At 41.7% G+C, this 72,089-nt stretch overlaps 1 protein-coding gene across 1 annotated transcript; it reads right to left on the bottom strand.

Moving 5' to 3' along the window:
* Positions 1–20,843: 20,843 nt before the first annotated feature.
* xrcc2 (X-ray repair complementing defective repair in Chinese hamster cells 2) lies at positions 20,844–59,011 on the bottom strand. Its single transcript, XM_072576249.1, has 3 exons — positions 58,881–59,011; positions 46,887–46,968; positions 20,844–22,667 (listed from the first exon to the last, which is right to left on the bottom strand). Exons 1-3 carry the CDS (start codon positions 58,917–58,919, stop codon positions 21,934–21,936), a joined length of 855 nt encoding a protein of 284 aa, XP_072432350.1. The 5' UTR covers positions 58,920–59,011; the 3' UTR covers positions 20,844–21,933.
* Between the last annotated feature and the right edge of the window lie 13,078 nt (positions 59,012–72,089).

The raw sequence follows: 72,089 nt of genomic DNA, 5'->3' as shown, positions 1-72,089 counted from the left end.
GTGAACCCCTACCATTATACGCATTAGTCCTGCTCTGATTTGCCTTTTCAAAATGCAGCATTTCACATTTATCTAAATTAACTTCCATCTGTGACTCCTCAGGCCATTGCCCCATCTGATCAAGATCCTGTTGTCACCTGAGGTAACCTTCTTTGCTGTCCACTACACCTCCAATTTTGGTGTCATCTGTAAATTTACCAACCAAACCTCCTGTTATGAAGTTGAAGGCATGTACTGTACCTTTAAGAGAGAGTGAATGCTGTCTTGCACTGAGAGCTTACAAGCACCTGTCATATGACTAACTAGCAGTCTCAGACTACTGATCCTTGTGGCATACCACTGGTCACAGGCTTCCAATCTGAAGAACAACCCTCCATCACCACCCTCTGTCTTCTACCTTCAAGCTAGTCTGTATCCAAATGGCTTGTTCTCCCTGTATTCCATGAGATCTAACCTTGCTAACCAGTCTACCATGAGGATTCTTGTCAAATGCTTTACTGAAGTCCATATAGATCACGTCCACTGCTCTGCCCTCATCAACCCTCTTCGTTACTTCTTCAAAAAACTTAATCAAGTTTGTGAGACATGATTTCCCACACACAAAGCCATGTTGACTATCCCTAATGAGTCCTTGCCTTTCCAAATACATGTAAATCCTGTCCCTCAGGATTCCCTCCAACAACTCGCCCACCACTGATGTCAGGCTCACCAGTCTATAGTTCCCTGGCGTTTCCCTACTACCTTTCTTAAACAGTGGTACCATGTTGGCCAACGTCCACTCTTCTGGCACCTCACCTGTGACTATCGATGATACAAATATTTCAGCAAGATGTCTTTCTGAACTGTACCAATTTCATGATGCTGTTACAAATCTGGAGGCTTGATTTGTAGCCCGAGTGAATCATGATGCTATTTAGAAGGAAAAGGTCTCTAGAAGGGTGCACCATCCCTGGACAATGATAGAAGGCAATGATAAAATCACACTGAAAGCTGAAGTCACTCACTGCTGCAAATGTAAAAAAAACTGGGAATATTTTAGAAACCAATAAAAAATGATTTAAAACATAAAGTACTATTTAGTGTATTGATTATTTAATAAATATCACAGCAAAACATGAGGAAATGTAAAAACGACAGTAAAAACCCTACAAGTTTGGAAGAGTAAAATGACTCAGTAAAGTAAGCATTTACCACTTAGTGGATGAGATTAGGGTATTAAGGAAATGGCCTGAGTTACCTCTCTGACACCCAAATGATGCTGGTTGCCACAATCATAGGCCTTGCCTCCTGCCCCACTGTATAACGATTGGTGAAAAATGAGCATTTGTTAGCTCATGATCCTACAGCACAGCGTGGTCTTCAGTCATCTAGGCATTTCCCTGTCACTGGGTCAAAACCTCACTTCACTGAGACTGTGTTGTGCTTGGCTTGTAACAACCACCCCACGTTAAAAGAAACCTTGCATGACAACTTCTACTCCAACTATCTCCAGCCATCCAGATGAATCTCAGAACCTGGAACCGTGGGACCATTATGGACAACCACTACAGTGACAGGCCTGAATGTTGCACTGTCATCATCACCCAGGAACTCCGGCGCTACAATATTAATGCCACCTTCCTGAATGAGGCACGACTAGTCGGAGACGGCCAGGTTAAAGAACAAGGTGACAGATATGTCTTCTCCTGGAAAGACAAACCAGAAGGGGTTGGTTTTGCCTTAAGAAACAAACTGGTCAGATGTTCATTGACTCCCACTGGGGGGGGCTGAGCGAGCACCTCATGACTCTATAGCTCACTTGAGCCGAGAAGCAATACATCACAGTTGTCAGTGTTTTTGTCTTGACCATAGACGCAGTGGGCAAAAACAAAGAGGTATTCTACACCAGCTTTGACAAGAGAGAAACGTTTATTCTTCTCGGTGACCTCAATACCAGAGTCAGGAGGGATGCAAAACTTTGGAAAGGCATGTTAGGAAAGGAAGGCACAGGGAAAGCAAATTCCAAATCAGTTCCCCTGCTGTCAGAGTGCCTCGAATATGACCTCATTATAATAAATAACCTCCATGAGAGGGACAAGCAGGAGATCTCATGGCGGAAACCCCCCTTCAAGCATTAGCACCTGAATGACTACATCATGTGAGGAACAGCAAAGATGTCTGCATCACCTGCACCATGGCTGGAGCCAACTGATCTGTTCTACCATCTCCATCAATCTGCCCCAAAACTGGCAGAGGGAGAAAAAGCTTTGCCACAGGAGAGTCAATGTTGCTGGAGTCATAAACGCTGAGAACAAAGACTTACTCAGGCAGTCCCTCACAACTAACGATGGTGATGACAAATGTGTCAGAGCTGCAGAGCGTCCACAGTGCCTGGTCCACCCTAAATGCCATCATAGTTAGCACCTGCTTGAAGATCCTTGGTCTCCCAACTAGGAAACACCAAGACTGATATGTGGAGTACGATTCAGAGATCCAAGATTTCCTAGACTACAAACCTAAGGTGTTCCTGAACTGTCTTACTCCAGCAAAACGTGAGCAAGTGGAAACAAGCCTACAGGTAACTGAAGGCTGAGGTGCAACTAAGAACCTGTGTTCTAAAGACTGGATATGGTTGGAGAGAGTGCAGGGACTCACACATAACCACAATATGTGTGGCTTCTTCAGTGCAATTAAAGCCATCTACAGTTCGAGCACCCAGGGACCTACTCCAGTGATGACCAAAAATAGACAGTCACTCAAAGACCGAGAGGCAGTAAACACCTGCTGAAGAGATCACTTCGAGGACCTCCTCAACCAAGGCACAACCTTCAATATAAATGCTCCCGATGCCATCCTGTGATACACCACCCATCGTCATCTCAGCATCCCTCCAACAAACTGAGGTAGAAAATGTCCAACAGCTGAAAACCAACAAGGCCCTGAGTGTAACAGGAATCCCAGCTGAAGTACTCAAATAAGGTGAACATGCACCTTCAGGCTTGAAATGATAACCTCATCACCCTTGTCAAGAAACAAGAGATTTTTTGGGAGATCTCAGAGATGTAGTAATTGTGACCATCATAAGAAAGGTCCGCTTGTGGAAATTACACAGAGATTTCCCCACTGTTTGCTACGGGAAATGTCATTACGAGAATCCTCGTCAACTACTTCCTCTGGTGGCTGAAGAGCTCCTCCCAGAGTCTCATTGTGGCGTCCGCTCATCAAGAGCGGCAATAGATATGATTTTTAGCACACGGTAAATCCAAGAAAAGTGCAAAGAATAGCACCAACCTCTGTACATGGGCTCCTTCAAATTCATACAGACCTCTACCTCAATCCACCATGAGGGAGCCCCCTCAAATTTGACAGCCCTCAGAAATTTCGCACCGTTCTCTGTCTGCTTCATGATGGCTTGCAAGCCATTCTCACCAACTGATCCACCACAGACCCAACATGAATGCAAACTACAAGGCTGCGTCAGTGTAACAATGCTCTTCTCCATTTTCCTGCTGCAATGCTCCATATCTCCTCACCAGAATGGAGCTAACCTACAGGATGAATGGGAAACTGTTCAAACTTTGAGACCTCCAGGTCAGAACCAAGACACTCTCTCCCCAATGTCTGTCATTGAGCTGCACTATGCAGACTTAGAGGCCGAGCTACAAACCATCATTGATGCATTCACCAAGGACTATGAGGCTAAACATCCAGAAAAGAAAGTTTCTCTACCAACCTGCTCCTGCCATATGACACTGCTCCTGAGCCATTAGAATCCATGGCAAGCTCCTAGCCAATGTGGATCTATTCCCATACCTAAAGAACCTCTGCTCATCCAACATCTATTCCAATGTGCCAGTGTAACCCTCAAATGGCAGAGGAATGGAATACTTACCTTCCTTAGGATGCAATTTACTTGGACTAGAAGCAGCACAGAGAATTATCATTAGGCATCATTAGATGGTCCTTATATCCTTTTTAAATTTATCTCCTCTCATCTTAAAAATATGCCCCCTTGTTTTTAACTCCCCCACCTTAGATTTTTGCCCCTCATGATTTTATAAAGCTCAGTAAGGTCACCCCTCAATCTCCTACACTCCAGTAAAAAAAAAGTCCCAGCCTATCCAGCCTCTCCTTATAACTCAAAACCCCCCATTACCAGCAACATCTGGTAAATCTTTTCTGAAACCTCCCATGTTTAATAATGATTCCTATAACAGGGCAATCAGAACTATAAACAATACTCCAGAAGAGGCCTCACCAACGTACAATGTCAACATGATGTCTCAACTCTTATACTCAAGGGTTTGAGCAATGAAGGCAAGCATGCTAAACATCTTCACCTGTCTACCAATGAAACAAATTTCACAGAATTATGTACCTGAACCCCAAGGTCTCTCCATTTTACAATACTACCCATGGCCCTACAATTAACTGTATAAATACTGCCCTTGTTTGTTTTGTCAAAATGCAATGCTTGACATTTATCAAAATTAAACTCCATGTGCCACTCCTCAGCACATTGGCCCAATTGATCAAGATCTCTTTGCAATCTTAGATAACCTTCTTCACTGTCCATTATTCCATCAATTTTGGTGTCATCCACAAACGTACTAACCCCACGCCTCCTATATTCTCATGTAAATCATTTATATTAATGACAAACAAAAGTGGACCCAGTACCAATCTCTGTGGAACACTGGTGGTCACAGGCTACTAGTCTGAAAAACATCCCTCCACTACCATTCTCTGTGTCTTACCATCAAGCCAAATTTGCATCCAGTTAGCAAGCTCACCCTGAATTCCACACGATCTGACTTGACTAATTAATCTACCATTTGTTCTGGACCAAGCCAGAACCCCTAAAAACATTTCAAGAAAGCAGTCCAGTCTCTAACTTTGCTAGTTGTTTTAAGCAGGTGTACAGTTGATATTCCAGGAGTGAAGCAGCTGGCCCAACCACATAGTTTTAGATGAAACAGAATTTATTTGCAAGATTTACCGAATGAAACACACACAAAAAAAGAGAATAACTTATCCTATCTGAAATCCCAACAGGTTAACCCAACTTAATTACTTGCAACAATCCCCATAAACACTCCTTGGAACAAAAGGTAAAATCAAACACAGGGCCTTACAGGAGAGAGAGAGAGAGAGAGAGATGGCAGCATGGAACACCTTGCATATAGCTGTTTCTTGGACCAGCAGCCTCAAATGAACTCACTACTTTCAGTGAACAGCCACACTGCTAAAAACCAAATCAAACCAGAGAAAGGGGGGGGGGGGGGGGGGGGTTCTGGGAGAACTGGCCTTTCATTGTACATTATTTTTTAAACTTGAAAACCTTTTGCCTGAGGCAGTATCTGTTAGTGAAAATCAAATTGGCCCTAAAACTCTTCAAATCTAGACTTTTTGGTATCGCTGCTTTTACGACCTCTCTGAACAAAAAGCCAAGGACAGCCTAACCTTGTTAAAGAAGCAGCATCAACACACAGTGCTGGAGCTGCATCCATCCAAGCAAGTGGAGAGTGTTCCATCACAAACTTGATTTGTGCCTTTTAAATGGTGGATTGTCCCAGGCTTTGGGCAGTCCAGAGGTGAGTTCTTTGCTGCAAGATTCCTAGCCTCTGACCTATTCTTGAAGCCATTGCATTTATATGGCTAGTCCAGTTTCCGGCCAACGGTAACCCCAGGATGTTGATAGTAGAGGATTCAGATGTGGTAATGCTATTGAATGTAAAGGCGCGATGGTTATATTGTCTCTTATTGGAGGTGGAAAGGGTGGTGCTGGAAAAGCACAGCCGGTCAGGCAGCATCTGAGCTTAAGCTCGAAACGTCGGATCTCCTGCTCCTCAGATGCTGCCTGGCTGGCTGTGCTTTTCCAGCACCACGCTTTTTGACTCTGATCTCCAGCATCTGCAGTACTCTTTCTCTCTTATTGGAGATGGACATTGAATGGCATTTGTGTGGCTTTAATGTTACTTGCCAATTTTTAGCCCAAGACTGGATATTGTCTAGATCTTATTGCATTTGGACATTGAATGCAGATTGGGTTTGACTGAATCTAATAGAATTTATTCATGCAGTTGAAGTGAAAGCTGATGAAGGGCACGCAATTGATGTTGCCTATACAGATTTTAACAAGGCTGGAATAATAACTAACGTAGACTGATGTATTGCAAGGGACAGTATAAGCTTGGATTGTCCTGAACTGTTGCACCCGAAACGTCGACTTTTCCACCTCCTGATGTTGCCCGGCTTGCTGTGTTCTCCCAGTCTCCTGCTTGTCTACCTTGGATTCCAGTATCTGTAGTTTTTTATTTAAACAAAAACTGGCTTGTAGACAGAAACAATGGAAGTTCTGCTGCTGACTGGAAAGGCTTTTGAACAGTTACACATGTTTACTTTGGTCACCTTGTGGACACTGGCAGATGCATAGACTCCCACCAAGGTGGTGGGGGTATTTATGTTGTTTTGCTCACAGGCCACTTTATTACTCCAGAGAGGTCACTTTAAAATTTCAAAAGGGCCAGTTTAACACAGCAACTTCAACCATGAAAGAAGTTTTTTCGCTTGCTTTATTAGAATAAGCTGATCAATTGAACAAGTTGGATGGCTTCGTACAGGAATTCCCCACACAATGTGTCTAGCTCAGATAACAGATAATGTGATCCACCTCAAGGTTTCAGTCCTACATTGGATAATTTTTTTTCTGAAATACTTTATTCACAATTTTTTCAATTTGAGTTTTACCAATAAGTACAGTTTAAGAGCATTAAGTTTTGGTATTCAAGGCTGGCTGTCACTGAAGTTAAATGGTTGCTAGGAAAAATATATCCACTTTCGCAATACAAGAGCCTGATGCAAGATTCTGATAATCACAATTATTTTCCAATAAGTGATTGTTCTAGCACATCAGCTTACAAAAAGAATGCACAAAGCAACAACTGTAAAGCAGAAATGCTCTTAGACGTTTCCTTTGTTTTTACAACCTAACCCTGATAATGTATCTGCGCATATTCAGGAAGTGCTCCCCCTAGTGTCAGAGCACAAATAAACACGGGGGAAAGTGAGAACTGCAGATGCTCGAGATTAGAGTCGAGAGTGTGATGCTGGAAAAGCACAGCAGGTCAGGCAGCATTCGAGGAGCAGGAGAATTGACGCTTCGGGCAAAAGCCCTTCATCAGGAATGAGGCTAGGAGCTTCGTAGGTGGAGAGATAAATGGGAGGGGTGTGGGGCTGGGGGAGAAGGTAGCTGACAGTGCAATAGGTAGGTGGAGGTGGGGGTAATGATGATAGTCAGAGAGGAGGGTGGAGCAGATAGTCAGGAAGGAAGATGGACAGGGAAGAGGTGCCGAGTTGGAAGGTTGGAACTGGATAAGGTGAGAGAGGATAAATTAGGAAACTGGTGAAATCCATTGATGCCATGGGGGTTGGAGGGTCCCAAGGTGGAAGGTGCTTAGGGAGTGTTGATGGAGGAGGCCCAGGATCTGCATGTCTGTGGCGGAGTGTGAAGGGGAGTTAAGTGTTCGGCCATGGGGTGGGTTGGTGTGGGTGCCCTGGAGATGTTCTCTGAAGCGCTCTGCGAGTAGACGTCCTGCAGTAGAGGAGACTGCATTGGGAGCAACTGATACAATACATGACGTTTGTGAAAGCGCAGGTAAAACTTTAATGGATGTGGAAGGCTCCTTTGGGGCCCTTGGACGGATGTGAGGGGGGAGGTGTGAGTGCAGGTTTTGCAATTCCTGCAGTGGCGGGGAAGGTGCCATGAGGGGAGGGTGGGTTGGTGGGAGACATGGACCTGACAAGGGAGTCGCGAAGGGAGTCAAACAGAAAACAGAAATAGGTGGTAAACAGCAATTTAATCTGTTTTGAAACTGAAGAATTCCACTCCGCGTCCTCAAGAGTCAGGGCATTCTGGATGTATATAAATGACTTGGATTTTGGAATGTAAGGTAAGATTTCAAAATTTACCAATGTTGTTAAACTTAGAGAAGGCAGACAGTATTCAAATCAACTGCAACAGAACAAAGATAGATCAGAGAAAGGGCAGACAGGTCATGGATAGAATTTAATACACAGAGGTGTTGAGTGATGCATTTTGGCAGAAGGAAAAGGGAGAAGCAATACAGACTTAATGGCATGGTTCTACAGAAACAGAGATCAGGGAGTTCAGATGCATAAATCTTTGAAGGTGGAGGGACACATTGAACAAGTAGTTGGCAAAGTTCAAATTCTGTGTTTTTTGGGAGAGATGGAAGATTTTAAGTAAAACCTTCAACAAAGGCATATGTCGAGAAACGTAAATTTTGACTTGCGTTTATTCAAATTCTTATTTAGAATAGCAATTTATTGTCATGTATACTTTTACAAAAAAACTTACAGTGAAAGGTTTTATAAGTCTCCATACCCTGGCATTTAAATTAATGACAGAAGTCAGAAATAATAAGAAAATAAAAGTCCTTCATCACAGTCAATTAACTACTCCTGGGTTCAGGGGTTCAACTCCATTAAAGTTTTACCTGCACTTCCACAAATGTCATTTATTGGATCCGTTGCTCCCAGCAAACCAGGCTGAAACCACCATGCAGGGCTCAAACTACAATGCCACTCTGAGATGAGACTGCCCCACCAGACCAGGACTAGACCTCCACAATGGACCGTCGGAAGCTGCCTCAGGAGCAAGGATGAGACCTCCACACTGGGACTAGACCTTTACAGCGGTCTGCTAGAATACCTGGAAGCAGCTGAAGACCTCCATGACAGGACAAGACCTCCACGTTGAGACCGTCCCTCCTGGAGAGGACCGACACACCAGGAGACCACCAGACCAGGAGACTGTCTCACCAAGACCTCGGCCTGTACCACCATGCCAGGCCATTGGAAGCCACCTTGTCGCTGGGCTTTGGCTGGGAGAAGATGCCTTCTGCAGAAGTTGTTCAAAGAAGGTACAACACCTTCTTTGAGCTGTACCATTTTGGACAGCTCAAAGGTTGATTTGTGGAAAAGAATATAACAGGTCTATCTAATGGCAAGAAAATATCATGTCAGAGTGAAAACAAATGCAAGGAGATTAAACAACAGGTAGATGAGTAAAATTTGTGCTGTTAAACATGATTGCCATTTGAGATTTATTTCCATCATTTTAAAGGTTCTTTATGAGACAATGGGTACAATTGTTTGCATTAAGTATGGCATGCACCTGTTGTAGCTAGCTTGGTGACTAAATATCGGATTGTTGGCTCCATGCAAGAAGTACGGAATAAAGGCTGAGTAAAGTATCTTACCTAAACAATTATTGGTTTAACGTAAAAATCGATCCTTTTGCTTTGACAGTAGACTCATGGATTTGTGGTAACTCTGTTACACTGCCTTCTTTCTAATTGTTGGCTGACATACAATGGGACCTACATTTTAAAGAGTACATGACATCTAGGAAGTACATGAAGGTAGAAAATGGCAAAGGATTGGCTCTGCTAATTAGTGATGGCGTAACAATAGATAACCTAAGTTCAGGAAACCAGCCTGTAGAAACATTACAATGAAACAAAGAACTGTGGATGACTGAGATCTGGAACATACAAAAATAGAAAGTACTGGAGAAACTCAGCAGGTCTGGCAGCATCTGTGGAGAGAAAGCAGAGAAAGCATTTCAAATCCAATGACCTTCCTCTGAATGTAGAAACAGTTCATTTTGAGGTGAGAAATAATACAGGCAAGAAGTCATTTGTGGGAGTCATTTATCACAGGGCAGGATAACTGTAAAGGAACAAATACTGGGAGCTTGTCAGAAAGGATGACAATTATCAGGGGATTTTAATTTACATAGAATGGAAAATTCAGATGGCTATACGTTGCTAAAATGAAAAGTTTATAAGAACCGATCAGTTCTGAGGAAAATCACTTGACCCAAAACATTAACTCTGATTTCTCTCCACAGATGGTGCCGAACCTGCTGAACTTTTCCAGTAATTTGTTTTTGTTTCTGAACACTTTATAAAATATTTTCAGAATATTTTCTTAGACTAGCACATTCTAGAGCTAACCAGAGAGTAAAACACCAAACCTGATGTTGTGGAATTGATAGGATTAATTAATAAGATCATAGTGAAGGCACCTCAAGGTAGCAGTGATCATAATATGATTGAATATTACATTCAGTCTGAAGGAGAGAAGACTGGGGCTAGGAACAGTATTTTAAACTTAAATAAGGGCAATCAAGTGGGCATGAAAGTAGAGTTGGCTAAAGTGAGTTGTCAAATTAGGTTAAGTGATAGGTCAGCAGAAATACAGTGGCAAATATTTAAGGGGTTATTTCAAAATTCACAGAATAGATACATTCCAATGAGAAAGGCCACTTCCAAGAAAAGGACAGTTAACTAGAAATGTTAAACATTGTATCAAACTAAAAGAAAGAACATGTATTTATGCAAGGATAGGTGGCTAGTCAGAAAATTGGACAAAACATTTTTAAAAGGCAAAAAATGATTAAAAGAACAAAGAAAATTTACAGCCCAAGAACAGGCCCCTCAGCCCTCCAAGCCTGAGCCGATCCAAATGTACTGTCTAAAATTGTCAGTCAATTCCTAAGCATCTGTTCCCCACCTACTCATGCATCTGTCCAGACGCACCTTAAATGAATCTACCATGCCTGCCTCTACCACCTCTGCTGGCAGTGCGTTCCAAATGCCCACCACCCTCTGTGTAAAGTACTTGCCGTGTGTATCCCCCTTAAATTTTCCACCTCTCACTTTGAAAGCATGACCTCTCGTTATTGAATCCTTCACCCTGGGAAAAAGCTGGTCTCTATCCACCCTGTCTATACCCTTCTATACCCTATATTGTAAACCTCAATCAGGTCCCCCCTCAATCTCCTTTTTTCTGGTGAAAATAAACCTAACCTACTCAACCTTTCTTCGTAGCTAGCACCTTCCATACCAGGCAACATCCTCATAAACCTTCTCTGCACCCTCTCCAAAGCATCCACATCCTTTTGGTAATGTGGTGACCAGAACTGTACACAGTATTGTAAATGCAGCCGAACCAATGTCTTGTACAATGTTAACATGACTTGCCAGCTCTTCTTCTCAATACCCTGTCCAATGAAGGCAAGCATACTATATGCCTTCTTGACCACTCTATCCACCTGTGCAGCAACCTTCAGGATACAATGGACCTGTACTCCCAGATCTCTCTGCCTATCAACTTTTCCCAAGGCTCTTCCATTCTTTGTATAATTTGCCCTAGAATTAGTCTTGCCTAAACGCATCACCTCACATTTTTCTGGATTGAAAGCCATCTGCCACTTTTCTACCCAACTCTCCAGTTTATGTATATCCTCCCGAATTCTCTGACAGTCCTTTATGCTTTCTGCCACTCCACCAATCTTTGTGTCATCTGCAAACTTGCTGATCATACCAACAGTGCCCTCTTCCAGATCATTTATGTATATTACAAACAACAGCAGCCCCAAAACTGACCCCTGTGGAACACCACTGGTCACTGTTCTCCATTTCGAGAAACTCCCTTCAACTACTGCTCTCTGTCTTCTGTTGCTCAACCAGTTCTTTAACCACCTAGCTAGAACACCCTGCACACCATGTGACTTCACTTTCTCCATTAGTCTACCATGGGGAACCTTATCAAATGCCTTACTAAAATCTATGTATATGACATCAACAGCCCTTCCTTCATCTAACAACTTGGTCACTTCCTCGAAGAACTCTATCAAGTTGGTAAGGCATGATCTCCCCCGCACAAAACCATGTTGCCCATCACCTATAAGCTCATTTCTTTCCAAATATAAATAGATCCTATCTCTCAGTACCTTCTCCAGCAACTTCCCCACCACCGATGTCAGGCTCACTGGTCTATAGTTACCCGGAATATCCTACTACCCCTCTTGTACAGGGGGACAACATGAGTAACCTTCCAGTCCTCCAGCACCTCACCTGTATTTAAGGATGCCACAAAGATATCTGTCAGGGCCCCAGCTATTTCCTCTCTCGCCTCCCTCAGCAACCTGGGATAGATCCCATTTGGTCCTGGGGATTTGTCCACCTTAATAACCTCTAGCATACCCAACACATCTTCCCTACTTATGCCAACGTGATCCAGACTAATCTAACATCTATCTCTAATCTCAAGATTCTTCATGTTCCTCTCCTCAGTGAACACTGATGCAAAGTATCATTCAGAATCTCACCCATTCTCTCAGGTTCGACACACAGCCTTCCTTCATTATCTTTTAAAGGTTAATAAGGAGGTAAAATGATTTGAGTATGTGAATAAGTTGGCTTGAAATATAGAAAGAGTTTTTAACAGATACTTTAAACAAATTAAAGTGAGTGATGATGTAATAGAAAGTGAGTCTGGGCAATTCATAGGGAAAGTAAGGAGATGGCAGATGAATTGTACAGATATTTTGTATTGGTTTTCACTATAGATGATATAAGTAACATCAAAGAAATAGCTGGAAATCAGGAAAAAGAAAGTAGGGAGGAATACACAAAAATTTCACAATTACCAGAGAATTGGTACTGAACAAATTGTTGGGGCAAAGTAGCAAGGTCCTAATGGAGTTTATCTTAGGGTCTTTAGAGAAGTGGTTCATAAGATTGTTGATGCATTGGTTCTTAGTTTCCACAATTCCCTAGGTTCAGATACATTGATTTAGATGGGAAAACAGCAAATGTATTGTAAATTCTTTATTCAAAAGGGGAGACATAAGGCAGGAAGCTACAGGCCAGTTAGCTTAACATTTGTCTTAGCTTCTATGATGTTAGAAGCTATTATTAAAGTTATGGTAGGCACTTAGAAAAGTCCAAGGTAATCAGGAAGAGTCAATATTGTTTTGTGAAAAGGAAATTCTCATTAACAATTTATTGTAATTGTTACAGAAAGTAACAGGTTCTGTAGATAAAGTAGAAATGGTAGATGTACTATACTTAGATATTCAGAAGTAATTTGATGAGGTGCCACATGAAAGGTCACTCTAAAATACTGATGGCATAGGACGTAACATATTGGAATGTATAAAAGATTGGCTATCATGTAGGAACCAGAGAGTGGGCATAAATGGGGCTTTTTCAAGTTGCCAAGATGTAATGAGTGGTTTGCCACTGGGGCCTCAATTTGTTTTTAACAATTTATAGAAATGATGCGAATGAAGGGACTGGAGGTACAATTACTAAATTTGCTGATGACAAAAAGAGGTACTAAAGTAATTTGTCAAGAGGATACAGGATGCTATAAAGGTATAGAGACAGGTTCAGTGAGTGGACAAAAAACTGACAAATGAAATTTATGTGGGAAAAATGTGAAATTCTCTATTTTGGCAAAATAATATAAAATAATCATGTTGTGAAAACGATTAGAAATTGCAAAAGTTTGAAATGCAGGGATATGTGTGTGTGGTAATGCATAGGGTGGTTATTAGCTAGAACAAGTAATTGGGAAAGCTAATGAAATGTGATCATTTATTGTGAGGGGAAGTGAAACAAAAGTAGGGAGGTTATATGTCAGTTATAAAGGACACTGGTGAGAACACGTTTGGAGTATTGTGCACAGTATAAGTCTCCTTATTTAAGGAAGAATAGATATATATTGGAAGTAGCACACAGAAAGATTATCAGACTAATACCTAGAATGGGGCAGGTTGTCTTATTAGGAAAAGTCGGACAGGTTAGACTTGTATCTGCTGGAGTTTAGAAAGGTAAGAGACAACTTATAGAAACGTTTGAGATTCTGAGTAGTCTTGACAAGTTATATGTAGGTTTTTTTAACTTTTGCGGCATCATTCAGAATTAGGACTCACTGTTTAAAAATAAGGGTCACCCATTTAAAGCAGAGATAAGAAGATTTTCTTTCTCATGGAAGGTCATGGAAATCGAGTCCTCAAAAGATAGTAGAAGCAGAGTGTTTGAATAGTTTTAAGACAGAGGTACTTTTTTTTAACTAAGGAAGATAGTGAAAGGTTATCAAGGGAAAATGGGAATGTGGAATCATTAGAGCAGCCATGACCTTATTGAATGGTAAAGCAGGATTGAAGGGCTGAGTTTCCTCCTCCTGCTCTTCATTCATTTGGCCACATGCTTGTATTGTTACGAAGTGTTATCCCATACACTGTTAGGACAGGAATTTGTGTTAACAACTGAACGTGACCTGCAGGGTAAATGATTTCACATGCTCAAACGTAAACCAGCTGGGTTGTTTTTAAACTTCATGTCCTGGTTGCAAAGCAACAAAGCAGAAATTTGGGAGGGATTTGGATATTCTTGTTGGCAGTTGTTGATGTGGTTGATCACAGTATCACTTCCTTCAACACCTCTCTTCTGTTATCAAGCAAAATAGATAAGACCTTGGTTTCTCTGTTATCTGTTCAGTCGTAGCCAGAGAATCTTGTGCACTCTTTTTGCACATCGTTGAACTGTAACCTTGGAGTCCCCAAAGGATCTATCCTTGGCCCCTTTCCATTTCTCATTTCAATCCTTCATCTCAGTGACATTATTCAAAAACAAGATGTCACCTTCCTCACCCCACATGTCATGATCCTTCCACTTTCTCTGTTGTCACACTTTTTGTCCCTCACATCTCAGAAGTCTAAGAAGCAATTCAGAGAAGGTTCACCATTCTAAATCCAGAGCTGAAAGGCTCGTCTTATGAGGACAGATTAAGTAGTTTAGGCCTCCACTCACTAGAGTTTAGAAGGACGAGAGGAGATCTAATTGAGGCATATGAGATACTAAAGGAGATTGTAAAGGTAGATATACAGCGAATGCTTGCACTTGTGGAGGAATCTGGAGTGAAAAGTCATAGTATTAGGATAAGGGGTGGCAGATTTAAAACAGAGATAAAGAGAAATTACTTGTCTAAGGATTGTGTATCTATGGAATTTACTACCCCAGAGTGCAGTAGACAGTGGGACATTAAATAAATTTGAAGAGGAGATAGACAGATTTTTATTTAGTAACAGGTGAAATGTTATAGCGAACAGACAGGAAGTGAAGTTGTGGCCAAAATAAGATCAGCCATGATCATATTAAATGGCAGAGCAAACTTGAGAGCTGAATTGCCTACTCCTGGTCCTAATTCTGATGTTTTGGATGAATTGAAATTTCCTTTTATTGGGGAGATCAAAGCCTTTATCTTTGAACTCTGAGAGTTTGCTATTCGAAACCACTCACTAGTCATTAACTGGTTCAGGCTGAATCAGACTGTCCACATCCTCAGCATTTTATCCGAATGTTTCTGAGCAGTGCTATTAAAATAAAATCAGATTTCAGTCAATCATCAAGCAGAGCATTGAAATCAAGGGATTGAGAAAATTATGTACTTTTATTGTTCTGTGCTACAGGAGTGCCTTAGGGCTTTCAAAATGAGTGTGCGAAGACACAAGTGGCAATAACAAAATTGAATATACAGTATAACCATTGGGAATCAAAAGCTCCAATTAAAAAGAGAGGCAAGTAGAAACCTGAGTTTTATGGAGCAACCTATAATTGATTAATTCCAAGGTCACAAATGAATTGTGTCAGCCTTCCCTAGAGTATTCATTTCTGGAAAGCAATATAAAAGGGAAAAAAAAATTGCATTTATCTAGCACCCTTCACAACCTCAGGCTGTCCCTAAGCTTTTTCCAGCCCATTTCAAATATAATCACTGGTTAATAGAAGATCTGCGGCACAGAGGAGGCTTTTTGGCCCTTGTGTCTATGTGGCAGCCGAGAAACAATCATCAGACTTAATCACACTTTCCAACTCTTCTATTCCTGCCAATTATTTTAAAGTCTATGGCCCCAGGTTTTTAACCTCCCTCCCAAGATAAACAGGCTCTTCCTATCAACTCGATATAGAACAGTCATAATTTTGTACACCTTCCCAGAGCCTCCACTGTTCTGAAGACGACAAACTCAGGTTCTCGAATCTTTCTACTGGACTAAAATTCACCAACCTGGTAACATTTTTGGAATTCTCAGTATGCTCTCTGTCTCTGCCATCACATCCTTCTGGAAATGCAGAGGTTTAGATGTAGCTTAGCTGGGGGTTTACAGAGTCCTAGCAATAACCTCCCAACTCTTTGTTCCACACATTTGTTAGTAAAGTATCCCTGATGTGCTTGTCCAGCTGTAAAGTAGAAACCATGGTCGCTAAATTATGGCTAAAATGTTTATAAATGTGGCTGCGTCCTGATAATGAGCTGAAAGCTGTACAATTTAACACTGGGAATAGCAAAGCCATTGCCTTCTATCCCTGGGTTCCCAATTCTGTCCACCTCATCATTTGGGGCTGAATCATACTGTTAAAAGGCATCAGTTTTTATCTGAACAGTTCTGCACTGAATTATTAAAATGAGGTGAAATTTTAGTCAGCCATCAAACAAAGCATTGAAGTCACGATACTCTGAGTGTGGTGCACCTTTATTATTCTGTGCTACAGGAGTGCCTTAGGCCTTTGAAAACGAGTGCACGAAGCCTCAAGTGGAATATGAGATATAACCATTTGGGAATCAAAAACTCCAATTAAAAAGGCAAATATAACCCTGAAACAAAAACAGAAATTTCTAGGGAAACTGAGCATGTCTGGCAGCATCTGTAGGAAGAAAGCAGAGTTAAAGGTTTGAGTCTGATAACTCTTCATCAGTTCTAAGAAAGGGTCATACGACCTGAAATGTTACCTCTGACCTCTGTCCACAGATGCTGCTTTACCTGCTTAGCTTATCCAGCAATTTCTGTTTTTGTTTTTGATTTATAGCATTTACAGTTCTTTCAGTTTCTAACTTTTCATCAGAACGGTTAGTAGCTAGGAAAAAGTGGTATTTATGCTGAAGCTGTAGTGTGTGAATGGGGTGGTAGAGAGACAAAGGTGAGTGGATAGGTGGAAATGGAGTCCAGAAGAGAGAGAGATATATGAAAGGGGTAGATAAACAAGGAGATTATGGGTAGCAGGACATATTAACAATTGAATAAGTGATAATAAGAGCTCAAAGAGAAAAAAGTTAGATGTGCTGAATGCAACCCATGAATGTGAAAATGGGCTGAGGGATATATGGAAATGGGTGACTGTGCTCAAAGCAACCCATGTCATAACAGGGCAGGATATGGGGTGGGTTTAAAACATGGAAAAATAGGATCAGGCTCGCAAGTTATTGAACTCAATGTTGTGTCCTATTGGCTGTAATGTCCCCATGTGGAAAATGCAATGTGGTTCTTTGATCTTGAGTTGAGACTTGCTGGAACACAGCAGCAGCCCTGCAACAGAAATGCTGGCCAGGGAACACAATGGTATGCTGAAGTGGCAGGCAACTCGCAAAGCAGTCACCCAGTCTGCATTTTGTCTCACTGTGGAGGACAGACCACATTATGAACAGCGAATACAGTAGACTAGATTGAATGAAGTGCAAGTAACTCATTTCTTCACCATTAGGTAGACTGGTTAGCAAGGTTAGATCACATGGAAGACAGGGAGAACTAGCCATGTGGTTACAGAACTGACTCAAAGGTAGAAGACAGAGGGGGGTGGTACAGGGTTGCTTTTCAGACTGGAGGCTGGTAACCAGCAGTATGCCACAAGGATCGGTGCTGGGTTCACTGCTTTTTGTCATTTATATAAATGATTTGGATGTGGACATAGGAAGTATGGTTCGTAAGACTGCAGATGACACCAAAATTAGGAGGTGTAGTTGGCAGTGAAGAAGGTTACCTCAGAATACAACAGGATCTTGATCAGATAGTTAAATGGGCCGAGAAGTGGCAGCTAGAGCCTAATTAGATAAATGTGAGGTGCTGCATTTTGGAAAGGCAAATCAAGGCAGGACTTATACACTTATTGGTAAGGTTGCCTGTAGAGTGTTACTGAACAAAGAGACCTTGGAATGCAGGTTCATAGCTCCTTGAAAGTGGAGTCATAGGTAGATTGGATAGTTAAGGAAGTGTTTGGTATGCTTTCCTTTATTGGTCAGAGTATTGAGTATATGAGTTGGGAGGTCATGTTGTGGCTGTACAGGACATAGGTTAGGCAACTTTTGGATTTTTGCATGCAAGTCTGATCTCCCTGCTATAGGAAGGATTTTGTGAAACCTGAAAGAATTTAGAAAAGATTTACAAGGATATTGCCAGATTGGAGGATTTGAACTACAGGATAGACTGAGGCATTTTTTCCTGGCAGAGTGACCTTATAGAGGTTTATAAAATCATGAGGGGCATGGATAGGGTAGATAGCCAAGGTATTTTCCTGGGGTGGGGGCATTCTAAACTAGAGGGCATAAGTTTAAGCTAAGAGGGGAAAGATTTAAAAGAGACCTAAGTGGCAACTTTTTCACAGAGACAGTGGTGTATGGAATGAGCTGCCAGAGGAAGTGGTCGAGTCTGGTACAATTACAACATTTAAAAGGCATCTGGACAGGTATGTGAACAAGAAGGGTTTAGTGTCAAATGCTGGCAAATGGGACTAGATTTATCCAGGATATCTGGTCGGCATGGACAAGTTGGACCAAAAGCTCTGATTCCGTGCTGTATATCTCTATGACTCTATGGCCTGGACGATATGTCTGGGGTCTTGCGTGGTGAGGAGGGAAGAAGTAAATGGGTAGGTGTTACGCCTTGTGCAATTGCATGGGCAAGTGCTGTGGGAGTGTGAGATGTTGGGAATGGAGGAGGACTGTACCAAGGTATTCCTGAGAGAATGGTCCTTATAGGATGTTGACAAGGGAGGGGAGGAAAATATGTATCTGGCCATAGCATTCCATTTGAGGTGATGGAAATGGCAGCTAACAACTCTTTGGATGCAGAGGATAGTGGGGTATTACGTAAGGAGCAGAGGACTACATTCCCAAACTAAGCTAGTCCCACTTACCCACGCTTGGTCCATATCCCTCCAAACCTTTCCTATTCATGTATTTATCCAAATATCTTTTAAGGGACTTTATCATTATTGTGGCAAGGAAGGGAAGGAGAGGCATACATGTGGGAGATGGATCGAACACTAATGAGGGACATGTTGACCACAGTAGCGGGGAATCCTCAGTTGAGGAAAATTGTGGACATTTGACGCCCCCCCATGGAAGATGGCATCATCAGAACAGATGTGAGAGAGATGGAGAAACTAAGATAATAGAATGGAGCCCTTATAGGAAGCAGGATGTGAGGATGTATAATCAAGATAACTATGGGAGTTGGTGGGTTTGTAGTGGATATCAGTGGCCAGCCTATGCCCAGAAATGGAAACGGAGATATCAGGGAAGGGAAGGAAGGAGTTTGAGATGGACCAGGTGAAAGAGAGAGTGTGGTAGAAACTGGAATTGAAATTGATTTTTCCAATTCTGAAAAAGAGAGGAAGCAGCACAAATGATATTATTGATGTACTGGAGAAAGTTGTGGGTGGGGACCCAGAGTAGAATTGGAACATGGAATGTTCCATGTCCCCCACAAAGAGGTAGGCAAAGCTGTGAGCCATGCAGGTATCCAGGGCCACACCTTTGCCCTGAAGAAAATGATAGGAATCAAAGGAAAAATCATTCAAAGTGAGGACGAGGTCAGCCAGGCAGAGGAGGGTGGTGGTGGATGAGGACAATTCAAGCCTTCTGTCCAGGAGTTCTGACACCATCCTGATGGGAGATGGACATGTAAAGAGATTGCATTTTAATGGTAAAGATGAGATGGCTGGAATCCATGATCTGGAAATTCTGAAACTGATGTAAAGTGTCACAGGATTCGCAGATGTAAGTGGTATGGGATTGTACAAGGAGAGTAAAAATAGAGTTGAAGTAGCAGGAACAGGCATATCTTCAGATCTCTAGTATCCACTGTTCTTTGTTTGATAGTTGTTGCTCGTTTTATAAATAGAAGGCTGAGTTTGGTTAGGAGATCAGGATTGTCTGTAGCATCAGGAGAACTCGTCAGCACTTTTCTGAATGATGTCATGGGTTCTTTACATCCACTTCAAAGGAAGATTGGGATCTTGGGTTAAAAACTCATTCTAAAGACTATATCTCTGACAGTGAAGTGCTCCCTTGGCATTAAATTCAAAATGTTTGTGTAGATTTTGTGCTCGAGCCTGTCACGGATGGGTTGATGTGATGGGATAACTTATTTTCCTTTGCTCTTCAATTCTTGTGTTGCCTGCAACAAAATGTACATTATGGTGGGAATGTTTTAAAACTGTGTTTGTGTTGTAATTTTAATAGTAGGCATAAGAGAGGCTGTCTGTAAATTCAAACCAGAGGAAAAGATATATGTTTATTATGAGAGACAGAGGGGGAGAGAGAGAGAGAGAGAGAGAAAAGAAAGAGAGAGAGAAAAAAGAGAGAGAGAGAGAAAAGAGAGAGAGAGAGAAAAGAGAGAGAGAGAGAGAGAGAAAAGAGAGAGAGAGAAAAGAGAGAGAGAGAAAAGAGAGAGAGAGAGAGAGAGAGAGAGACAGGGGGTAGAAAGTACACGTAGAATAATTGGTAAGGATGCACAATGCCCTGTATTTTCCCAGCACTTTCTGTTCCAGATCCCCAACATCTAGAATGCTTTGCTTTGATTTTAGTCGTTCTATTAAATACACAAATGGTTTGAAGTTAGAAGTCGCTGCTACTCACAGAGATGAGAGATGGCTGTTTAACCATCTAAGGACCCACAACACTGGGGTGGAAGAAAGTCATCCTTTGTTTTGGGGAACTGTCAACAGAGGAGATCGGCATGCTTCTTTGAGGAAATACATTTCACCTGTAAAGTTCTGCATATTAAGAACTTCCCAGAGACAGGAGTTAATTCTTTGTTAGTGCAGATATCACAAAGAGCTCCCTGATTTTCAGCAGCCACTCTTGCAGCACATTGTAATTCACTTTACTTTTAAAAAGTTGATAAAGAATCCACGTTGAATATAGGCTGTACCTTGAAATATGCATTTATTAGGTAAGATAAGCCAATGAAGTGATGGCGGTTATCCAGTATTATGCAAGCTTCTACCAGCTTGCAGGCTTTAGTCATTCAACTGAACATAAGCATATGAACTCGGCAAAATCAATAAGACTTTCACGGCTAAAATTTTACAATAGGCTGCAATTCTACAGCAGAAATATCATATAATAAAATCATCACTCGGCCTAAACTACATTTTGTCAGAACAAAAATAGTCAATTTGGGCATTCTGCTACAGTGAGCAATTGGAAGGAAAGGGTAGAAGAAGCCACAAGGGTGTGGGGGAAGATGTATCAGGAAAAGGCAAGGGTCTCAGCTCTCACCCACAGGGACCTCTATGAAAAATCTTCATGAGGTCCAGAAAATTTTAGCAACTTGACCTTTTACAGAACATCAAGGACTACTGGAAAAAAGGCAGGAAAGTGGGATGAATTAGCTCTGATAAAAAACTGGCAAGGGCATGATGATTTCTCAGAGCTCCTTCTGCTCTAAGACAGTTAGGTTCAACAAATTGGGTTCAGCAATGAAAAGGATGGGTTGTACTAAACATCAATGTGACCTAATACATTTTAAGTAATTCATATGAAATGCTTTAAGAAGATTATAAATATATATAGAAAGTGAAAACTATTCATTTTTCCAATTAGCTTGTTTAAAATCCAATTTAGTATGACCAGTTGGATCACCATCACAAAAATACTCAAGTATTTCTGGCATTTTGCTTCAGAGCAGAGTATATTAAGGACTTGCCTACCCACAGCAAAGAACATACATGTTCAAAAACAGCTTTCAAGTAAATGTTGGGATAAGCCTCTTTCCCGACAGTTTAGGCCAAAATCTGCTGGAGAATTCCCATTGAAAACAACAGAAACCTTCCATTACATTCACATTAAGAGGGTTAAACCTCCACCTATCCTTGTTGAAGCTCACCAGGAAAAATGATGAATAGGCTTCAGTTAACTACAACAATTAACAGTTTTAAAATAAAATGGCACTTTCTCAGTTGCGGGATCACAAGTGTCTCCAGTGGTCCTCATGAAGGAATGAATGCTTAAGGGTTAAAGAAACTGAACCCCGCCATCTGTAATAATAAAAGAGCACCTGGACACAATACTGCCTCTTGGCTGAAGAGACACAACAGCAAATTCTTGCTTATTGTCCCGTGTGTTGTTCTTTGAGAAAATAAATCTTTGCTTGACCAGCTTTTGCCAGGATTTGCAGAGATATGGTTTATATTCTGTAACTGCAGTGTGGAATGGTTGCCAGGCTACAGCAGCAGCTTCATCTGGCCTAGAAGTTCCACACCCTGACCCACGCATCAGGGCTTGGGTGGTTGCAAGTAATACCAGTCGGTATTCGGTCAACAGCTTCTCCAGACATTCAATGCAGTGCCTGAGGTTGGCTTCCTGCTGGCTAACACTCTCCCCACCATTGAGTCTGTCAATCCAATAAAAGGCTGACATGCTGTCTATGATAAGCAGGCAAAGGGCAGGATGGCTGCAAACCAGGCTTTCCAGTGAGTGCAGCAGGAGTAGCAATTGGGAACTACTGCAGCAGTGGACAAGAAACAGGCGACCCAGGCACTGTTTAACTGATTCCTCTGTGCTCTGCACTAAGTGATGTTCCAGAATGGTAACCAGACGAAGCATGTCAAAATGATAATCTGTGTCGATAAAAAGAACCTCAACCTGGAGACCACCTGTTGATTCTGGGAGGATGCAGGATGCCACCAGGTGATACAGCATTTCTGTCTTCCCTGTTCCCTCTGGACCGTGGAATTCAACTGTATCTCCTGCAAGTATGCAAAAGCAAATGTCAGCATTACATTTCAGAAAGCACAAAAAACCTTTTAAAACTTAATTCAAACGAACAACTTTTGCCTATGAGAACAATTTCCACAGTAATTAAGGCAAAATCTATGTATGAAGAAAAACCAAAGCAGAATCACTGAAATGGCCATCCATTTTGTTGAATATTGCACTATTGGATATAGAACAAGCTCAAAGATAGAAGACAGAGAGTGGTGGTGGAAGGTTACTTTTGAGACAGAAGGCGTGTGACTAGTGGTGTGCCACAAGGATCAGTGCTGGGTCCATTGCTTTTCATCATTTATATAAATGATTTGGAAGTAAACATAGGAGGTATAGTTAGTAAGTTTGCAGATGACACCAAAATTGGAGGTGGATTACATAGCGAAGAAGGTTACCTCAGAATGCAGATGGAGTACTGATCAGATGGCCAATGGTCCAAGGAATAGCAGATAGAGTTTAATTGATAGATAAATGTGAGGAGCTGCATTTTGGAAAGGCAAATCAGGGCAGGACTTATACACTTGATGGTAAGGTCCTGGGGAGCGTTGCTAAACAAACAGGCCTTGGAGACCTTGGTTCATAGTCCTTGAAAGTGGAGTCTCAGGTAGATAGGATAGTGAAGAAGGTGTTTGGTATGCTTTCCTTTATTGGTCAGAGTATTGAGTACAGGAGTTGGGAGATCATGTTGTGGCTGTACAGGACATTGGTTCGGCCACATTTGGAATATTGTGTGCAATTCTGGGCTCCCTCCCACAGAAAGAATGCTGTGAAACTGGAAAGGGTTCAGAAAAGACTTACAAAGATGTTGCCAGGGTTGGAGGGTTTGAGCTATAGGGAGAGGCTGAATAGGCTGGGGTTATTTTCCCTGGGGCATCAGAGGCTGAGGAGTGATCTTATAGAGGTTCATAAAATCATGAGGAGTATGGATAGGGTAAATAGACAAGGTCTTTCCCTGTTGTGGGGGAACCCAGACTAGAGGGCATAGGTTTAAGTTAAGAGATGAAAGATGTAAAAGGAACCTAAGGGGCACCAAGGATGGTACATGTATGGAATGAGCTGTTAGAGAAAGTGATGGAGGTAGGTACAATTACAACATTTAAAAGGCAGCTGGATGGGTATATGAATAGGAAGAATTTAGAGGGATATGGGCCAAGTGCTGGCAACTGGGACTAGATTAATTTAGGACACCTGGTCAGCACGGACAAGTTGGACCGAAAGGTCTGTTTCTGTGCTGTACATCTCTATAACTCTAACTAAAACAATTACTGGCAGCTTTTCTAATTACTGTACACCTGAAACTATCAAAGCACAATAGTTCAAAGCCTCTTACCATTTTCAGAACGTTATTCATTTAGTAACATAAAACTAATTGTGGTTAAAATTTGATCGAATGTGTAGCATTCCCAATGGCTTAATGAGTTAAGACAAGTGAGTCACAAAGGCCAAGACAGTGCACAGATTTGATCACTCAATAAAAAAATCCAAAGAACTGTAATTATTGGAAAGCAGAAACAAAAGCAGAAATTGCTGGGAAACTTCAGCATACCAGGCAGCATCTGTGGAGAGAAAGGAGAGTTCATGTTTCGGGTTCAGTGACCTTTCTTCAGAACTGTTCTGAGTTTTCCCAGCCATTTCTGTTTTTGATTGGATCACCAATCTGTACTGGGGTAAGACATGGTCTGGGTACTGCAATTGACCTGTGCCTCAAGGTTAGTATTGAATAGGGTTCCTGTGCCAGTAACCTCAGCTGGAATTGCAAACATAGCAACATTGGGTGAAGACTACACCAAGCTTCATTGTCATGTGCTTAGTGTGCTAGCATACATATAGCCACGTGCAGTAAATACTGATATGCCCTGTAAGTACAGAATTATAACCCAGGATGAGGAGAAGACCAAATACAAAAAAAGTTCTTTTAAAGCTGCAATTCCCACCACCCCCCACCTCCAACAAGGGTTTAAAAATCTAAAAATAAGCATTTCTATTGTGGTTGTTTCATGAAGTTGCTACAATAACCTGTACTGGCCTTTTTGATCTATATTAGTATATTACAGAGAAACCCCGATTATCTGGCATTCGATTGTCTGAATGTCGGATTATCCGGCAAGATCGCAAGGTCCTGATGCTTGGCTAAACTATGTTATCCAGCATTCCATTACCCAGAATTCAATTAACCGAATGAAATACTCCCCGCCTGCGTCCTTCGGATAATCGAGGTTCCTCTGTATTCTCAGGTTTAATACAACCAGCTAGCAAGATTTCAGACCAAATAGTTATAACAGAGACAACTGATTATAGTTCTTTAAATTATCTATGAGCTTCAAAATGCAATGCCCCATCCTCACCAAAACCACACAGAGAGAAATTGGTGCATTTACAACAACATACATTTAGCATGGTTCAATCAGGCAACTGTGAAATAGGCAAACCAGGAGAAGCTGTACATGAGTGGGTCTGAGGGAAGACATTTGCAGGTTACTATGGGAACAAGACCCTGCTGTGCAGAACAGTAGAAACTGTAACAGATTAAATTCCCTTTATCTCCTAGTTTGGGTTGCCAAATACATCAGGTCTTTGGATCAAAGTCAATTTGAATTTGGGGTAGACAAAACAAAAAGACAGAACCTGAGTATAATTCACATCTTTCATGATCTAGGGGTGTCCCAAAGAGCCTGACAGCCAATGAAATACTTTTGAAATGCAGTGACTGCTGTGGGGCCAAGAAATAAAACACCTAATTTGCACATAGCAACTTCCTGAACAGAAAAACTGAGATAAATGACAAGATGGTGTCCTAGAAATTCAATCATGCTGCTCTTATTTTACAGGCAGAAACAGGTATGTAAGGATTCAATGTGGTCAGTGCTGAGTATGTGCTATCAGGTGGAATCAGGCTTCAGTTTAGATGTGCAGGTTGTTTAGTGAAACCATTAAAAAGTTTCATACAATATTCCAAAAAGTGTCCTAAGCTGGTTGTAGGATTCTTTTGTGAACTGGGCCATCACAACATCTGACTCATGATTCACACAAGGATCCCATTCGGTGCTGCTTTAATGGATCATCTACATCCAGACAGACTGGTTGCTTATCACTGACCCAATAGCAGAGGTCTCTGGCTTAGACCTTCATTGAAGACAGTGGATAGTGCTCAACTGAATTCACATACCACATGGACAATGTTACCATATACTCTACAAGTGGACGAGAAGGGATGGTGTGGTCAAGGGTCATTGACCATGGAACATATCACTTCAACCTAATCAGCATGTAATTCCTCCATTCAGCATCTCAGGAGGCAATTGAAGATGCATGGGAACTTGTAACCTAACCAGTATTTTGACCCAGAAGTTGCAGGGATGGGCAATAACTGATGGTCTTGCCAATGATGTCATTACCCAAGAATGAATAAAGAAAATAAAGTTCTCATTTCTTGTTTTAACTATCAAATGATATCAGCATTTGCTGGTTTGTTCCTTTAGGCTGCTATTTAACTTCTGGATATTTTTTGGGCTTAGTTGATTGCTCTACAACGAATTAAGAGCAGATGTAAGCCATTTGGCCCCTCATTGCCTGCACCACTATTCAATAAGATTATGGCTGATCAGTTTGCATTTTCAATTTCACATTCTCACCTTCCCTCCCACCTTTGACTCCCACTCAACTCTATCCTAAAAAGGCAACTCCTAACTGTGAAACAATACCCTTGATTTTGGACTCATCCAAAAGAGGAAATATCCTTTCCACATCCACCTTGTCAAGAATGTCAGGATTTATATACTTCAATCAAGTCATCCCTTGCTTTTCTAAATTCCAATGGAAACAAGTTCATTCTGACTACTGGTATTTCCTTCAGGAATGGAAGACAAATAAAGCAAAAACAGCTGAAGGCCACTACATAGGAAGTCTCCAAGGAGCAGTTTTAGCTGATCTTTGTCGAGAGCATGGTGCTGGAAAAGCACAGAAGGTCAGACAGCATCCGAGGAGACTCGACATTTCGAGCAAAAACCCTTCATCTGAAAGGCCTTTTGCTGACTTTACCAAGGAGGAATATCTCAGCTGCCTTCTTCTACATCACCAAGAAGGCCATCACTGAATTATGTCACTGGCTACAGCCATATCTGGGTAAGGGCAGCATTGTGTGTGGCTGAGAAAGGTCACCATGGCTCTACGCATTTGCAGGATAGATTCCTTCCAAGCTGCAACAGATGACATCAGCAACATCTGTAAGTTTGCTGAGCAGTGCTGTACCTAGAGCAGCATAGAGCTTTCCTTTGCCAGGAAAAACACCCGACATTAGCTTTCTAATTGACAGAGCAGAGCAGCATGAGAGAGCTCTACCTGCATTGCAAGCTTTCCCTCTGTTCAAGATGCCATGGACTGCTTCCACATTTTTATTCCCTTCAGCACTTCACTGAAGAAAACGCTTCTCTACTCCCATAATGGTTTGGCTTGTTACAAGTCACAAGTAGCACATTTTACAGGTCTATGCCCCGTTTTCGGTCAGCAGTTGCCACTCACTCACCTTGTGCCATACTTACTTCCAGCAGGCTGTCAGGTCATGCTGGAGTGACAAAAGATTAACCCTTAAGTCATGGTCACAGAAACTCATGTGACTTAGGCACTGCTACAAAGGCAGTGAAAGTCATGTCGTCACCAGAAATTTTACACAGACTGTCAGCATGCTCAAAACATGCTCCATCTTTGTGAGGAGATTGCACTACAGTCCTAATATCCAGAACCAAAGTTACAGTCAGGGAATATGTGGTAATCCGTTTAGGACTGAAATGAGGAGAAATCTCTTCACCCAGAGATTTGGGTTCCTATGGAATTCGCTACCACAGAAAACAGTCGAGGCCTAAACACTATGATTTCAAGAAGGAGCTGGATAAAGCTCTTGCGGCTTGAGGCATCAGCAGATATTGGGGAAAAGCAGGAACAAGGTAATGAGTTGGACGATGAGCCGTGGTCATAACGATTGGTGGAAGAGGCTTGAAGGGCCAAATGCCCTACCCTTGCTCTTAATTTTGTTTCTATGTTTCTTTAGGATACTGAAGGAACAAGCGTTAGCATAAAGCTGGTCAGCAAGAAATGTAGGAGGACAAACGTCAGCACAAAATGGAGGAAGAGCAGCAATAACCTTGACCTATTGGTACAACTCATAGGGAGATGGTAGTGTTGTGTTAACGTCACAGCAATCTGTTTCTTTCTCTGGGTGATTAGGAATGGACAATAAACGCTGGTCCAGAGAGAGAAGACCACATTGCATCAATGAATAAAAAAAACCCACCGTTCCAGTAGCCAATAGCTAACAATAGCTAAATCCAAGCCAAAGCACTTCCTTTGAAATATGCCTCCCATCTTCAATGCACCAAATAATTAGTGATCATTGTCTTTACTATCACCATTTTTGTGTTCAGCTTCATGGATTTTATCCTCACTTTGTTGCAAAGAATACACCAACATCAAAACCAGAACAAAAATCATAATACTTTTAAAGTGAATTACTCTTGTGATTAATATTGAACTGAGGTAATAGAATAACTCGAGCAAGTTCTCAGAGCTTGTCAGGTTGGCATGTATACCTATCCAACAAAGTATTTCTCCAGTGTCTATACCTTATGAGGTGGAAATCTACTGAGCTTCCTGAGGACATCTTGGTGACCTCGAGCAGCTCTGGGCTTCAAGGGCCCAGCTGTGGACAGCAACATCTTAACGTAGACTTGGACACACTGGTCTAATTGGCTATACGGCACTAATAAGGGACTGGTGGAGTGGATGGTGATGAAGGAAGCATGCCCAATTTCTTAACAGTGAGAGTAGAGTAATTCTGGTGGGAGGTAGGAGTTTCACATCAACAACTTGAGCTGGAGGTAGAAACCACATTATTTTCCTCCTGTCCACTGCCTGCACTAGGGTATCCAAAACACAATCACAGAAAGGGCTGGAGAAACTCAGTCGATCTGGCAGCATCTGTGGAGAACGAAAGATAGAACATTTTATGTCATGACCCTTGATCAAAATGCACTGAATTGCATTTCAGAATCAGAAAAACTTGTGGAGGCTCTGGGGAATGGGGAATAGGGGATCAATTTACAGCCGGTGCAGCAAATTCCTCCCTCTGAAGCAGTCCACTCAATCGGCAGTGGGAGCGAACCTCTGCTTTGAGACTATATTGCAGTTGTGCAAGTATAATTTCCCATTGCAAATTAAATTCCTTCCCTTCCATCCTTTTGCCAACTAACGTGTATCCAAAAAGCAGCACTGACTGCAACTCATCTGTGTGTAATGAGTTGCCAAGCACCAATTTCATCTGCTCCCCCATCCCACATGAACAGGTGCATGCAGTGTGTTCCATGCCTCTTACGTGCTAATTCTCTTGGTCCATAGTATATAGTAATGTTGATTGGCAGATAAAATTGTCTTTACCACTGAGGGAGCTCTCATGCTTTTCTTCGAATACTGCTGCAGGATCTTTTATATCACACCTCATCAGATCCTCAGGAGGTGCAAAGCACTTTACAATAAATTCCTTTTTCATTTGCTTTCACTTAGGCAAATGCAGCAACTAGTTTGTATATAGCAAATAACGGAAAAGCAGCAAACTATGATGACTGCATAACTTAAAGTGTAAAAATTTCTACTGTCCTTAATTGTTCACCTCTCATTGTCCTTCTCCGCAGGTAAGCATATAAGGTCAACAAAGGTGTGATATCTCATCACGCTTGTGGTGCAGTGGTAGTGTCTGGGTCAGAGACCTGGGTTCAAGTCCCACCTGCTCCAGAGGTGTGTCATAACATGTCTGAACAGGTTGGTTATCAAAATTAAATATGCAAGTCAACTTTCTTTTTTACAGCAATGAAGCTATTATATGTATTTTTTAATTGCTTAGTCAATATCATATTACTTGCCCCTTTAATCTCCCTGACTTCAATTTGTTATTTCTGATAAAATCATTGTCCCTATGTGTAAAGATTTCATGAGGGGAAGAAAATGGCAGCAAAGACAAAGTTTGCACAAACTAAAGGACCTAACCCAATGCAAACCCCTGCATGCTTACTAAATTTTCAACCAAGCTAATTTGCTGGCACCACTGTTAAACCTATTTAGTGAGGCACATTTTTAAAAAAGCGACCTGTGCCAACATACCAGATGTGAGGGGACTAATAAAATTGGAAAACATTCTTCAACTGTTTTTTTTCAAACTTAACTTGTTTCATAATGTGAAAGAGGAGCCAGTAAATTATCTTTCTATACAAAGATTTGTGAAATGCAGGAGGCAATTGGTCCAGCACTGTGCATACGTCAGCACTACTGACAAGGCAATCATCAACCCAGTTGTTTTATAGCTCATTGGGGAAAAATAAATAAAGTCAAGCTCCTATTTCTGCCATCAATTTTGGAACCCCCCTGGTGTGGCAGTGTATTTTCTGTAGCTGTGTTAGCAAACTAGAGCAGAATAATGTGTTGATTCAGCTTCCATTGGACAAAATAAGCAAGGTATTGGATAGCAACAACAGAATAAATTCAAGCACAGTAAAATAATTTTGAGTAAACTCCAGGCATAGGAAGTTGAAGCGAGTAAGGACACATTCTTGAATTCAGGCACTACTGAGGAGATAAACTATTACCAGCTCTCTGCAGGGATCCTGCTCAAAATGAGATTCAGCCAGCTCAATTCAACTACGATTAATAAGGAGTCCAGGGAACAAAACGGCCAATAACTCAACATACAACAGCTATAAAGGACAGCTGGTGTTAGAAGAGGCAATATCATTATGGAAAATGATGCATGTTAAAGAGTGGGCCTCGAATACCAGAACAGTGTTCAATTCTTTTTAACCTGTATTGTTCCAATCTAGGAGCACCAAAGGTATAATAAAAAACCCGGAAAAATAGTATTTTAAAGGTTTCTGATTGCAATGCAAAGCAACCTTTTTTTTAAAATAAAAACAAAATACTGCAGATGCTGGAAATCTGAAATAAAAACAAAAAAATGCTGGAGAAACTCGACAGGTCTGGCAGCACCTGTGGAGAGAGAAACAGAGTTTAATGTTTCAAGTCCAATATGACACTTCTCCAGAATTCAAGATTTTTTTTAAACCATGTACAAATTATTGCTGGGTTATATTTGGAACACAGCAGGAATGCAGTTTTAATCTAGTTTAATTTTGGGTAACTACTTTCAAAGGTACATCAACAATTTCAACAGCTTTAATAGGAGGAATTATAGAATTTGAAACTTCTAAGCAGAAAGGAGTAAACCTACACGATAAAACAAAATATTTTGTGCAAGTCTTTGAGGGCAGGCATAAAATTACCTTTAAAACTTCCTCAATGACGAACCTTTTAGATACTGCCTTAATATCTGATGACCTAAAGACAGTTTAAAACAATTATTTCATAATTGTTCTGAGAAGTAGAATCACATTTTCATTGAATTCCTGTGTGGAAGCAGGCCATACGACCCATCAAGCCCACGCCGACTCTCCGAAGAGCATCCCAACCAAAGCCACCTCCATACCCTACCCATGTAACCTTGCATTTCCCATGGCTAATCCACATAGCCTGCACATCCCTCGACACTACAGGGCAATTTAGTATGGCCAATCCACCAAACCTGCAAATCTTTGGATGTGACTTGGGATGTTTTGTCAGGTTAAAGACATTATATAAAAAACAACTTGATGCTCCATGATGAAACAAGTTAAAAATCTTTCATGACATTTCTACTTCTTTCCCCTCAGTTAGCCAGTCTTTGAACTGTTCCCCAAATGTTATCAGTGGAAACAGAATGGACAAGGGTTCTCCAACAGAAATGGACTTCTTTCAGTTCAAAGACCCAAATGTTATATGCCGAAAGTGAACAGTGCATTGTGTTCAACTTCAAAATAAATATGTCCTTCATCCTTTTAATGTAAATGGTTGGCTTGAATTTACTGGATTTGAATTGTCATAAGAAATGTTCATGACTGGGTAGGAAGCCGACTTACAAGACCACAAAACTGCTTCATTAGAACTGATGTTGAAAAACTTGTATTACCTTCATGGCTACTTCATAGTTGCTATTAAAGCTGCATCAGTGTTGGCACAACAAGGCCCAGCAAGTGGTAAAACTAGTGGAGTGATTCGTGGGATAAATTCCATGTTCTCAATACATGTTTTCCATAAAAGGTAAACAAACTCCTTCTATGAACTCCTCTATGTTCTTGGTACATATTTAATTATAAGTTATTCTTTCTAATGGTAAATAGTTAAGAACTAAATAAACAATTGAACACCATGAAATGAAACCAAACAGTTTCATATTGAATTCTGAAAAAGTCATACCGGACTCAAAACTTAACACTGTTTCTTTGTCCTCAAATACTGCCAGACCTGCTGAGATTCTCCATGTTCATTTTAGTGTATATTTTTAATGCTAAGCAGACCAAAACTGTTCAAAGTATTCCAAATGTGGTCCAAATACTGCCTTGTATAGTTTTAGCAAGATTTCCCTACTTTTATACTTCATTCCTTTTGAAATAAAGACCAACATTCTACTTGCCTTCCCTATTATCCACTGAACTTGTATGCTAGGTGATTTATGCATGAGGACTTCCAAACCCCTCTGTGCTGCAGCTTTTTAATGTGTTTCTCCATTTCAGTCATATCCAATCCTCTATTCATTCTCCCAGATATTCTTCCTGCCAAAGTGCATAGCCTCACATTTCCCCATATTATATTTCATCTGCCAAATTTCTGCCCACCCACTCAACTTGTCCATATCCCTCTGCAGACTCTATGTCATCCTCATCACTCGCCTTCTCACCTACTTCTATGGAATCCACAAAGTTGGATTAGGTACATTCACTTTCTTCATTCAAGTCATTGACATATATATTGTAAATAATTGTCACCCCAGTATGGGTTCCTGTGGCATCCCACTAGTTACAGGTTGCCACACTGAAAATGGCTCTCTTATTGAAACTGTCTTCTTAGTGAGCCGATCCTTTATCTGTGCTAATACAATGCATAGAACATAGGAACCCCTTGAGCCAGTTCCGTCATTCAATATGATCATGGCTGAACATTGAGCTTAATACTCTAATTCTGCCCTCCCCATATATCCTTTGATTCTTTTAGCCACATGAGCTATATCTATTGCCTTCTTGAAAACATATAATCTTTGGACCTCAACCACTTTCTGTGGTAATGAATGCCACAGGGTCATCATTCTCTGGGTGAAGAAATACCTCCTCATCTTAGTCTTAAAAGATTTATTCCTTATCCTTAAACTATGACACCTGGTCCTGTCCTCCCCCAACATCCAGAACATATTTCTTCAATCTAACACATTTAGTCCTGTTAAAATTATACAGTTTTCTATAAGATTCCTCCCACCTCCCCCCCCACCCCATTCTCCTAACATCCAGTGAATACCATGCTAACAGAGTCAATTTTTCCTCATACATCAGTCCTGCTCTCCTAGGAATCAATATGGTAAACCTTCATTGCACTCCCTCTACAGCAAGAACATTCTTCTTTAGAAAAGGAGTCCAAAATGCACACAATATTCCAGGTATGGTCTCACCAATACCTTGTATAACTGCAGCAAGACATCCTTGTACCTGTTCTCTAACCTCTCCAACACCATGGGCTCTTATTAAATAATTTAATATGGGGTACCTTATTGGACGTCTTCAAGGAATCCAAATATATTACATTCACTTCTTCCCCTTTATCTACCTTCTCAAGAACTACAGCACATTTGTCAGGCATGGTTTCCCCTTATGAAGACAGGCTGACACTGTTACATTCCATTATGCATTTGTAAATGCTTTATTATCACAGATTTTGTAATAGATTCTAACAGATATTAAACTAACTGGTTTTGTCTCTTCCCTTTTTGAATAAAGGTATTATATTGGCAGTTTTTCAATCCTCTAGCACTTTTGTAGTATCTAAGGGTTGTGGAAGACCATTACTGCTACATCCACTATCTCTGCAGTTACCTATGTTAATGTACTTGGAGTCATCCCATCAAGTCCAGGGAGTTACTGGTCTTAGACCATAGAGATCTACAGCATGGAAAAAAGACTGTTTGGCCCATTGCATTCACGCTGATGAAAAAAACCCACAATTATTCTAATCCCATTTTTCCAGCAGTTGGCCCATAACCTTGTAGGCCTTGTCATCACAAGTAAACATCTAAATTCTTCTTAAATATTACAAAGGTTTCTGCCTCGACCACCGAACGTCAATGAGTTTCAGATTCTCAACACTGCTTGGTTCTCTTTAGTTTCATCAGTTTCCCTGGTACTTTTTCTATAATGATATTTATTACTTAAAACAGTTATTGCATTTATTTCATTTTCCCTTTCTGCTCCTTGATTATTTAGTATTTTTGGAATGCTATTACTGTCTTCTGTGAAGATTGATGCAAAGCATTTATTTAACTTCTCTGCCAATTCCAGGTTCCCAGTTATTATTATTTCCCAGCCTCATTATCTAAGGAGCCTATGTTCACTTTAGCCTCTCTCTTCCTTTGTATATATTTAGACAAGCCCTTGCCTTCTGTTGTAATATTACTTGCAATTTTACTCTGAAAGATCATATTCACCCCTTTTTTAGTCATCTTATGTTGGTTTTTAAAAATCTTCTCACTCCTCTGGCTTACCATTAATTTCGCCATACTGCATGTTTGTTTTCAAAACTGTTCCAATTCTGACAAAAGATTGAAGAACTGAAACATTAAGTGTGTTTCTGTCTTCATAGCAATACTCAGATTCACTGAGTACCTCCAGTTTACCACAATCCACAGTATTTTGCCTCTGTAATGGTGCCCTGCTGACTTACTTGATTTAGGTAACAAATGAATAAGTCCAACACCATGGATTAATTGTTTCCAACTTTCCCATCACTATGATGTCATGTTGATATCATCTATCTCCTCTCCTTGTCATATTTTTGGGAAGTAGTAGTCCAAAACCCAGGCTGATGTTCTGCAAACAAGTGTTTCAATTCCACTAAGCAGATGGTGAAACTTAAATTCAATTAATAAATCTGGAATTTAAGAAAAACAACTAGTCTAATAGCAACATAGTAATTTGCTATAAAAACTAATTTCGTTCACTAATGTGCTTTAGAGAATAAAAATCTGCCATCCTTACTGGTCAAGCCTATATATGTCCCCAGACACACGTGTGAGATGTGACATGACAAGTCAAGAAATACTGATAATCTACAACTATCACAATGTGATACTTATGCTGGCTCCTGTAACAAGTATGAGATTCCACGTAGTACTGAAGATTATAATGAGATTTCATTGCAGCTCCTGATATTTGCATTTGAACATTACAAACGCAGACACTTGCATGTCTGGGTTCGAACTAAATAATTTGGATGTATTGTATAAGCTTCCATCAATGTGTCCTGCTGCAAAAGAATAGAGCACAGCAAGATAGAGAGAGACTGAGAGCTATATTCCATTAGGTTTCCCTGGAGCATTGGAGGCTGAGGGGTGACCAAAGGTTTATAAAATTACGGGTAAATAGACAAGGTCTTTTCCCCCAAGGTGGAGAGTCCACAACTAGAGGACATAGGTTTAGGGTGAGAGGAGAAAGATTTAAAGGCGATCAAGGGGCAACCTTTTCATGCAGAGGGTGGTGTGTGTATGAGCTGCCAGAGGAAGTGGTGGAGGCTGGTACAATTACAACATTTAAAAGGCATCTGAATGGGTATATGAATAGGAAGGGTTTAGAGGGATATTGGCCAAGTGCTGGCAAATGGGACTAGATTAGTGTAGGATAGCTGGTTGGCATGGACGAGTTGGACCGAAGGATCTGTTTCCATGCTGTACATCTCTATGATATGCCATGACGTGATGATACCTTGAACACGTCCCTTAAAAGGTTTATTGCATATCAACACTGGCTCATAACACATCTCCCTTTTTCAAAGGAAGACAAATCCCAAATAGAAAGAAAGACAAAAGACAAAAGCATGTTTTAATTAATCAATTATATAGAGATGTTAAAACAGAGCTAAGAATATTGATAGTTCCAACTTCGATACAACACTTTGTAGATTTTACAACTCTTCCTAATCCAGTGATCATATGACCATCTATAGAGGTTGCTATTATTCTCAGTTGCTCTTGACTGATGGTTATGTTGCTGCTGGCTGTGGTCAATTAGAATCATCACGTTGTTTATGCTTCCTTCATCACTTTCTACGTGCAAGAGTGTTGTGTTGGAGATGGTTCTTAACTTGCTTTTGCACCTTCGTAATGTAGCACTATAATTGGTGAAGACTTCACAGGACGATATCTTTGGAATCTTTGCTAGTATCCAAGTATTTGGAACTGTACTTCTAACTTGCACTATCTGCCCATTCTGCAGTTGTGGTCATTGTCTACTGCTGTGTATGTGTTTGACGCTCCTCGGTCTTTGAAGAGACAGGTCCTGAGTCTTTCATTCTCATACCAATGGACACAGTTTGAATCTCACAAATGGTTATAATGCTGAGATGTTTGCATACTGGTAGCCTTGGCATTGCAGGATCACTGGTAAGCTATTAAGCAGATTTCAGGAACCTAAGCTAATTTTAAAAAATGTCTGTTAGAGATATGGGTGTTGTTGCTGGATTAATGTTTATTGCCCATCCCTAGTTGTCCACAAGAAGGTGGTGGAGAGTTGGGATACATACTGCTACTACTGATATTAGTGCTGAAGTGATTAAATGTTTATGGATGTGCCAATTTAGCAGATTGCTTTTATCCTGGGTGACCTCAAGCTTTGGGCATTGTTGTAACTGAAGAGTATTCCATCATACTTATGTCTTGTCGATGGTGGATTGGCTTTGGGAGTAAGGAGATGAGTTATTCGCTGCAATATTCCTATCCTCTGACCTGCTCTTGTAGCCACTCTATTTATATTGTGAGTCCAGTTGAGTTTCAGGTCAATGGTAACTTCAAGGATGTTGACAATGGGGTTTTCAGCAAAGGTAATGCTTTTGAATGTCAAGGGGCAATAATTAGATGGTCTCTTATTGGAGATGATCATTGCCTAGCAATTGTGTGGTGTGAATGTTACTTTACACTTTTCAGCCAAAACTGGATGTTATCCAGGTCCTGCTGCAGTTTTACATGGACTACTTCAGAATCTGAGGAGTTGTGAAATGTGAAATCATCAGCTAACATCCTCACCTTTGACTCTGGAATGAGGGATTGTCATTGATGAAACAACTGAAGATGGTTGAGCCTAGGATGCTACCCATCAGGGATGTCCTGGAGCCAAGATGATTGAACTCCAAAAACCAGAACCATCATCCTTTGTGCCAAGTTTGATTCCAACCAATGTAGTTTATTCCCTGATTCCTATTGGTGGTCATATTGCTATGCTCCTTGATGCCACACTTGGTTAAATGTGAAATTATATGAATATTGTTTCTAATACTTTCCAGTTGCAGCTCGGATGCAGTGCTTCAGAACTGTGATGAGACGGGACCTGTGACATTCTCATTTATTTTAGTCACAGCGAAGTCCCCAGACACACAAAAGTTGAGATGTATGAGCATGCATTTGATCAAATCTTCTCCATCAGCAGTCAATAGGAGATTTCTTCTTGGCATTTATGCAAGAACTGTGTTCAAGTGGAAAGGTGAATTGGTGGCAACTGAAGCATACAATTCTGACTTACAATCCGTCACTCAGGATCAATACTCTGTCTATTTCATTTCTTCTCTGTGCGCAGACTTTCTCGGACCATGTGTAACATCAGCTTCCAAAACCGAAAGTCAGTGCATCGACACACTGGCATACATGGAACCTCAGAGGAACCTCAACACAACCACACAGCTTAGAGTTACCCCATTGTCTTCTAAACACCAGTGGAAATAAGCCCAGTCTGACAACCTATCTTGACCAGACAAATTACTCAGTGGTTAGCACTGCTGCCTCACAGCGCCGGAGATCCGGGTTCAATTCCCGCCTCAGGCGACTGACTGTGTGGAGTTTGCACGTTCTCCCCGTGTCTGCGTGGGTTTCCTCCGGGCGCTCCGGTTTCCTCCCACACTCCAAAAGATGTGCAGGTCAGGTGAATTGGCCATGCTTAAATTGCCTGTAGTGTTAGGTAAGGGGTAGATGTAGATGTAGGGGTATGGGTGGGTTACGCTTCGGCGGGGCGGTGTGGACTTGTTGGGCCGAAGGGCCTGTTTCCACACTGTAAGTAATCTAATCTAATCTAATCTAATCAAGCTAATAAACCTCCTAACATTTTGTGATTTATGCACCATAATACCCAAACCTTGTGCAGTTCTCTGTTGGAGTAATATTCGGTCTTTTATTTTTCCTGTCAAACTGAACAACTTCCCACACCTTCTCCATCTGTCAGATTTTTACCCACTCACACAATCTATCCAAATCTGTCTACAACTTCTTAGATTAGATTAGATTACTTAGAGTGTGGAAACAGGCTCTTTGGCCCGACAAGTCCACACCGACCCGCCGAAGCGCAACCCACTTATACCCCTACATTTACCACTTCACCTAACACTACGGGCAATTTAGCATGGCCAATTCACCTGACCTGCATATCTTTGGACTGTGGGAAGAAACCCACGCAGACACAGGGTGAATGTGCAAACTCCACACAGTCAGTCGCCTGAGGCGGGAATTGAACCCGGGTCTCTGCCGCTGTGAGGCAGCAGTGCTAACCACTTGTCTTCTTCACAACATACTGACTTTGATATCACTTGCAAATTTAGCCTCAATGCCATCACTTCTCTCATCGAAGTCAATTATATAAACTGCAAAATGTTGAGGTCCCGGCATAGGACTCCGCTCATTATATCCTGCCAATCAGACAAATGCTCATTTATGCAGACTCTGTTTTCTGTCTGCAGCCAGCCAATCTTCTAACTATGCTAATATTTCACCCCCTACACCTCCAGCTTCTTTTTTTCTGTAATAATGTGTCACCTTATCAAATGCCTGCTGGAAGTCCAAATGTAGAATGTCTAATGCTCCCCGTTAACAAACAGTGTACGTTACTTCTTCAGAGAACTGCAGTAAATTGGTTATACACAATTCCGCTTTAATGGAACTATGCCAAGTCTTGTTTTTTTTCTTTAAATGCCGAGCTAGAGTCTCTTTAATGATCCATTTTAACACTTAATGGGCGGCACGGTGGCACAGTGGTTAGCACTGCTGCCTCACAGCGCCAGAGACCCGGGTTCAATTCCCGCCTCAAGCGACTCTCTGTGGAGTTTGCACGTTCTCCCCGTGTCTGTGTGGGTTTCCTCCGGGTGCTCCGGTTTCCTCCCACAATCCAAAAATGTGCAGGTTAAGTGAATTGGCCATGCTAAATTGCCTGTAGTGTTAGATGAAGGGATAAATGTAGGGGAATGGGTCTGGGTGGGTACGCTTCGGCGGGTCGGTGAGGACTTGTTGGGCCGAAGGGCCTGTTTCCACACTGTAAGTAATCTAATCTAATCTTGTTCAAGATTCATTATTAAGTTTTATTAGCAAATATATCAAAGTGGCCAAGTACATTTAACTATGCGCAAAAATAACCCTCCAAATGTACATGGGGCAGAAATTAAGTCATAGAGTCATACGGCACAAAAACAGATCCTTCAGTCCAACTTGTCTGCACTGACCAGCCATCCCAATCTGGCCTAGCCCCATTTGTCAGTATTTGGCCCAAATCTCTCAATTCATACAACCATCGGGAAGGTAAGTGATTGTTATTTAAGAACTTAAGAATTTACCTCAACGCCAACGGTCTTTTCGCAGCAGAGAGCGGCGGGAGCTGGGCGCAAGTTCAGACGGAGCGCAAAGCCGGTCGGGAAGGTAAGTGATTGTTATTAGAGTGGGTGTGTTCTAAACCCCAGGTCCTACAAAGTAGGGTCTCCCTCCCTCCCTCCTCCTCTAACCTTAATTAAGAGTCCACAGACTTGCCATAGGAAGAGGGTCTAAGGAAGTTCAGATCGAAGAGTGAGGCTTCAGCTCAGGAATCTTGATAAGGAGGTTGAGTAAAGAGATTACGCCACAGTTGAAGAGGGTGAAGACATGACTGCTCAGCTGGTTCAGTGTGCTACGTGTTTGATGTGGCAGGTCAACGACTCTGGTGTGTCTGGCTCGTATATGTGTGGAAAGTGTGCGCACATTCAGCAATTGACCGAGCATATTGCAGCACTGATGAAAGAACTCGAAGATCTTAGGCTCATCCGAGAGAACGAGATCTTTCTGGACAAGACCTTCAGTGATGTTATTACACCAATCATGCCAGAAGAGAGCAGAAGAGTGCAGACGATGAGGAAGGCAGAGAGGAGACAGGTGCAAGAGACGCCGGGAGAAGTACCTGTCAGGAACAAGTTGAAGCTTTTGGACACAGTAGAGTCTGATGACACTGCCAGTTCGCAAGGCGGCCAGGTCTGTCAATCAAAAGTTGGCGTGGAGACAGAGCGGAAGAGTCGGACATCGCACAGAGCCGTGGTAATAGGGGACTCCATCGTGAGAGGAACTGACCGGGGTTTTTGTGGCAGCAGACGGGATTTAAGGATGGTGTGTTGCCTTCCTGGTGCTAGAGTGAAAGACATCGCGGACAGAGTGCAGGAAATCCTCAAGGACGAGGGTGAAGAGCCCGAGGTGGTGGTACACGTCGGCACAAATGATGTCGGGAAGAAGAGGAGGAACATACTACAGCGAGACTTCGGAGAACGAGGAAGAAGGCTAAAAAGCAGGACGTCCAAGGTGGTTATCTCCAGTTTGCTTCCAGTTCCTCGGGCTAGTGTGGCCAGAAACCGGGAGATAATGGACTTGAACGTGTGGTTGGGGAACTGGTGCAGGAAGCAAGGTTTCAAGTTCTTGGATCACTGGGGTATATTTTATGGTAACCATAAATTCTACAAGAGAGACGGCTTGCACCTTAATAGATCAGGGATCAGCATTCTGGCAGGCAGGTTTTCTGCTGCAACACCGCTACATTTAAACTAAGTAGCGGGGGGGAGGGGACAAGCTGGATGTTTAAAAAGGAAATTGAAGGGGAAGTTAGAACAAGAGAAGTCAAGAAAGACAACTGTATCAAGGAGGCAGAAAACTGGAAAAGGCATCATGCTGATAAGTTGAGTGAAGTAAGGGTTGAGGGGATGGGTGAGAGCAGTAACAAATTAAAAATTCTATATATGAATGCACGAAGCATTAGACACAAGGTGGATGAGCTTGAGGCTCTTTTGGAAATTGGCAGATACGATATTGTGGGGATAACTGAGACGTGGCTTCATGGGGACAGGGCCTGGGAAATGAATATTCAAGGCTACACGTGCTATCGTAAGGACAGACTGACGGGCAGAGGGGGTGGGGTGCCCTTGTTGGTAAGGGAGGATATTCAGTCGCTTGCGCGGGGGGACCTAGAGTCAGGGGATGTAGAGTCAGTGTGGATAGAGCTTCGAAACACTAAGGGTAAAAAGACCCTCATGGGAGTCATCTACAGGCCCCCAAACAGTCGTCTGGATGTCGGATGTAAGTTAAATCAGGAGCTGAAATTGGCTTGTCGCAAAGATGTTACTACAGTTGTTATGGGGGATTTTAACATGCAGGTAGACTGGGAGAATCAGGATGGTATCGGGCCTCAAGAAAGAGACTTTGTGGAGTGCCTCAGAGATGGATTTTTAGAGCAGCTGGTGCTGGAGCCGACCAGGGATAAGGCGATTCTGGATCTGGTATTGTGTAACGAGCCAGAATTGGTCAGTGACCTCGAAGTGAAGGAGCCATTGGGAAGTAGTGACCATAATACAATAAGCTTCAATCTGCAATTTGAGAGGGAATGGGTACAATCGGAAGTGACAATATTTCAGTTGAATAAAGGGAAATATGGAGCTATGAGGGAGCAACTGGCCAAAGTTCAATGGTGCAATACCTTAACAGGGAAGACCGTGGAGGAACAATGACGGATATTTCTGTGTATAATGCAGAAGTTGCAGGATCAGTTCATTCCTAAAAGGAAGAAAGATCCCAGGAGGAGACATGGGCGGCCGTGGCTGACGAGGGAAGTAAAGAAACATATAAAGTTAAAAGAGAAAAAGTATAACTTAGCGAAGATAAGTGGGAAAACTGAGGACTGGGAAGCTTTTAAAGAACAACAGAGGATTAGTAAGAAGGAAATACGCAGAGAAAAAATGAGGTACGAAGGTAAACTGGCCAAGAATATAAAGGAGGATAGTAAAAGCTTTTTTAGGTATGTCCAAGGTAAAAAAATGGTTAGGACAAAAATTGGGCCCTTGAAGACAGAAACAGGGGAATATATTACTGGGAACGAAGAAATGGCAGAGGAATTAAATGGGTACTTCAGATCTGTGTTCACTGGGGAAGACACAAGCAATCTCCCTGAGGTAACAGTGGCTGAAGGACCTGAACTTAAGGGAATTTATATTTGCCAGGATTTGGTGTTGGAGAGACTGTTAGGTCTGAAGGTTGATAAGTCTCCGGGACCTGATGGCCTGCATCCCAGGGTACTGAAGGAGGTGGCTCGGGAAATCGTGGATGCGCTGGTGATTATTTTCCAGAGTTCAATAGAATCGGGGTCAGTTCCTGAGGATTGGAGGGCGGCTAATGTTGTGCCACTTTTTAAGAAGGGTGGGCGGGAGAAAGTAGGAAATTATAGACCAGTTAGTCTGACCTCAGTGGTGGGAAAGATGCTGGAGTCTATTATAAAGGATGAAATTACGGCACATCTGGATAATAGTAACAGGATAGGACAGAGTCAGCATGGATTTATGAAGGGGAAATCATGCTTGACTAATCTTCTTGAATTTTTTGAGGATGTAACTCGGAAGATGGACGAGGGAGATCCAGTGGATGTAGTGTACCTGGACTTTCAGAAAGCTTTTGATAAAGTCCCACACAAGTGGTTAGTGAGTAAAATTAGGGCGCACGGTATTGGGGGCAAAGTACTAGATTGGATAGAGAATTGGTTGGCTAATAGGAAACAAAGGGTAGTGATTAACGGCTCCATTTCGGAATGGCAGGCAGTGACCAGTGGGGTACCGCAGGGATCCGTGCTGGGACCGCAGCTTTTTACAATATATGTAAATGATATAGAAGATGGTATCAGCAATAACATTAGCAAATTTGCTGATGATACAAAGCTGGGTGGTAGGGTGAAATGTGATGAGGATGTTAGGAGGTTGCAGGGTGACCTGGACAAGTTGGGTGAGTGGGCAGATGCATGGCAGATGCAGTTTAATGTGGATAAATGTATGGTTATCCACTTTGGTGGCAAGAACAGGAAGGCAGATTACTACCTCAATGGTATCAAATTAGGTAAAGGGGCTGTTCAGAGAGATCTGGGTGTTCTTGTCCACCAGTCAATGAAGGCAAGCATGCAGGTACAGCAGGTCGTGAAGAAGGCTAATAGTATGCTGGCCTTCATAACAAGAGGGATTGAGTAGAGAAGCAAAGAGGTGCTTCTGCAGCTGTACAGGGCCCTGGTGAGACCACACCTGGAGTACTGTGTACAGTTCTGGTCTCCAAATTTGAGGAAAGACATTCTGGCTATTGAGGGAGTGCAGCGTAGGTTCACGAGGTCAATTCCTGGAATGGCAGGATTGCCTTACACGGAAAGACTGAAGCGACTGGGCTTGTATACCCTTGAGTTTAGAAGACTGAGAGGGGATCTGATTGAAAGGTATAGGATTATGAAAGGATTGGACACTCTGGCAGGAGGAAACATATTTCCGCTGATGGGGGAGTGCCGAACCAGAGGACACAACTTAAAAATACGGGGTAGACCATTTAGGACAGAGATGAGGAGAAACTACTTCACCCAGAGAGTGGTGGCTGTGTGGAATGCTCTGCCCCAGAGGGCAGTTGAGGCCCAGTCTCTGGATTCATTTAAGAAAGAATTGGATAGAGCTCTTAAAGATAGTGGAGTCAAGGGTTATGGAGATAAGGCTGGAACAGGATACTGATTGGGAATGATCAGCCATGATCATATTGAATGGCGGTGCAGGATCGAAGGGCTGAATGGCCTACTCCTGCATCTATTGTCTATTGTCTATTGTCATCCAGATGCCTTTTAAATATTGTAATTGTACTCTCCTCCACCACTTCCTTTGGCAGTCTCCAATCAATACAACCATTTCCTCTCACAAAAGCAAAGGACTGTGGATGCTGGAGGTCAGAAATAAAAAATAGAAGGTGCTGGAGAAACTCAGTATATCTGGCAGTATCTGTGGAGAGAGAAATAGTTAACATTTCAAGTCCAAATGACTCTTGCTTGGTTCCAAAAAGTCATTTTGAATTTTAAATGTTAAATTTGTTTCTGTCTCCACAGAAACTGCCAGACTTACTGAATTTCTCCAGCACTTTATGGTTTTTATTTCAACCATTTCCTCTCCTCGGATCAAAATGAACCAGGGAAGAGTTGTCAGATAGAGCGCCAGTAGCTTCCAAATTCTTCCAAGTTATATTAATACTGCACAATGAGTTGCCAAAATGGTATCAAATGGCTGAAAAACAGAAGCCAAGTATAAATTCAAAATTTACCATGATAAAGCATTTCTGCCAACTGACATCACTGTCTTCTTCACTGCTTTGAAGCTTTGATGTGGAAATATGACATTCTGTTCCTGATCCTTGGCTCCTGGCCCTCATTCCCTCCCACTGCTCACTGTATGAGACAGGAACTGGGTGCCAAGGTTAACAAATAGAACTTCACAGTTACATTCCTCAGACTTAAGAAAATGATATGTTCACAGCTAAAGGCAAGGAAATATAGTATTTGCAACATATCACAAAAGTCCATCCATCTGTTGCTGTTTTGCATTACACCTACCCTAGTCCTCCCCAACATGGTGAATAACCGCAGGGATGAAGTGCAAACAGGACACAAGTATGGATCTAAGTTTGCTCGCTGAGCTGGAAGGTTCGTTTTTAGACATTTTGCCACCATACTAGGTAACATCATCCGTGAGCCTCTGGTGAAGCACTGGTGTTAGTGATCTAGTATTGTGACGAAACGTCTAAAAGTGAACCTTCCAGCTCAGCAAGCAACCTTACATCCAGAACCTCAACCTGACCTATAAATCTTCTCAGAACTCGAGAACGCAAGTATAATAATACAGGATGCTTTTGAGGAGTACAGTGTGGAACTCCAAAAGGAGATTGACAAATTGGAGGAGTGGGCAAATAAGTGGTCGATGAGTTTATGACAGAGAAGAGTTACATGGGAATTTGATGGGAAGAATGTGACAAAGACAATATAAAACAGATTGTACAATTCTAAAAGAGGTACAGGAGAAAGGGATCCAGATGTGTATGTGCACAGTCCATTAAAGGTGGCCTCATTCCTGATGCACAGCTTATGCCCGAAACATCAATTCTCCTGCTCCTCAGATGCTGCCTGACCTGCTGTGCTTTTCCAGCGCCACACTCTCGACATTAAAGGTGGAAAGAGCAGCTAATAAGTCATTCAGTGACCCTAGTTTTATTAATGAGAGGAGAGACAGCAAGAGCAAGGAGGAGCTGTAGAAATTGTACAAGACACTTTTCAGACCGCAGCTGGAGGACTGTGTACAGTTGCAGGTGCCACATTATAGCAAAGATGTGAAAACATTGGAAAGAATGCAGAAATGATTTACAACAATCATTCCAGGAATGAGAAACTTCATTTAGAAGGATAGATTGGGGAAGTTGGGACTACTCTTTCCTTGAAGAGAAGGCAATGAACTGGAGATTTGTTTTTTGTTTTCAAAATCATGAGCAGGCTGATTAGAGAAGGTCGAGAGAAGCTGCTGCTATTCGTTAAGGAAACAAGAGTGACAGGGTATAGATTTAAAGTGACGTGCAAAAGGTGCAAGGGTGCAAGAAAAAAGGTTTATCACACAGTGAGTAGTTAGGATGCGGAATACACTGACTGGAAATGTGGAGGAGGCAGGTTTAATTGAAGCATTTAAGAGGGCATTGGATGATTATTTAGGTAGGAATGATGTACAAGGACCTGATGAAAAAGAGAACATTGGTGCTAATATGATATTATAGATTTCAGAACAATTTATGGACTGAATGAATCAACAAAAGATAAAATATTACAAATAGCACTAACTCTGTCTGGAACAAATTGTTAAGGAACAAAGCTGTTACGCAGAGAATCAAGCATTAGCCATGCCTCGGCAAGATTACATAAACAAAGCTGCTTTGACACCTGTTTGATAAACTGGATGCTTTTTTCCCCACAAGGACAACTGAAGAAGAATTTAATGAGTTAGTGCAGGTAAGCTGTAACTTTGAACAGACAGTGAATACCAAACGTAACAAGAAACAAAGAAATTACTTTGCGATAGGAAGCCCAGCTGCAGATTTGCAATAATTTGGATAAAAGGGATTTTTTAAAAAGTCAATAATAATCACATGTAGTCCGAAGGACAAAAATCTGTATAAGAATTGAGCACCAGAACCCCACCTTAGCAGAACTTTGAAGTACAACTCTGCCCAAGGATCAAACCCTGGAGATTCCTCCCACCAGTATGAGACCACCGCTGGTTGAAATCCTGGCCAGATTTCACCATTAGTTGGGTAATAGCTAGGTTGGGTCGCAGGCTTCTACTTGCTTACTTGAGTGGTCTTACATTTGGTTGCTACATGCAATAAAGCTTGAATTATTGTTTCAGTACTTGATTGTGAAATTACTTAATGAATCGTTAAAGGTAACTTGTGGTGATTTACCCACAACACTAGATTATGAAGCTTGTTTGTAGATGGGCCAAATGGGCACTTCCTGTGCTGTAACAATTCTGAGATTCTGTGCCTTAACCAATACTTATCCCTCAATCAACATTACAAAATACCGATTATCTAGTCTTTATCACATTGCTGTTTCTGTGAGCTTAATGTATGCAAATGTGTTGTCACTTTTCCTACATTAAAACAGGAGCTACACTTCAAAACAAAGTACTTGATTGGCTGTAAAGCACTTTGAAATGTGCAGTCGTTATGGAAGGTTCTATATACATGCAAGTTTTTGTTTTCTTTAACATTTTGTTTGCTCAACTAGCAGAAAACAGTTAAGCATGCTTTTATGAGTTCTAAAATATAGGTTTGCATTTTTTATTGGACTAAAGTGTTGCTCTGGAACATTCTTTTAAAACCAGATGGAATTATGGGATGAATGTGCAAACGTGGTTCCTCACAATATTGTTAATACTTTGTGATTCCTTACCATGACTTGGGAATCCTTCTTCACTAAATAGCCGTGGTTCAAGACGTTTCAGAGAACTTCTCCCTTTTAGCCGAACAAGCAGCTATCAAAATACCAAAATCAATATTTCAATAATGAGATAAAATTCCTAATCACTTCAAATTTGACTTACATCTCCATACAACTGTGTTGTAACAACTCTTTTTTACCTACTACTGGTCACAGCTGTAAGAAAAGGAACTTGTTCAGAAACTCTGCAGGACATCGGCACAGATTGAATATTAACTCTTTTTTTCTTTGGTATCCAATAAGTTTGACTATCGTTGGATGATACATCTCTTAAAATTATTACTGGCTGAGACATCTATCTCTGGAGAAGGCTTTGACATTAAGCCTGGCGCATCAAGACATTTTTAAAACATTTTTTGCCTGACTACAGGAGATACGAGATTTCAGTTGAAAGGTTTGACTTTTTTTTTGTTCTTTCACGAGGTTGGAATATTGCCCATCCCTAACTGTATTTAAACTGAGTGGCATGATCGGCCATTTCAGGTAAGGAGAGCAGAAAGATTTGAGTTATAAGGAGACGCTAGCTAGGGTGGGACTTTTTCTCTGGAGCACAGAAAATGGAGGGGTGACCTTATACAGGTCTATAAAATCATGAGAGGCAAAGATAAGATAGATAGCCAATAACTTTTCCCCATGGTAGGAGAGTCTAAAACTAGAGGGCATAGGTTTAGGGTAAGAAGGGAGAGATACAAAAGAGTCCAGAGGGGAAATTATTTCCACACAGAGGGTGGTGAGTGTCTGGAATGGGCTGCCAGAGGTTGTGGTGGAGCCAAGTACAATTTTGTCATTTAAGAAAGATCTGGATAGGTACATGAATAGGATTAGTATGGAGGGATACAGACCAATGCAGGCTAATGGGACTAGATTAATTGTAACAACTGGGTGGCATGGACAAGTTGGGTAGAAGGGGCCTTTTCTATGCTGTAAACCTCTATGACTCTATATCATTCCTCAAATGACATATAGTGAACATTTGTAGGGGAAATACAGGAATCTATTATAAAGGATGTAATTACTGGATAATCAGAAAATAATGTCTGATTGAGCAAAATTAGCATGGATTTATGGAGGGGACATCATGGCTGACAAACCCAATAAGAGTATTATGGGGATTTTATTCACAGAATCAATAAGGGAGAACCAGTGAATGTGGTGTCTTTGGACTTTCAAAGGTTTCTGATAAAGTTGAATCTGCTGTATGACTCATGGATCACTGCTTGATGATTTGGATGCGCAGGCTAATTGTAATATTTCTACATTTCCCAAAGATACAAAATTTGGTGGAAATATGATTTTTGAGGAGGATGCAAAAAGTTTTCAAGGGGATTTAGACAGGCTCTGAGAGAGCCAGAGTGTGGCAAATGCAATGTCATGTGGATAAGTGTGCAGTTAACCACTTTTGGAGGAGCACAAAGATGCATCATATTTTCTAAAAGATGGGAGATTGGAAAATGTTGATGAACAACTGGGCCTAGGGGTCCTTATTCGTTAGTCATTGAAAGCTAACATGCAGGCACAGCAAGCAATTTGGAAGGTAATTGCTATGTCTGGAATAGTTTCATGATTACTATGACTGGGACTAGCTCTCAATTCCAGATTTTATCAATAGAATTTAAATTCCACCAGCTGCATGGTGAGATATGAACCCATGTCCCCAGAGCATTAGCTGGGGCTGCTGGATTACTAGGCCAGCTACAGCATGTACAGAGGAACCTCGATTATCCAAAGACCAATTATCCGAAAATCGGATAATCCAAAGGAGATCTCGAAGTCCTGATAGAAACATTACATCAAAGACGTGTTTCCAACAGTGATCGTGTCTTTTGTTTACAGTGATTAAATATGCACCACCTCCAAATGACTGACCTCTCTCTCACCCCACATTTTCCCTGGAGTTCTACAGAGGGGTGTACCCAAACCCCCCCATACTTCCACCCAGATAATCTCTCCAATATTGTCCTGTACAGGGCAAATGTGGAACCTGTCAAAAAGTTGCATTAAAAAGTTGTGTGTGTGGCTGTGTGTGCGTGTGCACTATTTGGAGACTTACCCCACAAAGGCAGCTGCTGCAGCAGTCTTGTTGTTAGTGTCCAGTCAGGCTACCCCAGAGAGGAGGCAGGGGTGGACGGGGTGGGGGACGGTGTTCGGCAGGGTGATGATGGATAGGGTTGGGGGGCCAGGGTGGGCGGGGGTGGTGTTGGATGGGGTTGGGTGTGGGCAGGATTGGGCGTGGGGGGCTGGGGGGGGTTGTACAGGGTTGGGGGCGCGGGCGCGCAGGGTGAGGTGTTGGATGGAGTTGGGGTGGGGTGGGATTGGGCATGGGGGCGGTGTTGTACGGGGTTGGGTTGGGGCGTGCAGCGGGAGGTGTTGGGGCCGGGGGCTCGCATGCTTTGTGCTGGGGTCAGGGGGCGCTTTTGGATCGGGTTGGAGGGGGTTCAGGGGTGGGGTTGGGGGCGGGGTCTCGCACGTTGTGTGCTGCTGCGTCTCTTGAATAGGGAGCAGACTTTAAGAACCCCGAGCACTAGAGGAAAGGCATTTAATCGATTAACCAAATAAGCGATTGTCCGAACGAAATAGTGCCCATCTCGTTCGGATAACTGAGGTTCCCTTGTAGTCCCTTGCTTTGTTAGAACTCCAAAAATGCGTTACCTTACACTTTTCAGCATTACATTCAATTTGCCACTATTCAGTCTAACTGACCAGCTCATCTATATTGCTCTGTAAGAGTTAACTGATGGGAGTAATTGGTCAGGTGGAGTTTGTCCTGCTTTCTGTCATACCTGGTCAATTTGCCACATTCTTAAGTAAATGCCTATGCGGTAACTAGAGGGATGCAGATAGCTTAGAAGTCACATCTTCAGTTCTATTGCTGGTACGTTGTCAGGGCCCATAACCTTTACATTATCTGGTACATTCAGCCATTTCTTGATATCACATGGAGAGAATTGAATTGAATTGGTTGAAGACTAGCATCTGTGATGCTGGGGATATCTGAAAGACGCTGACCTGGATCATCTACTTGGCACGTCTGGCTGAAGATTGAAGGAAAATGCTTCTGTCTTATTTTTTGAACTGTTATGCTGGCACTATCTAGAATGTGGTCTATTAAGGTATGATTCCTTGATTATGATAATGTCAAGCTATTGTTTGACCACTCTGTGGGTATGCAGCTCTCCTAGTTTAGGCTGTAACCCCCAGATTTTAGTATGGAGGATCCAGGGTCAACAGGGCTAAATTTGCTATTGTCATTTCTGGTGCTAGGTGGTCCATCTGGTTGAGGGGAATGGAAAGGGGGAACATCCAAAGTCTTTGTCCTACGGTCGTGGAGTCCAAAACTTGAGAACTAGATTTAAGGTGAGGGGGAAAAATTTAAAAAGGACCTGAGAGGTAACTTTTTCATGTAGAGGGTGGTGCATGTTCGAAATGAGCTGCTAAAGCTAGTGGTGGAGGCAGGCACTATTACAGAATTTAAAAAGGCATCTGGATGAGTATATGAATAGTAAGGGTTTACAGGGATATGGTCCACATGCTGGCAAATGGGTCTAGGTCAGTTTGTCTGTCAAAAAGGTTGACCAAATGATTCTATTCATTTTTTTCAGATTTTTTAATGTTTTGATACAACTGAGAGAGTGGCTTGCTCGGCCATTGAGGGCACATTGTTTGAGTCCAGTTCATGTAAGGATGGTAGTTTTTTTTCTTAAAAGGCATTACAGGAATATACAAACAGGAATAGGCCATTCAGCCCTTGAGCCTGTTTTGCCATTCAATGAGATCCTTGCCGATCTGTGGACTAACTCCACACACCTGCTCTTTGGCCCATATCACTCAATACTTCTGTTCAACAAAAAATTATCCACTTTAGATTTAAAACTAACAACTGATCTAGAAAACTAACTCCTGTTTGTGCAAAAGAGTTCCAAACCCCTACCACTCTTGTTCTATGAAAGTGCTTCCTAACAGTCTCCTGAATGGTCTGGCCCGTAATTTCATTCGTTTGGTCGAACTGGTCCTCACCCGTAACAATTTCCCTTTGAATCCTCCCACTTCCTCCAGACCAAAGGGATAGCCATGGGCACACGTATGGGCCCCAGCTTTGCCTGTCTCTTTGTTGGCTACGTAGAGCAGTTGATCTTCCGTAATTACACTGGCACCACTCCCCACCTCTTCCTCCGCTACATTGATGACTGCATTGGCGCCACCTCGTGCTCCCACGAGGAGGTTGAGCAATTCATCAACTTCACCAACACATTCCACCCTGACCTTAAATTTATCTGGACCATCTCTGACACCTCCCTGCCCTTCCTGGACCTCTCCAGCTCCATTAATGACGACCGACTTGACACTGACATTTTTTACAAACCCACCGACTCCCACAGCTACCTGGATTACACCTCTTCCCACCCTACCTCTTGCAAAAATGCCATCCCGTATTCCCAATTCCTCCGCCTCCGCCGGATCTGCTCCCAGGAGGACCCGTTCCACCACAGAACACACCAGATAGCCTCCTTCTTTAGAGACCGCAATTTCCCTTCCCACGTGGTTAAAGATGCCCTCCAACGCATCTCGCCCACATCCCGCACCTCCGCCCTCAGACCCCACCCCTCCAACCGTAACAAGGACAGAACGCCCCTGGTGCTCACCTTCCACCCTACCAACCTTCGCATAAACCAAATCATCCGCCGACATTTCCGCCACCTCCAAACAGACCCCACCACCAGGGATATATTTCCCTCCCCACCCCTTTCCACCTTCCGCAAAGACTGTTCCCTCTGTGACTACCTGGTCAGGTCCACGCCCCCCTACAACCCACCCTCCAATCCTGGCACTTTCCCCTGCCACCGCAGGAACTGTAAAACCTGCGCCCACACCTCCTCCCTCACCTCTATCCAAGGCCCTAAAGGAGCCTTCCACATCCATCAATGTTTTACTTGCACATCCACTAATATCATTTATTGTATCCGTTGCTCCCGATGCGGTCTCCTCTACATTGGGGAGACTGGGTGCCTCCTAGCAGAGCGCTTTAGGGAACATCTCCAGGACACCCGCACCAATCAACCACACCGCCCCGTGGCCCAACATTTCAACTCCCCCTCCCACTCTGCCGAGGACATGGAGGTCCTCGGCTTCCTTCACCGCCACTCCCTCACCACCAGACGCCTGGAGGAAGAACGCCTCATCTTCCGCCTCGGAACACTTCAACCCCAGGGCATCAATGTGGACTTCAACAGTTTCCTCATTTCCCCTTCCCCCACCTCACCCTAGTTCTAAACTTCTAGCTCAGCACTGTCCCCGTGACTTGTCCAGACTTGTCCTACCTGCCTATCTCCTTTTCCACCTATCCACTCCACCCTCTCCTCCCTGACCTATCACCTTCATCCCCTCCCCCACTCACCCATTGTACTCTATGCTACTTTCTCCCCACCCCCACCCTCCTCTAGCTTATCTCTCCACGCTTCAGGCTCACTGCCTTTATTCCTGCTGAAGTGCTTTTGCCCGAAACGTCGATTTCGAAGCTACTTGGATGCTGCCCTGAACTGCTGTGCTCTTCTAGCACCACTAATCCAGAATCTGGTTTCCAGCATCTGCAGTCATTGTTTTTACCCCGTAATTTCAGACTGCGTCCCCTAGTTCTAGAATCCCCAGGCAGTGGGAATAGTTTACCTGTACCTAACCTATCTATTAATATCTTGAGGATTTTAATCAATCACCCTAACCTTGTAAATTCTCAAAACACCAGGCCTAAATTGAATAATCTCTCTTCATAACTTAACTCCTGAAGTCCAGGTATGATTCTTGTAAACCTACAGTGTACTCCACCAAGGCCAATGTATCCTTCATAAGGTGTGCTGCCCAGATCTGCTCACAGTACTCCATGTAGGCTAGATGGATTTTTACAACAATCACAATGGTTTCATTATCATCAACAGACTTAAAATTCCAGATTTTTCGATGTGCTGTGGTGAGATTTGAATCCAGGTCCCCAGAACACTACCTGAGTCTCTGAATTATGGTCCAATGACAATATCACCCGACAGGTTACTATTAAAGATTTGGATTTATAGACAAATATAACAATATGGTAATCTGCATTTTTCTTCAGTAATTTTATTACAATGTTATCCTATTGTATCCTAACGCGAATTTCAACTTCTCTCTCCACATTCCCTGGTGAAAGAAAACATAGTGAAGATCCTCTCCACATACCAGAAAAGAGTCCACTTCCGAATCAGTCTCTCCCACATTCAGTTATGCTTCCTATCCCAACTTACCCATTCAAACTATGCTCTCCCTCCCTAGTTCTTCTTCCCCACTCAGTCCAAATATATTCATCCATTTCTCTTTCTCCACTCTCCCCCAATCTGACTGTCTCCACCTTGCAAAAAAATGGGACAGGAGTGGAAAAAAACAGCTGCTAGAGCCCAAATTCTGGACCCGAATCCCAAACCCCATTTTCAAAGGCATTTTGCATTGTAGTTGCTTGTTGTCACATTTTTACCTGGCAGTGTGATAGCTCTGGGAAAACCACAAACCCACACATTTCAAGGACAGTGCTGGACACAATTAAAATGCAGGAGTTAGAGTCATAGAGATGTACAGCATGGAAACAGATGCTTCGGTCCAACCTGTCCATGCCGATCAGATATCCCAACCCAATCTAGTCCCACCTGCCAGCAGCCGGCCCATATCCCTTCAAACCCTTCCTATTCATACAACCAATCCAAATGCCTCTTAAATGTTGTAATTGTACCAGCCTCCACCACATCCTCTGGCAGCTCATTCCATACACGTACCACCCTCTGTGTGAAAAAGTTGCCCCTTAGGTCTCTTTTATAATCTTTCCCCTTTCACCCTCTAGTTGCCCTCTAGTTCTGGACTCCCCGACCCCAGGGAAAAGACTTTGCCTATTTATCCTATCCATGCCCCTTATAATTGTGTAAACCTCTATAAGGTCACCCCTCAGCCTCCGACAGTTCAGGGAAAACAGCCCCAGCCTGTTCAGCCTCTCCCTGTAGCTCAGATCCTCCAAACCTGGCAAATCCTTGTAAATCATTTCTGAACCCTTTCAAGTTTCACAACATCTTTCCGATAGGAAGGAGACCAGAATTGCACGCAATATTCCAACAGTGGCCTAACCAATGTCCTGTACAGCCACAACATGACCTCCCAACTCCTGTACTCAATACTCTGACCATTATTAAAAAACCGTTATTAAAAAGTGAGTTTGATAACAATGGAGACTAATATATACAATTCACCAAATTAAAAATACTTATTTCCATTATAATATTTTACAATTCAGACTCACAATAATTTTGAAATATATTTACTTGCATGTGAAATATTTACTCCGCATCATGGAAATGTCAAGGAAATGTTAAAACAGTAAAATTTTATATCTTTATAATGGTAGATATTTATATATTTATAATGGACTAATGGTAAGGTTCTTGGTTGTGTAGATGAGCAGAGAGATCTCGGTATCCATGTACATCGATCTCTGAAAGTTGCTATCCAGGTTGACAGGGTTGTTAAGAAGGCATACAGTGTGTTAAGCTTTTATTGGTAGAGGGATTGTGTTTCGGAGCCACAAGATCATGCTGCAACCATACAAAACTCTGGTGCGGCCGCACTTGGAGTATTGTTTATCGTTCTGGTCACCGCATTATTGGAAGGAGGTGAAAGATTTGGAAAGGGTTCAGAAGAGATTTACTAGGATATTGCCTGGTATGGAGGGGAGGTCTTATGAGGAAAGGCTGAGGGACTTGAGGCTGTTTTCATTAGAAAGAAGGTTGCGAGGTGACTTAATTGAGACATACAAGACAATCAGAGGGTTAGATAAGGTGGACAGTGAGGGCCTTTTTCTTTGGATGGTGATGGCTAGCATGAGGGGAACATAGTTTTAAACTGAGGGGTGATAGATATAGGACAGATGTCAGAGGTAGTTTCTTTACTCAGAGTAGTATGGGCATGGAATGCACTGTCAGCAGCAGTAGTAGACTTGCTAACTTTAAGGGCATATAAATGGTCATTGGATAAACAAAAGGGAATAGTGTAGGATAGATGGGCTTCGGATTGGTTCCATGGGTTGGCGCAACATCGAGGGCTGAAGGGCCTGGACTGTGCTGTAATGTTCTATGGTCTATGTTCTTTTTTTTAAGAGGAGGGAGTTGAGGGAAAAATAGTTGCACTCGCAATATGTATTGAGTAATTGAGAAGATCAAGTAATGATTGTATTCCTTTTATTTTTCCTGTCAAAATGGACAATTTCACATTTTCTCACACTTTACAGCAATTTCTGGATCTTTGCCCACACAATTAACCTATACCTTTTTGTAATTCTCTAATGAGTAGGCAAAAAAGTTATGAAGAGGACATGTTTATGAGTCTGTAAGTTAGCTCAATGAGCTTGAAGGTTTGTTTTCAGATGTTTCATCACCATACTAGGTAACATCATCAGTGAGAGTCTCCGGTGAAGCACTGGTGGCATGTCCCACCTCTCTATTTATAGGTCTTAGTTTCTTAAGATGTGTGATGTCATTTTTGGTTCTTTTTTTTAAGGGAAGGTAGATGGGATCTAAATCAATGTGTTTATTGATGGAATTCTGGTTAGAATGCTCTGCCTTTAAGAATTCTCGTGCGTGTCATTGATTCACCTGTCCTAGGAAGTGTGTGCTGTCCCAGTCAAAGTGGTGTCCTTCTTTGTTTGTATATGTGGAAACTAGTGAGAGTGGGTCGTGTCTTTTGGTGGCCAGTTGGTGTTCATGTATCCTGGTGGCAGGTTTTCTGCTGGTTTGTCTGATGTAGTTTTTTTTACAGTTCTTGCATGGTATCTTGTAAATGACGTTAGTTTTGCTGGTGATATCTAATGGATCCTGTGGATTCATTAGTCGCTGTTTAAGTATGTTGGTAGGTTTGTGGGCTACTATGATGCCAAGAGGTCTGAGTACTTTGGAAGTCACTTCTGATATGTTTTTGATGTAAGGTAATGTGGGTATAGTATTTGGTTGCGTTGTGTCTGCTTGTTTGGGTTTGTTTCTGAGGAATCGACGGATTGGGTTTGTTGGCTACCCGATTTTCTTGAAAACATTGTATAGATATTTTTCTTCTGCTCTTTGTAGTTCTTGGATGCTGTTTACCTCAGCAGCAAATTTAGCAACTGTATCTTTCATCCCTTCAACAAAGTAATTTATATAAATTGTAAACAGTTGAGGCCCAGCACTGATCCCTGTGGCAAACCACTCATCCCATCTTGCCAAATTGAAAAAGTCCCATTTATACCTACTCTCTGGTTCTGCTGGCTTACCAATCTTCTATCCATACTAATGTGCTATTGCCTACACCATGAGCTTTTATTTTCCTCATTGATGTTTGACACAATACTTCATCAAATGGCCTCTGGAAATCTAATAAAGCATATCGACTAGTTTCCCTTTATCCCCAGCTTATGTTACTTTCTCAAGAAACTCTGATACATAGATATGACAGTGGGAGAGATATTGGTGGGAGGGAGTGTTGATGGCATTTTGGGTTTAGGGAGCAGCACTGTAAAGTTTACAAAATATAACAAAATCTGGCCATATAGTAGTCATGAGGTTAATTGTGGACTTTAGAATGGAAAAAGAGGGTGGCAAAGAGGGGAGGCAACGGCCTCGTGGTATTATTGCCAGACTGTTAATTCAGAGACCCAGCTAATGTTCCGGGGTTCAAACCCCCCACATTAGATGGCGGGAATTTGAATCTAATAAAAGAAATCTGGAATTAAGAGTCTAATGATAACCATGAATCCATTGTCGATTGTCAGGAAAAGCTCATGTAGTTCACTAATTTCCTTAGGGAAATAAACTGCCATCCTCACCTTATTTGACCTACACGTGACTCCAGAAACACAGCAATTAGGGATGGGCAATAAATGATGGCCTAACCAGCGACATCGTGTCTTGTAAATGAATAAAATAAAAGACCAGCAGGATTTTAAGGCATAGAGAGAGCATTGAAAATATTAATCAGAAGGATTTCAGGAAGACAAACAGTTATATAAAGATTGGATAAGTTGGGCTGTTCACTTTGGCAAAGAAAAGGGTGTGAGGAGCATTGATACAGGTTTTCAAAATTATGACAGATTTGGATAGTGCAGATAGAGATAAACTATTCCCATTGGTGAAAAGACAGAGGACCAGACAGCATAAATTTTGAGGCGACTGGCAAAAGAAGCGAAGCGACATGAGAAAAAGCCTTTTAATACAGTGAGTAGTCAGGATCTGGAATTCACTGCCGGAAAACATAGTGGAGGCAGGTTCCATCAGAGCATTCTGAGAGAATTAGGTTATTATCTAAAAAAGGAAACAGGTGCAGGGCTATGGGGAAAAGCAGGTGATTTTTTCCTTCAGATATATTGAGTTGAATGGTCCCTTTCTGCACTGTAACCATTCTATGATCCTGTGATCATGTGAAGTATAGCAGATGATCTCATTGCAGAGGAGTCTAAAGCGATGCAATTGGGAACGACTCATATAGAAATTATGCTACAAAGGGCATGATTTTGAAAGTGCATATGCAAAAAAACCTTGAAGGTGGTAGAGGATTGATGAAATGATGATTAAGATAAAGGATTATAGAAGTTTATAAATAGAAACATAAAACCTGAAAATAAAGAGATCATGCTAGAACTTTGTAAATCACTGGTAAGACCTCAGCTGAAACAGTGTGGCGAAATCTGAGTAAAACACTCTCTGGTAAGATGTGAAGACCTTTAAAAGGTTAGAATGTAGATTTACTAAGATGTTACAGAAATGAGGGACTTAGGTTATGAGAAGTTGGAAAAGCAAGGACTGTTCTTGGAACAAAGGATATTGACAAGTGACCGAATCAAAGTTTTCAAGGTGATAAGGAATTTTTGTTCAAGCAGGATGGGAAAGAATGCTCCCTCAGGCACGTGGGCAGTAACCAAAAACCACAAATTTTAAAATCATTGGGGGATCTGGAGGAGAAATTAGGAGTTTTTTTTCACGAAGGGAATTGTCAGGATTCAGGATACTTTCCTAGAAAACCAAGTCCCTAAATACATTTAAAACAGGAGTACGACAGTTAATTGAGGGTGATCAGCTTACAGGGTTACAGGTGGTAAGAGTGGGGTGAGAGCCTAGGCATTACTTCTCCTTATATGAGACAGCACAGGCATACTAGGGCTGACTGGCTATAAGTTTGCATGTTTCTATAAACACACTTCATTTACAACCAATATTGAACCATAATTAAATCTGAACACTTATTGAGGCAAGACAAATACAATCATAACAATAATATACTGAGGTGCAATCTCCAAAATTAAATAATCTCTTTGAAAAGGGTATTTCAAAAACGATGGACAAACAAAAAAACTAATTTAGTCCAAAAGATGAACTGTCAACAAAAACTAATAAAACAAATTGAAAATGTTGAGTGTGATTGACAAGAGAGAGAATGAATTATGAGAAGGTTTGTGCTGGCATTATTAAAAGAAAACTTAAAATGTAAAAGCCACCTTAAGTGTGTATCCATGAATGATCTCTCAGAATACCTCTGTATTAGACCCACATTTCTACTTGGTGGCTGTAAATCATTCATTTCCTCAACCTCGATTACATGCCCAAGTCCCCTTCAAAATGATCTGAGGGTCAGTTTCCACCACATTCTCAGGGGGGACATTTCAAATCCTAACAACTCCGGGGGAAAGAAAACATCATCTCCCCTCTAGATCGTGTACCAAAAGATTTCAAAATCTCGGGGCCTCTAGCTATGCTTGAAGATAAAAACAAAATCACTGCAGAACGTAGTTCAGGTTTGAGGGGGGAGAACTGAACCTCCTGCTGCCCGTGTTGTTTTGGACAGGTTCCTTCAAAGTAGCCTCAGTGAAACATCAGCCACAATCTCTGCGGAGACCCAATCTCACCTCTCACTGCATCTTACCTCCGTGCCCGACTCTTTCTGCCGAAAATCGCTGGTCATAACTGAAAAGTTTCTTGCTCACAACAAAGCAAATGTCAGGCCAGCTGAGTACAGCTTGTAACCAGCAGCGGCCATCTTCTTTCACCTCTGACCCTCCACTTCCTGCTCCTTCTGGTTGCTATGGGCACACCAAACACTACTGCACTCCAATTTTACTTGCATTTACCTTTTCCTCTTAACATCCTTTTAGAATATATTTCAAAGAATGAGGATTCCATTATAGCAAAAAACAGATACATCATAATAATAGATTGCAAACATTACAGATTTGTGTGATGTTCTGCCCTGAATACATAAATGTGGCATGAAGTTAAAAATCACACAACACCAGGTTATAGTCCAACAGGTTTAATTGGAAGCGTCGCTCCGAAAGCTAGTGTGCTTCCAATTAAACCTGTTGGACGAGAACCTGGTGTTGTGTGATTTTTAACTTTGTACACCCCAGTCCAACACCGGCATCTCCGAATCATAAATGTGGCATGATCTTTAAGGATAGTCTGTGTAGTGAAAGGGAAAATATTTTTTATTTCTTATAATTGCAACTTTACCTCATCTGCTGCATTACTGGTTCATTTACTGGTAAAAATGCCCAATTATGTCTCAACATTTCTCATTTCTAATTCCCACAGTAATTTCAGAATTTTGACAAGGAGACACCATGTATAAATAAACACACATCAATGGACATTTAAAAAGTCATATGTAAATGTACAGTGTGCCAATGAATAATTGTATTTGTTGTTGGATTGCAGGTTCCAATATTTAGTTTTAATGTTGCATGCCATAATTTATTCTGCTTTAACTGAAAACTGAAAGTCTTTAAGTGGAAAATCATTATGACAGAAGGGGCTATCCAGCCTCTTGAGTCCATACCAGATATTTATGCAGCAATGCTGTCAGTCACTGGGTGATTGTAATGAGGACAGCCAGTTGGACTTCATACAATATAAGTTCTCTGATTGAGGCTATTAATCTGGTCTCATCAGGGAGTCTTGGTTGACATATAAAAAGGGTGTGTGCCAGGGATATTGGCACCCTGATACCTGACTCTGTATGAAACAGCTCTATAGCCACGGACTGTTCATATGTTAATAAGTGGCCTGTGTGGAGTTATTTCAGTCATGTTTTCCACTTTATACCTACTTCCCTCAAGTGCTTACCCAATTTTCTTTTCAAGCCACCCTGTCTCTGCCTGCACCACCCTTACGAGTTGTAGATCTTTATGTCTTGCGGTGAAGGCAGCTCTTTCTCACATTCCCCTTGAATTTTTGCCTAAAACCTTAAAACTGTGTTCCCTAGACCTGTACAATTTGTATTAGGACTATGGCTGAATCTGTCAAAATTTTACACTCTTCTGTCAAACCACCCATCAATCTCATTTGCTCCAAGTAGACAATTCCACCCTCTAATATTGGAACTAAAATCCATCATCTTGGATCCATTCTGGTAAATCTTTTTCTTCACCTCCTCAAGTGGGTTTACATTCTCCCAAAAGTGTGGTGACCAGAACAGGATCCAATTCTCCAATTATGAATTAAAGAGAATTTCATAAAATCTCCCTGCTTTCCTGCTCAACATAAGAATGTTCTATATGATGCTATAATGACATTGTCACTGGACTCATAATTCAGAGACCCAAGTAATGGTAGAGTTCCTGGGCTTGAATCCCATCACGGCAGATGGATTTGAAATCAATTTCAAAAATCTGGAATAAAAAGTCGAACCATGACTGCAAAACTTTAATTGCAAATACTCATCTTGTTCACTAATGTCCTATAGAAAAGGAAGACTACTGTGCTTTTCTTTTTAAAAAAATATATTTTATTGAAAAGTAGATTGTTTAATATTACAACAAATACAAAACAATACAATTCAAAACAATACAAAGAAAGAACACCAAAAAATGTAAAAATTCCAAACCGCCCTCATGTACAAATATATAAATATGTACAGAAAAAAAACCCTCCAATTAACAACTTAACTAAATAAATAATAACCAACAACAAACTAATAAATAATAATAACTCAGCTTGGCCAAACAAAACACTCACTCTCGAATATCGAAAGCATCAGTTTTCACATATTCACACGTTTGCAGTTTCCCCTCTCTGGATAAAGCATAAAGCATAATCGTTACAGCTATATAAAATCTCTTATTCGTGTGGCAGACAAATCTGTATCTAGTTATTCCAAAAAGGTCTGCCATGTCTTACAGAAATTCTCAGTCTTGTGGTGTACCATACTTGTGAGAAAATCCAGGGGAATATGCTCCATAACAATCTTCTGCCAACCCAACAGGCCCGAGGTATTTTCAGATACCCAACCTAACACGATATTCTTTCTTGCACAGAAAGTGAGGATGTTGAAAAGTTTTTCTTATGCGCATCTACTGGGAACACACTGGGCAGGTCAAGAAGAACAGAGATCGGGCCCTTCTCCACCCTTACACCCAAAATCCCCACCATTGTACCCGCCACAGTGCTCCAATATGTTTGAAGCCTACCACAAGACTAGAGACAATGGGTATGAGTGTCCATACCAACCTTGCATTGGGACATGTTGAAGATACCACTGGTTTAAATTTTGACAAATGATCCTGAGCCAAGTGGATTCTGTGGAGAATCTTCAACTGTAAATCATGGGTCCTATTGCAAATTGATGTCTTTCTTGCATTTTCCCAAATGTCTTCCCATGACTCTGAGGAAACTTCAATGCCTAGCTCTCTCTCCCACACCCTGCAGAGTCAGTTGAGCTCATCTGAGGGGCGGCCCCCCAATTTTGGTATAAAATGCTAACAGAAATTGTACTCTTAGCACTGAGCAATCTCCTCTCTATGTTGGATTTTGAGAGATCAGTCAAAAGTGTAGTCTTCTTTTGAATAAAATCGATAACTTGAAAAAAATGAAAGAGGTCCCAGTTAGCTAGCTCATATTTCCGTGCTATCTGATCAAAGGACATCATTGTGTCTCCTTCAAATAAATCGCCCATGCAAGATACACTCCAAGCTGTCCAATGTTTGAATACTGGATCTATCATCCCCGGTTGAAAACCCGGCATGCGCACTGTAAGTGTAAGAGAAGATGTTTTGCCAATATTGCAGTCCCTCTGCCGAATTTCCCTCCATGCGTTAACAGTATTGATAACTATTGGGCTATGACAATATTCCCTAACTGTCCTCATTTTGTCCAAAAACAGCAAGATAGTAAGGGGGCACCCTACCTGAGAAGTTTTGATATCTAACTATATTGAAAGAGAATCCCCACAAACCCAATCACTCACATAGGATAAAAGTGAGCTCAGTAGATGGTTTTTAATGTCCGGGAGATCCACTCCCCCCAATCTGTGAGGCAATTGCAGTTTAGCTAATTTAATAAGAGGCCGCTTATGATGTCAAATAAGAGAGCTATACCAGCTGTTCACTCTCCTGAATGTTTGCTTATCGAAAATCAGAGGGAGCATCCACATAGGTTACAGCAAATGGGGAGAATATTCATCTTAATAAGCACTATCCGACCTAACCACGAGACCAGAAGCGCCTCCCATCTTTGAAGATCTTGTTTGATTTTGTTGAATAATTGAAAAAAATTAGGTTTGAACAACCGATCAAGAACTGGAGTGATGAGTATGCCCAAATATACAAAACCCCTCTGTGACCACTTAAATGGGAGTCAATATGTGCACTCAAGACCTAACACCTTCATAAGACCACCCATAGGCATAACCTCTGATTTTGCAAAATTAATCTTGTACCCTGAAAAGGCGGCAAACATGCTGATGCATTGTATCAGGCGAGGCACCGATGCTGCTGGATTTGACAAAAAAAGAGGCCATTGTCTGTGTACAACGAAATCTTATGTAATTTTGACCCCACTTCTGGAGCTGATGTATTAGGATCCTTATGAATGGCCTCCGCCAACGGTTCAATCACCAATGTAAAAAGCAATGACAAAAGGAGACAGCCCTGTTGGCTGCCTCTAAGAATATTAAAATTGCTCGAACGTACCCTGTTGGTAATGACTGTTAATGAGACAGTTAAAATCTCTCCCTATAGTGATATGCCAGGATTCAAGATTGATCAATTTAGAGAATGCATCTACAGAAATTTGAGGGGATGGACCAAAGGCCACTAAACATTTAAAACACCATATTTCTTCCTTGTTTATCAAGGCTTTGAGAATTACAAATATCCTGTGTGTGTTTTTAACACACTCCAGTAACATAAATGGGATATTCCTCCTAATCAATATAGCCACATTAAGCAGAATCCTAACATTTTTGAAGGATCTGTGGCCCTTTATGAAGCCTGTCTCGTCCTCTTTAACAATAGAAGGTAACACAGTCTCCAGCCTTAACGCAAGAGTCTTAGAGAGAATTTGAAGTCCACGTTTAAGAGCGAAATGGGCCTGTATGAAGCACAGTCCTCCGGGAACTTCCCTTTTTTAAGAATAAGCAAAATATTGGCCTCTCTCAGAGATGGCAGGAGATGATCATGACTGTGTCCACTACTTCTGGTATTAAAAGATGAAAAGTAAACCCAATCAAAGCCATTCTGCTGTAGTTTCAAATGCTGCCTTTCACTCAAGTGTGTCTCCTGTAACAAAGCAATAGCCACATTTTCCTTTCTAAAACTCAAAAGTACCTTCATCCTCTTAATTGGTGAGTGACTCCCCTTGATGTTCCAGGTATCAAGTCATCAAGTCATTAGCCATAACCTTCTGCAGTACCATTTAGATTCCAGAGAGGAGGAACTCAAATTACAAATCGCTGAGCCTTAATGTCACAAGATCCATCGAACATAAAAACTGCACAAACTAAAACCACTACAGTAAACAAACCTACAAAGCTATCAAAGACTATATACAAAAAAAACCAAAAAACAAACCAACATATAACATGCAGGTGTCGCTGATTAGGGGAACACACTTCCTGTCCAAAGGGGGCATCTACACATCCCAAAATCCTACTTCCCATCCCGCTGCCAATATTGCAGCCCAGGCATCTATATACCTGAACAGGGCAAAAACTGCCCGTAAGTAGGCATCTAGCCATCCCAACCATCTTCCCTCCTCCTCGCTCGAGCCGCACCGCAAACACAAGCAGAAAAGAAAGAAAATACACCATGGAATAGCAATGTAAATAAAGACATTTTTTTAAAAAATAGGGTAAGTACCCCACCATCCTTTGGTATAACGTAACTTAGAAATTGAAAGTACACATCTCAACCGCCACCAAACATAGTTTAGACCAGATTATTACCAATAAAAAAGATAGGAAAAGAAAGCCCTGACTGGACTTCATCTTTTTTTAAAAAGAGATAACAATGACATACTCAGACAACGCTACTATTTGTACATACTAAATTGTTCAGATTAAGTCAATCTGTCCACAAAGTCTCTTGTGCTCTCTGATGTTTTAAAGAGATGTATGGAACCATCTAAGGTGATCTGAAGCACCGCCGGATACCTCAGAGAAGACTGGTTCCCAAGCTCCCTCAGTCTTCTCTTGACACCATCATAGGATTTTCTTTTCTAGATCACCGCCACTGAGAAGTCCTGGAAGAATATGATCTTAGAGCCCTCATAAGCTAGGGCCCCCGGATCCTTCCCCTGGATTCTGGAAGCTTCCACGATTCTCTCCTTATCTCTATAATGATGAACCCGCACCAAAAGAGGACGAAGACATTAATCCAGATCTGACCTCTGCGCTGTGACCCAGTGAGACTCTCAATCTTCAAGCCTCTCATTCCAGCCTCCAATTTCAGGAATTTTGGCAACCAGTCTTCAATAAATTCCGCCAGCCGCTCACCTTCCTTACCCTTCAGCAGACCAACGCTCTGAATATTTTTTTTCCTGCCCCTGTACTTGAGGTCATCAACTTGATCAAGCAAATTACGGACCTGTGACTCCAAGGCTTGGATACTATCCTTGGAGGAGCCAGTATCAGCTTTCACCACTGCGACTCTATGTTCTACCTCATCCGTCCTTTTCTCCAAGTCTCCCAGCTGCTGCTCATGCTTCTGCAGCATGATAGAGATTGGGGCCAGCTTTCCCTCTATCTGCTTACCCAACAACCTGCGAGACTTCGGGAGCTCCTTCACCAGAGCCTGGTAAGAAATCGAGTCTGAGGATCCTGCAGACTGGGCCGTGGGCCCAGCCTCAGATGCTCCTTCTCCCTTCTTCATCATCCCTGGATGGTGAAAACCAAGGTAAGCTGATTTTTAAGTCTCCTCAGACTCCACGACCTTTCTAGAGTCCCAGGATATCGTGGTGGTCCGGGTAGGGCAGGTTAAAATTCCCCCTTGCACTGTGGTGTGGAGCTCTGCAACGCGATCTTCCTAGATCGCCGCCATCTTGGATCCCCGCTCCCCCCGCTGTGCTATTCTGACCTGGCCTACATGGAAACCCACACCACAGCAATGTGGTTGACTCTTAACTACCCTCCTGCTCTAGCAAACCATTCAATTTCAGCATCCATTGGAAAGTGTCATAAAACATTGAAACTGAATGAGTCAACAAAGGATTGGGAACAACAACAGCTCTGTCAATCCTGCAAGATGTTCCTTGACAACATTTTGGGACTAGTAAAACTGGTAGAGCTGTTTCACAGAATAGTCAAGCAGTAGCCTGACCTAGTCATCCTCACAAAATCACATCATGTTGAGCCGGGCAGTACATCACTGGATGTGTTCAGCAGGACATGCCCAGCAGAGGTGGTGGCACAGAGGTGTATAGATGGGCAGAAGTCACCTTGGGTGTTTTTAGCATGGACTCTGGACCTCATGAAATGTCATACCATCAATCAAACATGGGCAAAGCAACTTTCCTGATTAAGAGCTTATGCTCGAAACATTGACTCTCCTGCTTCTCGGATGCTGCCTGACCGGATGTGCTTTTCCAGCACGACACGTTTGACTTTGATCTCCAGCATCTGCAATCCTCACTTTCTCCCAAAGAACCCTCCTGCTGATTACATGTGTGACCACCCCCTTCTGTCTCCTCTTCTCGGCTTATGAATCAGTGCTCCTTCATGTCGAATGTGAATCTGGAGGAAACACAGAGAGTGACATGGGCATAGAATGACTCTGAGTGGGGAACTTCAGTGTTCATTACTAAGAATGGCTTGACAGCACCACGATAAACTGAGCTGGTCAAATCCTAAAGAACATAGATGCCAAACTGGGTCTGTGACAGTTGGTGAGAGAACTAACAAAAGGGAAATAGTCTTCTCTAATCTGCCTGCTACAAATATATCTGTCCATGACAGCACTGGTAAGATTGACCACCACACAGTGCTTGTTGAAACATGTCCCATCTTCACATTGAGAATATCCTCCGTCATGTCTTGTGGCACTATCACCACACCAAATAGGATAGATATCAAACAGAAACACAAGTCTGAGCATTAATGAAGTGCAATGGGCCATCAGCAGCAGCAGAATAAAAGTCCGACACAATCATCAATGTGATGGCTTGGAAGATTTTCCACTCTACCCTTACTATCAAGCCTGGGAATCAATCCCCTTGGTTTAATTAAGAGTATAGAATCCAGGAGCAGCCCCAGGTATTTCTAAAAAAGGAGGATTTAACCTTGGGAAGCTACCAACAGGACTAGTGTGCTAACAGCACCAATGACCCAAACCCAAGCTCTGCAGTCCTCTCACATCCTGTCATGAATGATGGTGGACAATTGAACAACTCTGATGAGGGGTTTCCACAAACAGCCCCAACCCCAATGATGGCAGAGTCAGGAACATCAATGCAAATGATAACGCTCAAGTATTTGCAACAATCTTCAGCCAGAAGTGATGAGTAAATGGCCCATCTTGGCATCCTTCAGAGGTCTCCAACAACACAGATATCTATCTTGAGCCAAATTGGTTCAATCCAAGTCTTATCAAGAAATGGTTGGTAACAAAGGCTAGTGGGCCTGACAATATTCCAGCAAAGTACTTGTGCGCCAGAACTTGCTGCACACCTAGCCAAGCTGTTCCAGTACAGCTACAACAGTGGCATCTAGCTGGCAATGTGGAGAGTTGCTCAGGTACATCTTGTACATAACAAGCAGGACAGATCCAACCTGGCCAATTACTGCCCATCAGTCTACTATCAATCATTAAAAAACTGATGGAAGGTGTCATCAACTGTGCTATCAAGCAGCAGCTGCTCAGCAATAACCTGCTCAGTGATGCCCATTTTGGATTCTGCCAGGGCCACTCAGGTCCTGATTTCATTACAGCCTTGATTCAAACATAAACAAAAGCGCTTAATTCTAATGGTGAGGTTGGAGTCTTGACATCAAGGCTGCATTTGACAGAGCGTGTCATCAAGAAGCCCTAGCAAAACTGGAATCAATGGAAGTTGGGGGCAAACTCTTCTCTGGTTGGAGTCATACCTGGCACATTGATGAAGACAGTTGTGGTTGTTGGAGGTCAGTCATCTCAACTGCAGGACATCTCTTGAAGACGTTCTTCAGACTCAATCATTTTCAACTACTTCATCAATGATCTTCCCTCCAGCATAAGGTCAGAATGGAGATGTTCACAATTTTCAGCACCATTCATGACTCTTCAGATACTGAAGCAGCTCAAGTTAAAATGCAACAAGATTTGGACAATATCCAGGCTTGGGCTGACAAGCAGCAAGGAATGTTTGTATCAAGCAAAAGCCAGGCTATGACCGTCACTAATAAGAGATAATCTCACCATCACCCTTGACATTCAATGTTGTTTCTATCACCATCAAAATCCAAGGGGTTACCATTGCCCAAAAACACAACTGGACTCATCATATAAAAACAGTGGCCACAAGGTCAGAGGTTAGGAAAACTGCAGTAACTCAACTCTTGACTTCCCAGAGCATGTCTACCATCCACAAGGCACAAATCAGGAGTGTCATGGAAAACTCTCCATTTGCTTGGATGGGTGCAGCTCCCAAAAGCAAGCTTGACATTATCCAGGACAAAACAGCCCACTTCACTGGCACCACATCACAAACGTCCACTCCCTCTGCACCAATACTCAGTAGCAACAGTGTGTACTATCTGCAAGATGCACTGCAGAAATTCACTGCAGATTCTTAGACAGCACCTTCCAAACCATGACCGCTTCCATCCGGAAGGACGGATATATTGGAACACCACCAACTGCAGTTCCCATCCAAGGCACTCATCACCCTGCCTTGGAAATATATTGCTTTCCTTCATTGTCCCAGGATCAAAATCCTGGAATGCCCTCATTATTAGGGCATCATTAGTCTACCTTCAGCACATGGACTACAACATTTCAAGATGGCAGTTCACCACCGCCTTCTCAAGAGTAATTAGGAATGGGCAATAAACACTGGCTCAGCCAGTGATGCCCACAGCCCATAAGTGAATAACTAAAAAAAGGTATCAGCAGCCAAAAGCAACAGTCAAGTTGTTAAGTTTAAAACTCCTCACCTTTAAATATCAAAATATCTGAAATATTAAAAATATACTTACTATCTCACTGTCTGTTTACACAAGGCTGAGTGTTATCATTATTGGATGAGTGCTGCAGGATTGATTTCATGACCTCTGATAATCAGAGTGGGGTGTCTGCCATTGCATAATCCATTTACCAGCTTCAAGTATTTGTAGACTCTTTGATACGTGACTCTAAATTTAAATAATTTGTTTTTATCAGGGATCAAAGGAAATTATATGTAGTGAATTGGTTTTAATCAATGAAAGTGTTTATTTTTGAAAAAGAGATTCCTTCAATAGATACAGGTTGTTTATTTTAAGCCAGTCAACATATGTCCAGAGGTCCTGCCATTCTGGATACACTGGTGGTTTCCATGGAGGGGACAAGGATGAAGGGTGATGGGTGGGAGTTTAGGCTGACATGGAGATTATGGGGGAGAGGGAGTGAGTATAGATTGGCATGCAGGCTATAATGGGCCAGAACACTTCAACCCCAGGGCATCAATGTGGACTTCAACAGTTTCCTCATTTCCCCTTCCCCCACCTCACCCCAGTTCCAAACTTCCAGCTCAGCACTGTCCCCATGACTTGTCCTACCTGCCTATCTTCTTTTCCACTTATCCACTCCACCGTCCTCCCGCCCTCGACCTATCACTTTCATCCCCTCCCCCACTCACCTATTGTACTCTATGCTACTTTCTTCCCAACCCCACCCTCCTCTCACTTATCTCTCCACCCTTCAAGCTCTCTGCCTGTGTTCCTGATGAAGGGCTTTTGCCCGAAATGTCGATTTTACTGCTCCTCGGATGCTGCCTGAACTGCTGTGCTCTTCCAGCACCACTAATCCAGAAAGTGATTGTGAGATGCCTGGGTTGGCATCAATGAGGCACAGGGAGAGTGTTTGGAGGGGGGAAGAGTGGGTGTGAGGGGTAACACCAAAATTGTTGTCTTTTATTTATTTATTTACTTTTACGAAAATGTTTGGCAACACGGCAGCACACTGAGGCAGGCACTCAACTTGACTGTCTCAACGTCTGGCAGCCTCGGCACTGTCTTCAGCCATGACTCTCAGACAGCCTGCCCTACTCTCCTGGAATGAAAATACTTGCTCCCAGACTGGTTTTGAAGAGGCAGCAAAGTCTCCTGACTTTTTACATCAGACCTGGGAGCAATATCTCAGGCCCAAGAAAGGTTTCTCAGAGAGAAATACTAAAATCCTAGTGACTACTATGGGAAAAAGCTAAAAACAAATATTAATTGTCAGGCAAAAATTGCATTCCCATATTATTGAACCATATGAGCAGAAGAATAAAGGCTTGGATATGTGGGCATCAGGCTACATCCCTACTAATAATGCAATGACTTCTGGTCTTAGTATTTTCACTTTCTTACCATAGTGAGCATCTTAGTGGGACAGTGATGAAAGTTGGAATCTTTCATTTGAGTTTTTGGATGAAATCTACAAGATAATTTGTTAAAATGTGTAATGTGTATGTGTAGAGTCTGACAATATTTGGAAAATAGGTGATCAGTCCATATTCTATCTATATCATAGACTTTAAGAGAGATTTGAATTAGGTTTATTGTCACATGTACTCAAATGAGTACAGTGAAAAGTTTACAAGTCACCACTTACTGCACCATCTTAGGTGCCTAGGTTCAGATTCTTCAGTAGAATAAATAAATAGATAAACAGATTCATGTATGGATTCCCAGATCAATCCCAGTGTTTAAATTATAAGACCATACTCACACAGAGCAATTCATACAGACTGGCAATTGCTGTTAGGTTGTTTGAGAAAGATAGCCTGTTGCATCAGATTTTTGCTGGCTTAAGAACTATCCTGGAGAAATAATTATTTTTTGCAGCCTTCATGGAATAAATGAGACTTTCCATAGTGACACAAATTATAGAAGACTCTATGATTGCCTGGTTTTGAAATAATCCAGACACCAGTTACTGGCATCAATACAATGTAAGGATTAATGTTGAATAGAATCAGGATAAAAACAGCTTTAGCAGATCTGGCTATTGCAGGAGAAGATGGATTTGGAACACAAATAATATGTGATTGAATCTCCGGAATGCTGACGTAGGTATTTTGAAGTGATTCAAAGCATCATTAAGCAACAAAATAGATGGCATTAGAGTGTAGTGGTGATATCGCTGTTTAGCATCTAGAGTACCAGGTTAATGTTCTGGGTGTATGCGTTCAAATCTCTCCACATTAGCTGGTTGGAATTTAAGTTTCTTTCCTAAGGTCTGGAATTCAAAGTTAGTGCCAATAATAGCATTGATATCATTCTGAAACCCAACTGTTAGCTACTATCTTTCATGTAAAGAAATCGGTCAACCTTACCCAGTTTGGCCAATATGTAACTTCAGATTCACAGCAATGTGAATGATTCTGAAAAGGCGTAGGTTGTAATTTTGTTCAGAGTATGGTTAATGATTGGCAGACTTGCCAACAATGCCAACATGCCTTGAAGGAAACAAAACAGAGAGGAGACAGAAACTTTGAAATGGTACATGATGAAAAGTCTGAGGAAGAGGATGAAGACAGTAATGAATCTGAACAAATTTTAGTGCTGTGCTAAACAGATTAGTGATAGACTCCTTTGACTGAAATATTAGATTGTATTTTTACTTCAATAGTGTATGGAACAGATTGGTTAAAATACCATCTTGATTCATTAAGTAAAGAAGTTCAACACATGGTTTAGGAATATAAAAGTACTACTTGCTTTCGATTTGGTGATGGCAAGACATTAAGGTCATTCTCAGAAAGAATTGTGTTCCATGTAAAATAACTCAATTAAGCCATTTTATAAGTATTGTCATAATCTCCAGGGAAATACCTATGCAGTTGAGTGCACCTTCTATGGAAAGCATACATATTAAATTCAAAGTAGATTTTGATAAGGCAACTATTTTTTGAAAATCTGTGATCTACAGTTTACTCTAGCAGGATGTTATTGCAGCCCTTTAATAAAATGTTAAACAAGAATTAACAGCTTTGGACGATCAAAAATCAGAGAGAAATTATAAATAGCTCTGAAGTTAAATTGACAATTTGCTTATCCTACTTGTTAAAAGTTAATATTCCTGGCAAAAAAAAATGTTCATGAAACTATTGAAGCTAATGAAGATGTAAATGAAAATTGTGAAATTTGTAAGAACTAACAAAAAATGTTGCTTTACTTTAATGTAAACTTACCATTTGCACCTGATTTATTGAGATATTTACTAGTGATCAATGGGAAAAAGACAAATTATTTTCATTTTCTATTATATAGGACTGACAACTGGATTTACTAGTTCTACATATTATTTAGTCATTCCACAATAATAATTTTACAATAAGGGGACGAAAGGGTTATCATAGACAACATCATGGAAGAACTGGCAGCAACTGGATTTGAGAGTCAATCCAAATTTCTGATTGACAATAGAAGGGAATTTGTCTCGTTGATGTGTTCAGAGATTTGTGTGTAATCATGAACATCATGATCATAAACACCGTAGATGAAAGTCTTGAGCAATGGACTTTGTAAAAGGAGTAATGCAGTGATTGATGAAATGCTACATAAGATTTTAGTTGATCAACCAGACTATAAATTCTAACTGAATCTTGAAAGGGTTCAGAAAAGATTTACAAGAATGTTGCCAGGGTTGGAGGATTTGAGAGGCTGAATAGGTTGGGGTTGTTTTCCCTGGAGCATTGG

The sequence above is a fragment of the Chiloscyllium punctatum genome, chromosome 8, assembly GCF_047496795.1.
Source record: "Chiloscyllium punctatum isolate Juve2018m chromosome 8, sChiPun1.3, whole genome shotgun sequence".
NCBI classification, from domain to species: domain Eukaryota; kingdom Metazoa; phylum Chordata; class Chondrichthyes; order Orectolobiformes; family Hemiscylliidae; genus Chiloscyllium; species Chiloscyllium punctatum.
The sequence above is the reverse complement of the archived record's forward strand: the minus strand, read 5'-3'. Positions and strand labels throughout refer to the sequence as shown.

Coding starts and splice junctions, on each gene's coding strand:
- xrcc2 (XM_072576249.1), bottom strand. CDS start 58,919: ATGACCAGCGATTTTCGGCAGAAAGAGTCGGGCACGGAG. Junction 46,969..58,880: donor AGAAAGAGTCGGGCACGGAG/GTAAGATGCAGT, acceptor GTATTTTGATAG/CTGCTTGTTCGGCTAAAAGG. Junction 22,668..46,886: donor AGAAGGATTCCCAAGTCATG/GTAAGGAATCAC, acceptor GCATACTTGCAG/GAGATACAGTTGAATTCCAC.